The following is a 72,089-nucleotide window of genomic DNA, read 5'->3' as shown; positions in this document are numbered from 1 at the left end:
AGTGAGAATTCCCGCTAAACTAGCCCTGGTGGAGTTTTCTACTTGCATGGTGTAGTCAAACTCTTGTAGTCTAATTAACCACTTTGAGATCCTAGATGAGACATCCATGTGTCGCATTACATATGGGAAGACCTCCTCCATTGTTGTCAGGATTATAAAGGGTCTAGGCAGGAGATAGGAGCGGAACTTTGTGGTAGCAAACATTAGTGCCAGAACCATGTGTTCTACTTCGGTAAATCCTTTTTATGACGGGGTCATGACCCGACTAGAGAAGTAAATAGGGCGCATCAAAGAAGTTTTGGGATCCTTTTGCATTAGCACTGCTCCGAGTGTATCACTTCCCACACTAGGGTTCACATAAAATAGCTCGTCCCACTTAGGAGGTGAAATAGTGGGAAGCTTAGCTAGGATTTGCTTCACCTCAATAAAGTGCTACTCGTTCTCTTCACTTCATGAGAAGACATCCCTCTGGGTGAGTTGTTGTAGGGGAAGGACCACTTGAGATAGCAGGTGAATGAACCTGCTTAAGTATCTTACCTTCTGAAGGAAAGAAACCAGTTGCTTGGCGGTGGTGGGTGATGATAAAGATACCAGAGCCTTCGAGTCAGCCTTGATTCCTTTTGCTAAAATTACATGACCAAGGAGAGTGACTTTGCTCTCACCAATGTGACACTTGTCCACGTTGAGTTGGCCACCCAAGGTTTGCAGCCTGGTTAAGCCATCATAGACTTTGCTTACATGAAGGGCTCGTGAGCTATAAATGCAAAAATCATCTATGAAAACCCGTATTGATGTTCCAAAGTAGGGTTGGAAAACAAAAGTCACATAGCGTTGAAACGTGATCGGGGCGTTAGTGAGGCCAAACGGCATCACTCTGTAGGCAAAACATCCCCATGGTGTGATGAAGGTTGTCTTCTTCTGATCCTCCTCCGCAATGCTAATCTGGAAGTACCCTGAGTAGCCATCACATACTATGTATCGTTCGTGACCTGCCACTTCATTGAGTATTTCATCCTGGAATGGGAGGGGGAAGTGGTCCCTCTTCGTGGCTGCATTGTTTGAGAGGTTTATAATCCACACAGACTCTCTACTTACCATTTTTTTTCGGTGTGACTACTACTGGGGAGACCCATTCTGAGTCTTCGACAGGATAGATGAAACCTGCTTGTAGCAAACTTCTCACTTCTTTAAGCAATGCCTCTTGTTGGATTACTCCAAGTCTTCTGAGCTTTTGTACTACGGGTTTACTGCCTTCCTTGAGCTTTATGTGGTGTTGTACTACTGTAATTATTGTGATCTTATCATAACCATCAATGAACAAAGTAGTGAAGTTACCTAGCATGGAGACGTACTCCTTTCTTTTTTCATTGGTTAACTCATTTGAGAGAATTTTTTGTAGCTTACCTGTATCCTCCAAGGACTACATATCTGATGATCCCTCTTGGTTTGTCGAGGTTGTTTCAGATTGTGTTAATCTGTTTGGGTCTTTAATAATGACTCTGATTACTTCGATGCTACTGTCACTTCCGTCGATGGTGGTCGTCTCTTCTCCTGAGGTAGATGAGTAGTCACTGGTGGACTCGTCTTCTGAAGCCTCCAAGATCATGTTGCACTACTTTCCAGTCATCATGTCATAGAATATGGACTTCCCTTTAGCATCCTTCATCTGGATCATCCCGATGCTCCAGTCTTGTTTAGCTTCCATAGCCATAAGCCAAGGCCTCCCAAGAATGATGGGGTAGCCCTCCCCTTTGTGTGGCATGACGAAGATGTCTACCTCCACTTCTGTATTGAATGCTTTTACTTTGACCTCATTTACAATGCCTATGCATTTCACTCTTACATTGTTTGCCATCTTGGCTCGGCAGGGTGCCCGCCTACTTACCTCTAGACCTAGATGGTGCATCATCTTCTCACTCATGACATATATTTGCGCTCCACCATCTATGTATATGTTTGAAATCCGTTGCCCCTTGATGTGAGCGTCCATGGTTGGCAGGATGTCGTCGAGATCCCTCCCAGAGATAGCCCCAGCTATCCTGGGTCTTGATTTCCTGCTACTTACCATTTTCGTCCATTGCCTCCTCATTCTGGGTGCAAGGTGGAGTAATTGGGGCCAAGTTATCTTCGGGCCCTGCATTAACACATCCTGAACTAAGTCATAGAGTTTTGCATACTCACCTAGTGAGAAGTCCACGATGTCTGTCTTCCGCCGCAGTTTAGTTGCTTGCTTTCTAGACTCGGCCTTCCCTTTCATCTTCTCTTCTCTTTGAGATTCCTCCTTGTGCCTCGCACGTTTCACTCCCATAGCATCCACTTCTTCTACCTTCGCTTTTCCTTTGTGCTTCTCTCAAGCTGATTCTTCTACCTTTGCCTTCCCTTTAGCCTCCAAGCTAATAACACTCACCGCTCGGTTCACAGTAGGTGGTGGGGGTAGTATCAGAATTAGAGGTTGGGGTGGTGGTTGCTGTTTTACAGGTGGTCGAGGGATTTGGACCGGTGGGACTGGTCCTGAATGCCTAGGTGGTGGTGGTCTTTCTCTTGGCGGAGAGATCTGATTCTGTCTCTCCCCTCTGTTGAAATTTTGCCTCCTCGGGTGTGGACAATAGTACATTCCATGGCCATCTTCCTCACAGTTGTAACAGTGGTACTCTGGGTTCTGCCTTCGTTGTCCCCTTCCTTGTTCTGGGTTTCTGCCAGATGCATGCCCTTGCTGCACCATATGCACATATAAACTCTCTAGTTGGGTGGTGATGCGACTCAGTAGGTCTTGCTTTTCTTCTGATGCCTCCTGCGGTTGGACTCTATGATTGTCTGTTGCAGCCACTGGGGTTGGTCGGGCCGAGCTTGTTTCCTCTGACTCGTTTACTCTTGCTTGCATGCGCAGCTTCTTGTCTTTAAGGCGGGCTACTTCGAGTGACAACTCATATGTTGCAGGAAACCTTCCCTTCACCTTCTCTCTAAGCGACGAACATAGACCAGCAACAATGAAACGGTCCTTCTTTAGGAAATTAGGCGCTCCTTCACCTTCCTCCAATGAGGCAACCCATCTCTTCCATAAGTCCACAAACTTGGACTCGTAGGTGGCATACTCCAGCAGGCCTCCCTACTTTAATTATGTCAGTAGCTGCCATAGCTTCTCCAAGGTTGTGCCTCCACCAAACCTCTTTAAAAAAGCAACCCTTAACACATCCCATGCATTCTTGGTAGCCTGGGGCAATGCATTATACCAGGACTTGGCCTCTACTTTCATCAGTAGAGGAAAAATTCTAAGTCGTGAAACGTCGTCATCTTTGTTGGAGACGACACAAGCAATGTCGAAATCATCCGAAAAGTTGGTGGTGAGATCCTCTCCCTTCTTTCCACTGAACGTGGGGAAACTCGGAAACGCTTTCCATGGTGGTGACTAAGGAAATTACGAACCCCCTTTTTTTTATAAACATTAATAGTAGCGGCTCATAGCGTCTTTTTACAGGGGTGGGTGGATAGGTTAAAGCATGATAAAAACAGAGACATTAAAGGAATGATGGTAATCTAATATGGGAAGAATGATAGGGTTTAGGGAATTGCGCACCGAATAGGTATACGATCTTCTGTTGGTAGAAGACTTTCCTATCTACATAGATATTCACATGCATATGCTGCAGGAATCTGAACGGGAATGCCGTCGGCCCATTTTCCATCATGCACAGAGGGTGGAATACTTACTTATACTCTTACCGTGCCAGTGTTGATGAGTCGGCACATCCACAAGAGGTCGTTGCCTTTCATGGGCTCTACCTTTCTTCGTTGCTCAGTACGTACGGGGTGATGGCGACGCGTCTGACCACTCCCAGTCTCTTGGCTAACAGCAATTGCAGGTAATTTCCGTAATCGGCGTGTTGCGTGAATTCTAGTCCATTTAGTTGCAACTTGTCCCCATCCCACTGGGTTTCTCCCGCGGTAGAGAGCTTCTTCAGGATAAGTTGTGTAGGGAGAGGAGGAAGTTTCTCCACTCGCTTTCCAAAACAGCGAGAGCAGTAGCTGAACCACTCTTCTCTAGGACATGAAAATATTCTTACCACTTCTTCTTCCGGATTGTCGAAGTGGATTGGTAGCACTCGCATGCGTCGTGCAAATCGGTAGGCAACCTTCCACCGCTTAGCTTCGGATGACTTCTTCCTTGACAAAGTGGGTACAACCTGTCTTTCTGAGCTTGAAGCACTTGCTTGGCCAGATGCTTCTCCCTTCGGGATCATGTGTTTCCAGACTGGCTTATCTTCTCCTTGCCTTTGGCTTGAGCAGCCACTTTACACCACTTTGGAGTTATATCTTTGACTGCAGTTTCTTTAGGGAAAAGAGGTCTCACCGTTTGCTTCCCTTCATTGACGTGAATGATTTCTTCGCAATGAATGTCGATGTAGATGACTTCAGCCCTGTCACTTCCTTCATTGCTGGCACTCATTGACACTGTGCCTTGGTTGACAACACTGATGGCACTTCACCAACCTCCCACCTGATGCTTTCGATTTATAGTTAGAACGAGCGACACGAGATGGAGAATTTACCTCTTGAATGCTGACGACACTGCAGCCTGACAGTAGCACTTCAATGAAGGCGGCTAGTGCCTCCTTCCTCTCCTCTTCTTCCGTCCTCCAATTAGAAAATTCCTTCAGCCATTCGTCCATGATTGATAGTGGGCGTCACTTTCAACATTGTAAACTGAAGGGTCTTAGAAAAGCCCTCCTCAGTGGGGGCACCAAATGACGGACGCAAAGCGGACCCCGAACCCCGACGGCCTCTAAAACGACAGGGGCCGAATGGCGCGCCTCGAGCCTACCACGGTAAAGTGAACAGGGGGCACCACCTAGCTTTGAGCGGCTAGGACGCAAACCACGATGATATGAACACCGCAAACTTACACACACACACACACACACACACACAGATGGAGAAATAGAGAGAGCGAGAGAGAGACAGAGAGAGAGAGAGAGAGACAGAGAGAAGTTTGCAAATGATGAAAAAAACCATCGGGGGTGTGAGGGTGAATTATTTCTGCAACATTTACAAAGTGGCATGCCGTGGTGGTAGAGAGATAGGGGAAGAAGGTGGTGCAACCTACTTGGTGCGTTCTCTAAGACGACTCAATGATTGTGAATACTTACTACCATGAGCGTGTATATGTGTGTGCATCGACCATTGGAGTCGAGAGATGGATGTGTTTCCCTTCGTATGGTGCAATTCCCAAGGCAAACCCAACACACAAACCCCCCCTTCCAGTGATGAAAATGGTGTCAATCCTTCCCACTACACTCTACCAAATGCTTGGCTCCTCATAAATTCCCCCCCCCCCCACCGATAGTGACCTCTCAATGCCAATTTATAGGTGTTGGGTGGCTGCTTGGATTATGGTAATCCCAGTGTGGTTAGGGTAAGCTTAATCGGGGAGACAAATCAAGTGGTGGGCCCGGTGTGGTTGACCCTTGCTTTGTTTTGGGAGGTTATTAAAAGATGGGAATCTCTAGGTGGGCCTTTGTGACCATCACCTAGAGAGAGGATATTTAAAAAAAACGGAAATTTACAATGGCTCGGGTGAAAACTGAAGATAATGATGAAAATAACCTATAAATTACTCGAATGGTGTTGTGGTTGCATGTTGCCGGCGAATGCTGTGCTGTCGGTGCGTCGATGTCGAGCGTACTTCTTTTCGGAGTTGGCCGGGCATGCCTTCAGCGCATTTTCTGTTTTTGTTGTTGGCGGCGCGTGCTTTGGATCCTTCTTCTTTATTCGTCGATGTCGTAGTCGTAACCTTCGTGTTTTGTTTTTGTATTTGTGGTGCGGTGCGTATATGTGTGTGTGTGGGTATTGGTGCATGAGGACGGATGTGTGTATGTATATGTATGTGTGTGCGCGTAAACCTGCGTGGGAAGGGCTTTAATATATATATAATTTTTTTTTGTTTTTTTTTATTGTTGATGGCTGACGGCGGCCGGCTGCCTGCTAAAATTGCGTGAGGCGGATGGGGGGGGGAGGGGGGGGGGGGAAGTTGGGGTAGAGAGAGAGCGTGAGTGCGTGCGGTGTGTGTGTGCATGTGTGTGGGTATGGTGTGTGTGTGGGGATGGTCTGCTGCGACCTGAGCGCCCGAGTGGGAGAGGGAGAGAGCGTGTTGTTGTGGGCTCGTGCACAGCGCCAAAGGGGGAGAGTGATGGTGTGTGTGTGTGTGTGTGTGTGTGTGTGTGTGTGTGTGTGTGTGTGTGTGTGTGTGTGTGTGTGTGGAGAGAGAGAGAGAGAGGAGAGAGAGAGAGAGAGAGGGAGGTTCTACTGCCACAGTCTGTGAGAAGGAGAGAGAGGGAGATTGGACTGCGCGGAATCTGAGCGCTCGAGAGGGGGGGAGAGAGAGAGAGAGAGAGAGAGATTGTGAGGCTGAGAGAGGGAGATTGTGAGGGTGAGGGAGGGATAGGGTGTGTGGATAGAGAGAGAGAGAGTGTGTATTTCCTACGGCGCCTTCACAGGCTTGTGAGAGAGAGAGAGAGAGAGAGAGAGAGAGAGAGAGAGAGGAGAGAGAGGAGAGAGAGAGAGAGAGGAGAGAGAGAGAGAGAGAGAGAGTGAGAGAGAGAGAGAGGGATAGGTCGGCGCCTTGTGAGCCGCCGGACATTGTGAAGGAAGGGGGGGGGGGGGGGGGTGGCAATGGAGTGGGGTAGGAGAGGGAATAGTATCTACTATCTTGCATGGGAGCTTAAGGACGAGACGAGGGAAGCAATTCAATGGTGGGAGTGAGGGAATATATTAGTGGGCCAAGGGGGAGGGAATGAGGCCGAGGGGAGGGTGAGGCGAGGGGCGGGAGGGGAAGAGGGGGGAGGGGTCGGGGAAAGAATATTAGCGGGCCGAGGGGGGGGGGGGGGGGGGGGGGTTTTTGCCGCTCGCACAGAGGGAGCATGAGAGAGGGGTAGGGGTGAGTACTCAAAGTTTTCGCCTTGCCGGGGGGGTAATGAGAGTGGGGGTAAATTTGGGAGAGAGGGAGAGAGGATATTAGAGAGAGGTATGTAGGGAAAATGAGAGAGAGAGGGGTTTATTTTATCCAATGCCCGTCAGGCGGGGGGGGTGGGGGGGGGGATTAGCTAAGGGAGGGGGGGTAATGAGTGGGTGGGGGGGGGGGGGGGGGGGCAAATAAGTTTTTTTTTCTTTTTTTTTTTTGATTTTCGAAAGTCGGCTATCAGTATCTTGGCTTCCAATGTTTTCCTTTCCCCCCCAAGATTGTACGTCGTCTTCCACTACGGAAGCAGAGTACATTGCATTGTCGGATGCAAGTAAAGATATTGTATGGTTATTCCGCTTGGTTAGAAATCTTGGCATTGATGAGACTCTAGTGATATAGTTTGATAGTCAGAGTGCTCTTGCATTGGCAAGGAATCCCTTGTTTCACTCCAAATCGAAACACATTGAAGTCAGGTATCATCTTGTAAGATATTTCTTGGCCAAAAAGCTCATTGATTTGGTCAAGGTACACACTGACGACAACCCAGCAGATGTTTTGATGAAAGGCTTAGCTTTGGAGCGGTTTACACATTGCAGTGAGTTGATGGGTATAGGTTGAAGCCACTAGATTGCTTTGTGGTTGTACATAGCAAGTCATTTGGGCTGCGTTGGCCTTCAAGTGGGAGTTTGTTGGGATTCAGGCCAACTGGCCAGACATCCCACTTACTACTAGCCCATCTACTAACTTAACCATGTATACACTTATTCTTTAATACAATAGAATAAGGAACTACAACAGGATAATGTTGTTGTGCGCTCCACCAGCTCTCTCTCTCTCTCTCTCTCTCTCTCTCTCTCTCTCTCTCTCTCTCTCTCTCTCTCTCTCTCTCTCTCTCTCTCTCTCTCTCTCTCTCTCTCTCTCTCTGTGCTCTCACACACACTTCCGTTGGAACCTTCGTCTTGTGCCCATTCTCTCTATCTCCCCCTCTCTCATTCCATAGCCTCCGCTGTCAAGGCTCATGTAGCGTCTGCAAGCTTGCGGGCTCAGATCTCTCTCTCTCTCTCTCTCTCTCTCTCTCTCTCTCCTCTCTCTCCTCTCTCTCTCTCTCTCTCTCTCTCTCTCTCTCTCTCTCTCTCTCTCTCTCTCTCTCTGTGTGTGTGTGTGTGTGTGTGTGTGTGTATGAGTACTATGGCACTGTTTTGATTCTCTCTCTCTCTCTCTCTCTCTATATATATATAATATATATATATATATATATTATATATATATATATATATATATATATATATATATATAATATATATTATATATATATATATATATATGAGTACTATGGCACTGTTTTGTCTGTCTTCATTGTCATGCCAATAGCATCCTCACATGTTCCACATGGAATCACATAACACTCATAGTACCTTCCTCCATTATCTGCTACACAGCATATCCCAAGGGATCTTCTGCCGAGTCTAGGAAACTACTGGGTTGCAAAGAAGAGGGAACGAAGAAACATGCAGAAAAGGATGGCACGAGCGCAAGAGGATGGTGACATTGATGAGCAGGAGGCAAAGGAAACCTGTAGGGCAGTTTTTTGTTAAGCGTTGGCGTAATAAAACAAACGGGCTTTTTGAGGGTCTTCAATGGAGCATTCTATAGCAACTTCTCAGTCATCCAACATTCTCAGTGTTGAAACCCATATCAAATACAATTGGGAGGCTGATTTTCTCTAACATTTGTCATACATTGTCTGAGGTGAAGACTGCTCGTTCAAACAATCAGTATTTTTGAAACGGGCTACTGTCATGCATGCCTCAATGACTCAATGGGGTTGACATTGTAATGAGCAATAATGATGTTGCAAAGGCATTAAGACTTCATTGAAGAAATTTCACGAGAGCCAGTTTTTGGCTGCAAACTAATATGGAGGAGGGGTCACTTGTCTTAGACACGTGTCAATGTCAACAACATAGGACCAATACCTTAACAATCAAAATCAGAGAAATTGTGTTTCAATTTTGGTCAATGGAAACCCGCATCTCCCCAAACAAGAAAGATATCGTTCGAAAGAGAATCGGTAGGAGGGCACATGTGGTGCATCCGGTGCATCTCCTCAATTTACCTCAGGTATATCACATTTTGAAAGTGTGTCACAATGCTTTACTTAGTGATTTTGGGTGCTTGAAAATGCTTTGAGATGCTTTATAAGTGTCTCAAAGTGCATCACTTAGAGCCTACAAATGCTTGAAGGCATCCTTAAAGGGCATCTCTATGTGCATGACAGCTAAAAAGTGCTTCATAGTATTTCGAAGTGTTTCCAAAGTGCACATAAGTGCTTCATGGTGCTTGAAAGTGACATAGAGTACTTTAGAGTGCTTTCTAAACTCTAAAGTGCTTTATAGTGTTGCAGAGTAGTGTTGCATAGTGCTTAAAAGTGTTTCAAATCACTTCAAAGTACTTTAGAGTGCTTTGAAGTGCCACATAGTGCTCAAAAGTGCCACCACATAGTTTAGAGTGCTTCCAAAGTGCACCAATGTAGTTCAAAGCGCACCAAAGTGCTGGTAAAGTGCTTCAGTGTGCTACCAAGTGCCACAATGTGACTCAGAGTGCTCTTAAAGTGCACTGAAGTGCTTTCAAGTGCCCCAAACTGCTTTACAATGCTACAAAGTGCTTCAAAGGGCACCAAAGTGCATGACAGGTTGCTTGAAAGTGCCACGTGGTTCTTGAAAGTGCCACAAAGTGCTTCACAGTACTTTCAAGTGCCCCTAAAGTGCTTTAAAGTACTGCAAAGTGCTTAAAAGTGCCTTCATAGTGTTCTCAAGTGCACTTCAGAGTGCTTTCAAGTGCCCAAAGTGCTAGTGTTGTGTAGTTCTTCAAAGTGTTTCAAAGCACTTCAAAGCACTTTAGAGTTCTTCAGAGTGCTTGAAAGTGCCACAGAGTGCCTCATAGTGCTTTGAAGTGCCACAAAGTGCTTGAAAGTGATTTTAAAGTGCCACCAAGTAGTTTAGAGTGCGTCCAAAGTGCATGAGTGTAGTTCAAAGTGCACCAAGGTGCTAGTAAAGTGCTTCAGTGTGCTATCAAGTGCCTCAGAGTGCTCTTAAAGTGTACTGAAGTGCTCTATAGTGCTGCAGAGTGCTTCAAAGGGCACCAAAGTGCATGACAGGTTTCTTGAAAGTTCCACGTGGTGCTTCACAATGCTATCAAGTACCCCAAAGTGCTTTAAAGTGTTGCAAAGTACTTAAAAGTGCTTAAAAGTGCCTCAACGTGCTTCAGAGTGTGTAAGTGTTGCAACTAGATTTCAATACTTTATAGTATTTTTAAATGTCTTTTCTGTGGAAGAGGGATTTGTACATGCAGCTGGAGGAGGCTAATCCTAACATTAGGATGTCCCTTAGATTCTTTGAGGGTCTGAATCCATACTTCATACGCAAGTTGAAGGATTGAAACACTTGCTGTTGTGAATACTATGTTCAACTTGTTTACTTGAAGGAAGGCTTAAACGTCATGTAAGATACGGGCTACATGGAACGTCCTGCTTTTACAGGTGTCTTGTGTACAGTTTGAGTGGTGGAATAACGCAATGCACAACATCAAAAACAACTTTTTCATCCTTGATAGAACTATGGGAGTCTGTATTGTGTCCAAAGCCAACTGATAGTGCTTTTCAACCAGAAAATGTCTTTTGGGAACATGCACTGATTACGGGATTTAAAGGCTCTTGTTGTGTCCTGTTGAAGAGAGTGATGGTATCTCTAGAATGACTGTCAAGCTTTTTGACAAGGTTCCTACACAAGAAAAGGATGAAGAAGGGTTCAGCAGCTTAGTTCGATGAGCTTAGTCTGATGGAAACTAGGGAAGTTCATCAAACACAACTACTTGTACAGGTGGCAAGCTCAACAGTTCAAGGAGTGTCTGGACAATTTTCATGACGATGTAGTGGTGTCTATAGTGGATTTTGCAGAGAATTACTCCTTCAAGGTGCAGAACGAGATCCAATCAATGCATTGGTATTCATCTCATGTCACAATCTTTGTTCACAATTCATACTTACATGATGTGCATGGTGCTATACAAAAGATGACTCACTTCTACATCTCTGACAACAAGTCACATGACAATTTGTTTGTGCAACACTGTTTTCTTTTGCACAATGAATGGCTAAAAAGACACGACTATAGTGTCAAGCGACATTGGGTGTGGTCGGATGGTGCTGCATCACAATTCAAAGCAAGGTGGCCATTATATTTTGTTGCACAATTCTTTAATATGACAGGTGTCAAAATGACTCACAAGCTCTTTGCTTTAGGCCATGGAAAGGGTGAACAAGATGAGGCTGGTGTAGTCGTCAAAAGAGCCCTCACAGAGGAGCAGTTGAAATCTGACGGGTGGGAGCTGCATAATGCTTCAAGCGTTGTTGCATTCCTCAATGAAAATCTCAAAAATCAATGCCCACAGACATGCAAGAAAGTCGATCGTGCTTTCTAGGAGGTCAAGCTCGGTGATGTCGATAGAGTTATAGAGTGGGATTAAAAGCACATGATAAGGTCTCAATCCTGGCACTGTTTCAATGGCTACAGTTAGACGGATATGCACGAACTAAGGCACAGACTGCTCTCATGCTTCTGTGGTGCGTGCATCAAAGGTCAATGGAGGAGATGTGCCAACAAAGATCATGTGCAGGGGTGGGTATACTTGCAAATATAACCCACCGTTACGGATGAAAGTGATGGAGAAGCGTCGAGCGAGGGTGAGGATGAATACGCCCCCATGTATGATGGCCACCACGATGACCTGAGCGATGCCTTGATGGTTGGCCATAACTTTGTAGTGATTGCAGAGGAGTCAGGTGCAGACTTCTACATCCTGAAATGCACCAACACAAAGATCCTGGCCAAAACAAAGGAAAAGGATGAATGGCACAACATCATTAAAAAAAATTCGTATGTGGTTGAGGGCCTATTCTATGACAAAGTAAATGGCCAAGATGATACTTACGTCCTTTTGGACAACAAGCCCACTGCTCTAATCTACTCCCATCTGGTGCAATGCATCAGGTTTTCCATGTCTTGGAGGGAAGGTGAGCATAATGTATATGATATGTCAAATGACTTATTCAAGAAAATCTATAACAGCATGCCCCCAGAGGAGAATTTGTAAGGCTTATCTCTGTAAACTTGACTTTGGCCTATACTTTTAAAAGTAGCTAACACCTTTTTTAAAATAAAAATAAAAAGGAGGCAGTGAACTATAATTTTTTTAATAAAAACATAATGGAGGTAGTGAACTTGGCCAGTTGACCAGCACTTTATCATCCCCCCTGAACCACTTTACCACCCCCTATAAACACTTAAAAGCACTTTTGACCACTTTACCAGCCCCCTGTACCACTTGACCAACTCTTTGGACCACTTAGGACAACCTGACCCGCACTTTTAAGCACTTTATACTACTTGACATGCACTATGAACCACTTGACCACACCCTAAACCACTTGGCCATCACTTAATACCACTTGACAAGCACTTACAACCACCTGACCAGCACTTTAAACCACTTGACCAACCCCCTGAACCACTTGGACAACACTTTGTTCCACTTAGCTACAATTTACCAGCCCCTTGAAAAACTTGACCAGCCCTTTGGACCACTTAGGACATCCTGACCAACACTTTTAAGCACTTTATACCACTTGACAAGCCCCTTGAACCACTTAACCACCCCCTTGAACCACTTGGCCAAGACTTTATACCACTTGACAAGCACTCTGAACCACCTGACTAGCACTTTGAACCACTTGACCAAACCCCTAAACCACTTAGACAACACTTTGTACTACTTGACAACCACTTGACAACCACCTGAACCACTTGACCAGCTCTTTGGACCACTTTGGACCACCTGACCAACACTTTATACTACTTGACAAGCACTATGAAGCACTTGAACAGCTCTTTGGACCACTTAGGACCACGTGACCAACACTTTAGACCACTTAGGACCACCTGACCAGCACTTTGAAGCACTTTATACTACTTGAAAAGCACTATTGACCACTTCACCACCACCCACTTTAAACCACTGACCACTTAACCAACACTTAACACAAATTCCAATTGACAGTAACAGTACAATTGACTTTCAAAATTCTTCATAGTTTATTCAGGTTTAGATACAAGGACAGTTTGCTTTGCAGGGAATTAGCTTTTTCAAGGAGTAAACTTAGTTAGTAGAATGCTCTGGCCATTCTTGTTGACGTGACTGCTTATAATTGGTTGTTGGACCTGACATTTTTGGTGCAAGAATTTCCTACTATGCCCGTACTTTTCAATGTGCCAGATTCCAGTTCATTTGTTCAAGTTCATCCGTCCTGGCATCAAATGGACATTCCCTAACAGTCTTGGCTCTGCTAGGAGTCTCAACCCACTATGTTATCAACGAGTGCTCCTAATAAGAATTCCCAAGTGCCCAACATCTTGCTATATGGGGTATCTCCCATATACAGTCTGGTACAACACACTTGGGATCAGTTGCACTGACCACTGAATAGTAGAACGGATGGTATCTGTGGGCACACGGTAGCTGAAAGACACCGACTTCATATTTTCCCAACAGTTCTTGACCACATGCCACACAATTTCCAAACAATAAAACAATATCCACACCAAATTTGGAGTGGGCACAAGAAGGGCCCTGCCCTCTCTTTTCATGAACTTGTTGGACCCCTTCACGAAGGAGGCCTGCCTTTTGAACTCACCAAGCTCCCTGTCCATTTCCTGAACTATTTTCTGTATAAAATGAAAAAAAAAAAAAGGAAGATTATTGCACAACCAACCATAATGGGGGTCATGCAAGCCCTAGCAGCAAGCACTTGTAAGCACCATGGAGCACTTGTTGGAACATTCAAGTACTTGTAGACACTTGCAAGTGCCTGCAAGTGCTCTATCTCCCCACTTGCAGCACTTTGAAAGGCACTTGCTAGCACTTTGAAGCACTTACATGGGTCTAAAAAATGGTTAAAAGTGCTTAAAAGTGTCTCAAAGTGCTCTAAAGTGATTGAAAAATAAACTTTTAAGCACTTTGAAAGCATTTTGATGCAAATTTTAGCACATTGAAGCACTTTCAACCACTTGCAAAGTCTTGCAAGTGCTTGAAAGTGATTGAAAGTGCTTGAAGGTGCTTCAAGTGCTTTAATATCCATACAGGTGGTTCAAAGTGCTTGTAAAGTGCATAAAAGTTAGGCACTTTTTAGCACTTGCTGGAATTTGTAGGTGTTTAAAAGTGCTTGGAAGTGCTTTTAGGTGCTCAATTTGTCCACTTGTAGCACTTTTAAAGGCACAGCTTGCTAGCACTTGGAAGCTCTATTTAACACTTTGAAGCAATTTCAAGCACTTGCAGGGTCTTAATATTGGTTGAAAGTGCTTTAAAGTGCTTAAAAGTGCCTCATAGTGCTCTGAAGTGATGAAGAATAAACCTTTTAGCACTTTGAAAGCATTTTGATGCAAATGTAAGCACTTTCAACCACTTGCAAAGTCCTGCAAGTGCTTGAAGGTGCTTTAAAGTGCTTTAATATCCCTGCAATTGGTTCAAAGTGCTTGCAAGTGCATAAAACTAAGGCACATTTTAGCACTTGTTGGCATTTGTAGTTCAATCTACCCACTTGCAACACTTTTAAAGGCACGCTTTGAAGTGATTGCAAAAAGAACTTTTAATCACTTTGAAAGCATTTTGAAGCGATTTTAACCTCCTTGAATCTTCTTCAAGTACTTGCAAGAGTTTGTGAGTGGTTGAAAGTTCTTTAAAGTGCTTTAATGTGCCAAATGGTGGTTCAAAGTGCTTGCAAGTGCATAAAAGTTAGACACGTTTTAGCACTTACAAGCATTTTTTGGTGTTTAAAAGTGCTTGGAAGTGCTTGCAGGTGGTTAAGGTGTTTCGAAGTGCTACATAGTCAAGCATGTTTTAGCACTTGCAAGAAATTTTAACCACTTCTATGCACCTGCAAGCCCTTGCATGTATTTTCAGATGTTTGCATGTGCTTTAAAGAGCCTGTAGGTGAATGAAAGTGGTTGCAAGTGCTTAAAAGGTGAGCACTCTCAACCACTATTAGCACTTTCTAGCACTTTATATACTTTAAAGAAAGAAAGAGAAGACTGGACTACTTGCATGGCTGACACCTCCTCCTTCATTCTTTGCATCATCATTGAATCCAAAGGACTTGGAGAGTACCCTTGTAAGGGCTCCGATTTCAGCTTCCTTTTTGGCAATCGCTCTATGTTTTCTGTTGGAGAGGCTTTCAATTTCTCCACCTCCTCTCTGAGGCTCTCCACCTCTATAGTGATGGGTGCACAAGCTGAGGAGGTACCTTTGTTGCGCAACCATAAGTCCCGCTTTGCAACAACCAGGACCGTCTTTGCAGACTTCACCTTCTCTTCTGCCTTCACTGCCTGCTACTCAAGGTCATCGGCAAGATTATCCATCCATGCTGTGTAGAGGGGTTGAGAGGGTATCCACATGTGTTGTAGAGGGTGGTTGGACGCCGCAGGACCATCCACAGCATTCTCTATCAGTCCTTTGTGGGGGCTTCCTTCATGCCGTAATCGGACATGAACTTCTGTATTTTCCGATTGAGGCCCCCTTTCTATTTTGACATTCTCTAATACTTAATCCCCGACCAAATCCCATGCAATATTATGGTTTGCCTTGATTTGGCAGCATATCATAGTATTCATAAAATCCCTCTCAAACTTTCTTGAGCTCTTGGTTTTCCAGGGCAAAGGTAGAGGCCCCCTTTCTATTTTGACATTCTCTAATACTTAATCCCCGACCAAATCCCATGCAATATTATGGTTGCCGGGGTCTGATTTGGCAGCATCATAGTATTCATATTCAAATCCCCTCTCAAACCTTGTCTTGAGCTCGCCGTTGGAGGGGGCAACTTGGTAGACCTTCTGATACAGAAGCCTGCATGCATCGTATAGGTGGTCATGCACCTGGTGGAGGAAGATCTTAGTCTTCTTCTTCTCTAGCACCTTGAACACTGTTCAGTGTTGACCATTGTTCAGGTGGGCAGGTCCTTGTCTGTTAAATCCTTGGGAAGCTTTCCCTTCATGCTAAGTCCATATTCCTCATGCAACTGCAATGTAGAATAGGAGAACCTAGAAAGTGATGTTGCCAGCAAAGTCATGGACAAAAATGATTTGCAACCAATGCTGAAAAAAAGATTTTTGACCATGCATTGCCATGAGGCGCTGTCGAGAAATTTGCGGTCTTGCCAGGAAAGCACCGGGCTTATGGCTGTGAGAGTTTGTGAGAGAACTCAACAAAAACTATATGAAGGAGTTAAACCATAGATGCCATGAAGACTAGGGTTTGGAAAGAAGTGCAATCAAAGAAGACTCACCCTTTCTCTCTTGCACTCACACACACACAAAGAAAAAATGCAAAAGAGAATGTCAAAACAATACGAAGATGAAAACATCAAGGCTATGGTCATATCGTATCATGGGTAATATGAAAGGGTTAATGGATGAGTTAATGGCATTCAATCTTGACTAACCAAATAGGCTACGAATTGTTCTTTGGAATTGTAGTTTTGTGCTTACCATAATATATATATTTTGTCTAGTGATTGGGATTAATTGTGTGTACAAATCCTCTTGGTTCATAGCAAGATAACTACGCTTACATCAAAAGAGAAATTATAGTCTATGAGAGGTAGTATGATGGGATCCGGTGATAGAAGTATTTCATTGAGCCTTTCAGGGCCGAAGAGAAACACTATACGTTGTTGAAAGTGTATTTTACGGCTAATCCATACGTTAATTCTAATAGATCGTACAGAGTGAAAGCGATAGAAATGATCATCATGTGGGTTATTCATCTAGGATAGTATGTGAGAAATGTAGATATGAGAGAAGTGAAGAGATGAGAAGTTTCCCTCCCAAGCCCTATTCTTGCCCGTAGGCAATAAGGATACTGCGGGGAGAGATGTACCTGTAGCAAAGAGAACCTAGAGAGGATGAATTACTAAGAATGAGAGAGATAGGTTTGGTTAAGGAGATGAGATTAGATACATATATATATATGTTGGATTAGAGATGAAAATGAAAACAACAAGAAATCAAGAAAACATCAATGTAGAACACATCTTACTTGAAACCCTTCGGCACCATTATTGATGGGAGAGAGAAGAAGAGTGGATAATTCCACTTTGATTGATACACCAAGTGCAAGACCTTCTTTGATTAGAGTTGATCTTCCAAGGTTAGCTTGTTGCAAGAATGGCTAGTCTCCCTCTAGGAGAAAGTGTAGGCTTGGGCTTATGTTAATGGCTAAGTACAATTAGGTATTACTACTCACTCCCTCGAGAATTCCTCTCATCAATGGCTTGAATGCTTGAGTTCCTTCCATGGAAGAAGAGGTCCCCTTTTATAGGTGAAGGGAACCCACAAGGGTTTACACAAGAAGAGAGGAGCCAGTGTGAACAGGAATTGGAAAAGTTGGAAATGAGCTGTCCCTACATGATGTGGGCAGACTGGGGTCCAGTATTTTGATCATATCTCCTCAACCGTAGCTCCAAATAAAAAAATAAAAATATGGGCAGAAACTTCAGATCATTAGCTACGATTTTCATTTTAAAATCATTCTCCGATTTGTTGAGATGTCGAGCTCTACACCTTGAGCTGGCATCCACTACGGGTCTTGGCCGCTTACGGCATTTACTCACTGGCGCGTTAGGTGACCGACACGGAGGCTCTCTGCCAGTGATTCTACAGCTGGACTACACTAATAGTGCTAGCCTAGTACGCTTCTAGCGAGTTCACACTTAGTGACCGCATGTACATATGTGCTACTTTTCAGCTTTAGCACTTAGTCATTTTTGTACTCTCTTTTCTGTGAAGAAGAAGAAGAAGCTTTCCATCTCTGTGTGCTTTGTGCTTGCCTTGTGTAGCTCTCTTGCATCCTCATTCTTTACATGGTATCAGAGCCTGGTGCAGGCAAGAGAGGCTAAGAGAGCAAGAGCATCACAATCCCTTCGTTCGCAATCCACGACAAGTTTCTGAACAGGTCTCCAAAGTGCAGTATACAGAGATTTACTGTACAAGTACAGTGGTTGTGAAACGCTTGATTGTGGACACTCGTTGAGTGTATAAAGCGTTACAGGAACCACGATAGCAGGTTCAGCAGATTTGCAGGTTTTTGCAGATTGCAGCTATTTTGTCTTAGTGCTTCAAGATGTCTGACGGTTTTAGTCAGATTGTTACTGAGAAGCTTGAGAAAAATAACTACCCTGCATGGAAGTTCAGAATAACAAATTTCCTAAAAGGAAAAGGTTATTGGGACTATGTAGAAGGAGACAATGAAAAGGAACCAGAGATTCCCGAGGCAAATGCTACAGCAGAACAAAAGGAAAGCTTTGAGGGACTGGCAACAAGGCCAGAGCAAAGTGATGTATTGGCTTTCTATGAGCATCACAGATGGCATGATGGGCTATCTACAGGATGCTGAAACCCCCGCCATTGCATGTGAAAACTTAGGCAGAGTGTTCGAGGTGAACACCAAGGCTAGGAAGCTTCAACTAAAGTCGGAGCTAAATCAGGTTAAGAGGAACAACCTCTCCATCATGATTATGCTTTGAAGATCAAGAGTATCATTGAGGCTCTTGGATCTATTAAAGTCTCAGTGGAAAGACGATGACATTGTCCGTGCATGCTTGAGATGAGTATGTACATTTTAGGTCTTCCATGAATACAAGAGACGACATCCCCGTGTTCAAGATTTGATTTCTATGCTTATTTTGAGGAGAAGAACCTTGACACGTCTCTTCTCATGGCAGAAATAATTCAGAACAGGCCTTCTATTCTAACTCCAACAGAGGTAAGTAGAGGTCGTGGTCGAGCCCAAGGGGTTGCAGGGGCCAATTTTTGGAAGGTCAAATCAAATCAAAACAATACAGGTGGGCAGGGGAAACCAGTCTCAAGGCAGGGGAGTCCAAAGAGGTCGTGGTGCAGGATCAAGCAGGCTGCAACATACTCCAGATAGTAGAGAATGTTGGACTTGTGGTGAAAGAGGTCACATGTCACGTGACTGTCCAAAGGGAAAAGCAAGTAGAAAGAGAGAACAAGGCAACTATGCATCTACTAGCAGAGATGCAGATGACAGCAAAAACGAGCGCATGTTTGTTATGCAACATGTAATGAATACAATGACTGCAGAGAATTCCACCCAAGATGATTTTGGTATGTGGATTCAGGTGCCTCTAATCACATGACGTCTCGTGGAGAGTGGTTAAGAGATATGCGCAAACCAGATGTGTCAGGCTATGTGCAGACAGGAGATGACACAGCTCACCCCATTGCTCATGTAGGGGACATACCTCTAAATACGAAGAGTGGGAAATCAAAAGTACTTAGCAGATGTACTTCTGTCCCAAACATTACAAAGAATCTTGTTTCTGTTGGACAAATGGTTGAGCAGGGTTTGCAGGTTCGCTTCAATCCAAATGGCTGTTATGTAGAAGATTTCCAGAATGGTTGTAAGCTGATCACAGAGGGCAAATGTGTGGGCAGAATGTTTACGTTGAATGTAGACATGCATGAGGTAAAAGCTGCAATATTTGCACAGGGCACAGGTGTTGTGGCTGATGTTGACATTTGGCACACTTGAAAGTGTTTGGTTGCATAGCTTACGTGCATGTACCAGATGAGTTGCGTAGGAAATTGGATCCTAAAGCAGAGAAATGTATTCTTGTGGGATATTCCCTTGAACAAAAGGGGTACAGGTGCTACAATCCTACTACACGAGAATTACGAGTGAGCAGAGATGTAGTCTTTGATGAGATGAGCAGCTGGTACAGTAATGCACATGGCACTATTGGGGCTGATGTAAAAGATGATGTGGTTGTACAAAATGTGAGGCCACAGTCACAGGTTTTTAGTGGACCACAAGAGTCCTCTTCTCTCGTGGCTCTGTTGAGAAACCATGGAATGGTAGACCTACTACGCAGGTTACTCCACCAACAGGTACAGGGAATGTATCTCGAAAAGGAAAGGAAAAGTTGATGAAACCTCCCTTTATGGTTGATGCATCATCAGGTTTTTCACATGTAGACATGGATTCAGATGGTTCTGAACAAAGTCTTGATGAGGAAATTTGGAATTCCGGCTGTCAGGACACCTGGTGTAAGGAAAGTACAAGAAGATGCTAGAGGGCAAAGGAGTGACCAAGGACCGCGCAGATCTAATAGAGTCAAAAATCCAGTTCAGAAATTGACTTATGATGGGTATCTAGCGCATCACCAAGCCTACATGGCTAAGGTGATACAGGATGTGGAGCCCACATGTTTTTGAGGATGCAGTTGGAAATGTGCATTGGGATGATGCAAATGAATGAAGAGATGGCTGCATTGGAAGCAAATGACACATGGGAGCTGGTGCCATTGCCAAGTGGCAAGAAAGCTATTGGCTGTAAATGGGTGTATAAAACCAAGCATAAGGCTGATGGTAACATTGAGCGTCACAAGGCAAGGCTGGTCGCAAAGGGTTATGCACAGACGTATGGCATAGACTATGAGGAAGACCTTTGCTCCAGTGGCAAAGATGACGACTGTGAGAGCTGCCATAGCAGTGGCTGCATCTAGAGGATGGATTATGCATCAAATGGATGTAAAGAATGCCTTCTTGAATGGTGAGTTTGCAAGAGGAAGTGTATATGGATCAGCCACCTGGTTATGTCGATCCAGGTTACCAGATTATGTATGCAGACTTCTCAAAGCTTTGTATGGTTTGAAGCAAAGCTCTAGAGCATGGTATGACAGGATTGCCAAGTATCTTGTCAGTATTGGTTTTAGGAGAGCTCATGCTGATCATTCACTCTATGTACGTGAGAGTGATGTGGGGATTGTGGTCATTACCATATATGTAGATGACCTTATTATTGTTGGTGACAATGCTATGGAGATTGACCATGTGAAGGGTCTTCTCAAACAGGAGTTTGAAATGAAAGATTTGGGCGAGTTGCGCTACTTTCTTGGCATTGAGGTGATCAGGACTCCAGAGGGTGTATGGCTGTCACAGAGACAATATGCTTTGGACATGTTGTCAAAGTATGGTATGGCTGATTGTAAGCCGATTTCCATTTCCTTGGATGTGAATGCAAAGCTGAGTGCAGAGAAGGGTGATGTTGTTGAGGATGTCAATATGTACAGGAAGATGGTGGGTAGTCTAATCTACTTGACTATCACAAGGCCAGACTTGAGCTACACAGTAGGCTTGGAGAGTCAGTTCATGCAGCTTCCGAGGAAGCCACATTTGGATTGAGTACGACGCACACTTAGGTATGTGCAAGGGACTCTTGACTACGCATTGTTCTATGCAGCAGATGCACCATTAGCATTGTATGGGTATACAGATGCAGATTGGGCAGGTAGCATTGTTGATAGAGATCTACGAGTGGCTTCATGTTCTCTTTTGGGAGTGCTGCTGTTACTTGGAGCAGCAAAAAGCAGCCTACGGTTGCTTTATCGAGCACAGAGGCCGAGTACAGAGGTGCAGCAGTTGCGGCGTGCGAGGTAGCTTGGCTATGCACATTACTTGAGGACTTGGGAGTGCAGGGGGACCAGCAGATTGTCATTCATTGTGACAACCTCAGCAGCATGCAGTTGGCTAGGAACCCAGTGTTCCATGCTAGGACCAAACACATAGAGGTCCATTACCACTACGTTCGAGAGCGAGTGTTGGCGGGCGACATCGACTTGGTCTACGTCAGCACAGAGGAGCAGATAGCGGATATCTTTACCAAGGCCCTCGGAGCTGAGAAGCTTCGACGTTTCCGGACTATGCTTGGACTCTGCGACATGCAGAGCTCGAGGGGGAGTGTTGAGATGTCGAGCTCTACACCTTGAGCTGGCATCCACTACGGGTCTTGGCCGCTTACGGCATTTACTCACTGGCGCGTTAGGTGACCGACACGGAGGCTCTCTGCCAGTGATTCTACAGCTGGACTACACTAATAGTGCCAGCCTAGTACGCTTCTAGCGAGTTCACACTTAGTGACCGCATGTACATATGTGCTACTTTTCAGCTTTAGCACTTAGTCATTTTTGTACTCTCTTTTCTGTGAAGAAGAAGAAGAAGCTTTCCATCTCTGTGTGCTTTGTGCTTGCCTTGTGTAGCTCTCTTGCATCCTCATTCTTTACACGATTCGGATTGGAACCTTGTGTAAAAAATTCATCAAAATAGGGTCCATTTATGGCAGCAAAAGTCTTCATGTGGTCTCCTTAGCCTTGACTTTCATTTAATTCCCAAGGACACCTCATGCCATATGAAAGCATGACATTTCTCCTTGACAAAGTTTTGTAACCATGCTTGCAATAATGCATTAAAATAAGTGTATCTTTGAAATCATGCCACCTAGTGTCCCACTAGGATTTGATTCTCTCCTAGTAGCTATTTAAAAAGAAATATAAGAAAAGTATAAAAAATACATAGAATATATATATATTGGAGTTTACCCTAGATATAGGATCTAGCTAGGGTGTGAGATGATAATGAAATAGTAGAAATAAAGAATCAATGCTTTTTGCCCCAAGTTAAAGAGGCGGAGCTATTGACACTTTTCCCATAGTATTTTTTGATGGTAAAGTAAGAATACATTACCCTTGAGATAAATAATAAGATGAGATAGAAAGCTTATTTTTATACTTACATATGCATATGTACATTATAGGAAATATAATTATGTATCTAAAAAGTTACAAGATATCTCTTGTAGCATGTGTTCCCACTATGTACATGTCACAACACGACATCCACCCCCTCTAAACCTGCACATCCTCCGGTATGTGCCAAATTATTTCTTTGTAAGATCAGCCCTCTTGTACATCTTCCTTGCTTTCATCTTCACTGGATGATTCCAGAGCTTCATTTTCACTTTGATCTTCACGTGTGTTTTGCTCTTCTTCCTCATCAGCATTTTCTGGATCATTGTCTCCTCTTCTCTTAAACATTTTGATCCTTTTTCCTGCAATGGGAATCTTTACTTCTGTGCCATCTAGTTCAGACAAGCTGTAAGTAGCATTTTCATGCACATGTTTTACAACATATGGTCCAAACCATCTTTTTGAAAACTTACGCATGACTGTGTGTTGGTTATCAAGGCTACTATCATACACTAAAACCTAGTCACCTTTGTCAATTGCTTTGCTCCTGAGCCGATGTCGCTTATCAAAGTAGTCCTTGTTTTTCAATCTTGAATTTTTGAGTCGTTCTTTTGCAGCCTCAATGTCTCCAGGTCTTCTCTCTAGTTGCCTTATGCGTAATGCAAGGAGATCTTCCCTACTAAGTCCCTCTTGCCAAGGTAGTACATTCCAAGTGGGAATTGTATCCTCAATCGGCATCACTGGCTTTTGACCATGCATTAGCTCCGCAGGCATGTAGCCAGTTACTGAGCTATGTGTTGTACGATCAGCCCATAAAGCATATGGTAACAGTTTTGGCCACTCACCAACTCTTCCTTCGCAAGCCTTGGCCAAAGCTTTGATGATAGGAGGGTGCCCTCTTTCACTCTTTCCATTGCCTTCAGGGTTGTAAGCTGTAGTAAGAGAAAGCTTGATCCCTAATCTAGAAAAGAACTCCCTTGCTTCTTCGGCATCCAGTTCACCTCTGTCTGCAGTGATCTTTCCCACACAACCATAACGGCAAATCACCTCATCAAGAAGGAATTTGCACACAGCTTCTGTGGTTTTAGCTCTTAATGCTCTTCCTTCAACCTGATTAGTTAGGTCCTCTCGTGCAAGAACCAAGTGCCTCATCTGCCAGAGTCCTAAAGGCATTGTGACTAGATCCACAACCCATTTATAGTGCATGGCTAGTGGATATGTAGGGTGCAATCCATCACGATGCCGAACATTTGAATACATTTGACAAGTTACACATGACTCTACAAACTGAGATACATCTTTATACATACCCTTCCACCAGTATTTTTCTTTCAACTTGGAGAAGGTTGCCCACACACCCCTGTGTCCAGCCCATAGACTCTCATGAAACTCTTGCATGAGCTTTACTTGAGTCTCTTTTTTACATATAACCCGTTGTGGTGTAGCACCCTTTTGCTTAGGATGCTTCCACAAGTAACCGTCCCTTAAAAAGTACCCATATGCTTTCCTGCGTATCCTCTTGAATTCTTGTTCAGACCAATCATCCTGTTTTGTTAGAGTACTCAAGTACCTTCCAATAGAAAGCCAATCACCTTCATAAAGATCTTTCAAGAACAATTCAAGTGAATTAGTCATGCAGACATTGTTACCTTTGACATGAGAGATAGAATAGAATTTTGTGCCTACATCATCTCCCTCATCAATCATTTGTGACTCATCTTCATACCTTGCCCTTGATAGCATATCTGCCACTGTATTGTCTTTACCTGCAATGTGCTTAAACTCGGGATTTAAGGACTTAATGTAGGCAATCCACCGCAACATAGCAATGTCTGGTGTTGAGCAGCTTGTAATCATCCCAAGAAGTGGTAGACAATCTGTTTCTACAACCACACATGCACCAATTAGGTACTCTTTTCCACTTTTTAAGGCTGTAACCATACCCCATAACTCTCTCTTTATCTGTGGATAGTTTCTCTGTCAAGCACTTAGTACCTTTGCTCCAAATCTTACCACATACCTGTGTCCTTCTTTGTCATCTTGCCCTATTGCCCATCCAATCCCTGTAGGACTGGTATCTACTGTCACAATCACTGGCCTTTGACACTCATAGTCTACCTTTCTCAAAGTCGTTGCTGACTGGAGTAACTCCTTTAGCTTTTTCATGGATTTTACATGTGCTTCTGTCCATTTAAACTTTTGATTCTTTCTAAGCATCTGATAAAGAGGATCAGCTACATGTGCATAATGTGGAATCCAAATAACATAGAAGACACATGCTCCCAGAAACCTTCTAACCTCAGTGATGCTAGTGCATGTTTCTTTCATTCTTTGGATGGCATCTACCTTTGATGGACAAGGTTTCGTACCATATGGCCCGCACATGTGTCCCACAATGAGCACTTCATTGACACCAAACATAGACTTTTTCCCTGACAATGTAAGATTCACTTCTTCCAACCTAGACAAAATTTTATCACAATCATTAATGTGATTTACCACAAACCTGCGACATCCCTTGAGATCCAAAGCTTCATCTTTGTCACTTTCTTCACATCCTTTGATAGGCAAATCGTCAATGAAAGGCATTGTGATTTGAGGAATAAAGTCACGTAAGACCTTATTCATCCCATTCATCATATGTGCAACCGAGTTGGTTGCTCCCTGTGGCAAGGTACACATCCTTACCAAACCCAAAGGTGTCCTCATGGTTGTCAAGTCTCTGCTTTCGATTGCAAGCTGAAATTGATCATACCCTGAGTAGAGATCCCCCATTGAGTAGATTGCTCTCCCTGCAAACGCCTCTGCAAATTCATCCACAATTGGACCTGTACCTACATTTCTAATTGTCACCTTGTTCACTGGTTGCATATCTTGGATGAAGCGTAGAGAACCATTCTTCTTTGGAACTGTGAACCACCTGTTTGAGTATGGAGCACAAGAAGGATCCAAGATTCCCATTTTGATTTTCTCATTCAGTAGCTCTACTAACTTTGGCAAATGAGCCTTTGGAACCGGAATAGGCCGCAGATTCCAAGGCACATGAGGTATTGTGAAAATTACCATAGGAGCTACAATATAAGGATCAACACATCCTATCTCATGTGGCTCAAATGCAAAAGCCTTACCATGCTTTGAAAGCATTTCTTTGAAGCACTTTGTCTCCTCCTGTGTTAGAAACTCTTTGCAACCAATCTGCAACTCTTGAAAAGACTCCTTTGTGAAGGTATGCCCGATCTTTTTAGGATTCCGCAAACTTGGTTGTAAAGAAGCCTGTTCAATCTTTTCCCTGTTGTTGGGTGGTAAGGGTGAAGCTACTGGTTTCACCTTCTTTGCTACACTCTTGTATTTAGTTTCAACATGGACTTCTGGGCCAACTGTTTGGCTTTCTTTAAAGGCTTCTATTACTTGATACATTTCCATAGAGCAAACTTCCACAACTTCATTTTCAAGATGCAAACTAGACCTCATTATAGCATCAAGCTCACCCATAGTATCTACAAAAGAAACTTGTTCACACAAACCCAAAACATTTTCAGTAGGCTTTAGCAACCCACTCTTTTTCATGCCTATTTGTACATTATGCACATAATGCCTCTCATATTTCTTCAAATCTTCAAGTTTTGTAAAACATACTGATCCATTTCTTGTTACCAAGGAGCTCATTGAGAAAGTTTCACCTATTTTTGGATCAGGCGAGACCCTTTTTCTTTCTGTACCACTGCAATCCCGCTTTACAATGGTACTTGGCCAAAACCCATCATTTCTCTATGATCATGAAACTCTTTGCTCACCTTTGGTAGAGGATGTTCTCTGAGGTTGTCACGATTTCTTTCATGGTTTACACAAACTGTGAGAAATTGGACAGCTCGTTTACCATCTTTGCTACGTATTCTAGCATATGCTGAACCATCGTCCATTACCTTTGTTTCCATTCGAACTCCCACAATGTAGGGCTGTCCAAGGATGAGATGATATGAAGATGTATCCTGTACAAAGAAGTTTTGGTCAATCTTTACATCACCTATTGTTACCTTCACACCTGGACATGCTGCATACAATTCACCGGATGAATTGTTTGCCACTTTTACCATCCAGCCATGATCTGTGTCCATCGGCCATTTGCACTTGTTGTAGAGACTCTTTGACATTATGTTTATTTCTGAACCATGGTCAATCAAGGCAACAAATGGCTCTTCAAGATCACCTACCTTGACCAAAGTTTCTGTAGTAGCCCTTGCCCAATGACTTCGTGAATAGTAACTCCTAGGAATATCTTCAACTTCTTCATCATCATTTGAGAAATGCACTTGCTTCACTCTCCCACTAGATTGGTAGCATCCTACCACAGCTCCATCATTCTCCTTATTTTGCAGTTGCATCCCTTGTGTCTTTGAGGTTTCCCCTTCAACCTGTGGACGAGAAACTTCGACAAGGGTTTGCCTCTTTCTCTTGATGATGTCAATGATCTCCTCATGGAATTCACGCTTTGCAATGCCAAGAAATTCTCCCAGAGTAAACTCAATCTTGCTATTCAAGATCCTTTCCTCCAAGACTTTCTTTAAATCTGTAGCAACCTCAATATCAGATTGTAGTTTATAAGTTGGGCCTTTTGTCTTACCTTTCGTTGGCTCTTTCTTCTTTCCTGTTGTAGACTCCTCCATGAGTACTTCAGGTGGAGATGCTCCTTGTGTTGAGGGTGTTTGAGAAGGCATTGAGTCGCTTCTTTCCCCACTTCTAGAAGCTCTTTTTGATGGTCCTTCATCAGCATTCTCACGTCTGCGCTTCTCTTCTACAATTGCCTCATTTTGTTGGCATTTTGTAATGTAGGCATGCACTGACAATGAGTCCACTGGATCATTCCATCCTGTTTCTAGACGTATGCAATCACCTGCTTCATGTAGAATCTCTTTTGTAAGCTTCCCCTTTGTAGCTAATTGCATGACATTTGGCCAAATTTGACCATGATGGTCACTCACCTCTTCATCACAAAAATGTTCAATTTTTACTCCATAAGTAGTTGCCTCAACTGAAGAGGTGGCATGCTTGGTTGCCATATCTTCAACTAAGGTTTGCATTCCCCCCTTCCCAAAGTTAGTTCTCAAGGGTAGACCTGTCTCTCTTAAGTGGATTTACCATCCTTAAAAAAGACAACATCTTTTGACAAAGCATCACTAAAATCATCACAATCCCTTCTTACATGGTCTGTACTATCACACCAAATACATCTATTAACAAACCCTTCTTTGGGCTGTTGTCTTTGCCTAGGAAGTGGCCCTGATGGTTGGCCTTTTTCTTCAAGCTTTGCAAACTTCACCTTCAAGTCACGCATTCCCTTCACAAGCTCATCTAGCATGGACTCATCAAACTTAGGAGCGATAAAATTAGGCTTTACCATTTTGTCAGAAGTTGAGGTGGAAGGACTTGTAGTGTTTACTACCATCTTGTCCCTTCTTCTTTGTCGTTTGGCAAGCAGTGAGACAGCACCTTCAACCTCATTCCAGTCGGTTTTTAGTCCTTGCTCAGCATCTTTATCTTCAAGAAGAAGCTCCAAATTTTCTTGAAACTCTTTACCTGCAGCTTGTAAGAAAAGATCTGTCTTCTCTGCATCTAGTGTGGCCCTTTCTGTCCTAGTGAGTTGTGCATAGCGCCACTCAAATTCCCTAAGTAGCTCTGCTATTGATAGTCCTTGCTTTGGCTTGACTACCCATTCTAAGAATGTCCTTTTGGTCACTCTCTCAGAGTCCTCCATGAAATATTCCTCCTTTAAAGCTACTTTGAGTTCTTCCCAATTTCTCCCATGCCCATCTTTAATTGCCCTAACATGCTCCCTAATTTCTGGAGCAACAACTAGCTCAAAGCTTTGAATCATCTCACCTTCTGACACGCGATGCAGCTCCATCTCCTTCACATACTCGCGTAAGTACTTGGTTACATCTTTGCCATTGAACTGATCCATTCTGTTGACAACCGCTTGTATGGCCTTTGTTGCTGAAATCTCCCTTCTTTCAGTAGCATGTTGTTGTTGCATGAACATTGCAAATGCTTGAAACATTTGCATTGTTGCTGGGTCAAAATGCATACCCTGTTTCTCAACGTGATCACCCATGGTTACCCACAAACTCTCACCCTAGCAGATTCGCGTCGGGTTCACCAAAAATATATCGAGAAATTTGCGGTCTTGCCAGGAAAGCACCGGGCTTATGGCTGTGAGAGTTTGTGAGAGAACTCAACAAAAAATATATGAAGGAGTTAAACCATAGATGCCATGAAGACTAGGGTTTGGAAAGAAGTGCAATCAAAGAAGACTCACCCTTTCTCTCTTGCACTCACACACACACAAAGAAAAAACGCAAAAGAGAATGTCAAAACAATACGAAGATGAAAACATCAAGGCTATGGTCATATCGTATCATGGGTAATATGAAAGGGTTAATGGATGAGTTAATGGCATTCAATCTTGACTGACCAAATAGGCTACGAATTGTTCTTTGGAATTGTAGTTTTGTGCTTACCATAATATATATATTTTGTCTAGTGATTGGGATTAATTGTGTGTACAAATCCTCTTGGTTCATAGCAAGATAACTACGCTTACATCAAAAGAGAAATTATAGTCTATGAGAGGTAGTATGATGGGATCCGGTGATAGAAGTATTTCATTGAGCCTTTCAGGGCCGAAGAGAAACACTATACGTTGTTGAAAGTGTATTTTACGGCTAATCCATACGTTAATTCTAATAGATCGTACAGAGTGAAAGCGATAGAAATGATCATCATGTGGGTTATTCATCTAGGATAGTATGTGAGAAATGTAGATATGAGAGAAGTGAAGAGATGAGAAGTTTCCCTCCCAAGCCCTATTCTTGCCCGTAGGCAATAAGGATACTGCGGGGAGAGATGTACCTGTAGCAAAGAGAACGTAGAGAGGATGAATTACTAAGAATGAGAGAGATAGGTTTGGTTAAGGAGATGAGATTAGATACATATATATATGTTGGATTAGAGATGAAAATGAAAACAACAAGAAATCAAGAAAACATCAATGTAGAACACATCTTACTTGAAACCCTTCGGCACCATTATTGATGGGAGAGAGAAGAAGAGTGGATAATTCCACTTTGATTGATACACCAAGTGCAAGACCTTCTTTGATTAGAGTTGATCTTCCAAGGTTAGCTTGTTGCAAGAATGGCTAGTCTCCCTCTAGGAGAAAGTGTAGGCTTGGGCTTATGTTAATGGCTAAGTACAATTAGGTATTACTACTCACTCCCTCGAGAATTCCTCTCATCAATGGCTTGAATGCTTGAGTTCCTTCCATGGAAGAAGAGGTCCCCTTTTATAGGTGAAGGGAACCCACAAGGGTTTACACAAGAAGAGAGGAGCCAGTGTGAACAGGAATTGGAAAAGTTGGAAATGAGCTGTCCCTACATGATGTGGGCAGACTGGGGTCCAGTATTTTGATCATATCTCCTCAACCGTAGCTCCAAATAAAAAAATAAAAATATGGGCAAAAACTTCAGATCATTAGCTACGATTTTCATTTTAAAATCATTCTCCGATTCGGATTGGAACCTTGTGTAAAAAATTCATCAAAATAGGGTCCATTTATGGCAGCAAAAGTCTTCATGTGGTCTCCTTAGCCTTGACTTTCATTTAATTCCCAAGGACACCTCATGCCATATGAAAGCATGACATTTCTCCTTGACAAAGTTTTGTAACCATGCTTGCAATAATGCATTAAAATAAGTGTATCTTTGAAATCATGCCACCTAGTGTCCCACTAGGATTTGATTCTCTCCTAGTAGCTATTTAAAAAGAAATATAAGAAAAGTATCAAAAATACATAGAATATATATATATTGGAGTTTACCCTAGATATAGGATCTAGCTAGGGTGTGAGATGATAATGAAATAGTAGAAATAAAGAATCAATGCTTTTTGCCCCAAGTTAAAGAGGCGGAGCTATTGACACTTTTCCCATAGTATTTTTTGATGGTAAAGTAAGAATACATTACCCTTGAGATAAATAATAAGATGAGATAGAAAGCTTATTTTTATACTTACATATGCATATGTACATTATAGGAAATATAATTATGTATCTAAAAAGTTACAAGATATCTCTTGTAGCATGTGTTCCCACTATGTACATGTCACAACACGACAGCGCATAGACATGAGGCGATGTAGAACTCACCTTTCCGAGCATATTTTTCAACCGACAACATGCATTTGGAGAGGGAATTTTCGACAATCGTGTTTGTTGCTGGGGTCTGCAGCGTCGTGTTGGTTGTAGGGGACTGCTGTGTCGTGGTTGTTGAAGGTGTCTGCTGTGTTGCATGTGTTGGGAGGGTTTGTCGTGTGGTGGTTGTTGCGGGGGTCTGTTGTCCTGTGGTGTTTGTTGCAAAGGGCGCTTGCTATACCAACTCCATGCTATGAGTTGGGTTTTTGTGCTTCCTAGAGGGAGTGTTTTTCTTGGGAGTAATCTCTGCAGAGGGTGCTGTTATAGCCTTTACGCTTCCGTGCCAGGGGCAATGAGGGATATGGTAGAGCGTGATGGCTACAACATGCAATTGGGGGGAGCCAGAGCTATGGAAGCAGAGCGAGCACATAGGTAGAGGTGGGATTCCGAGTGACAAGCTAGTTGCATGAGAGGAAGGCGAAAGAGGACAAAGCCCATGATGATTGTAAGTTAAAAAAAAGGGAGCCACTCCACCTCATAATGGCTTGCATGCATCTAGATTATATGTACATAAATTATATTGCATGCAAATTTAGAGTTTCCCTCTCCCTCTTTTCCCAAATTTGAAAAACGCTGAATTTCCCTCCAAGTAGGTGCTATTGGTGGTACCACCAAAAGGTGCAAAAAGTGGTACCACCTAAACATGCTATCACCCACCCACTAGAGATATTAATGTAAGCTCACAAGACATTTATGACACTTTGTTGCGTCTTTACAATGGTGGAAGTTTGAATGTAAATTCCAATGAGGCAATTGTACATCCTATGGGGGTTTCTAAAAATGTTACAAATGAGCCTATTACTGATGCAGATGTACATGATGTACTTGATGAGGAAAGGGCTGAGAATGAGTAGGCTAGAGGTATGCCAAAATGGATGGTGCATACTTTGCATGACAATAAATTGGATGCACCCTTGTCTAGTTATACTTGTTCAGGTTCTCACCATGTTATTCTTTGGCTGTGTCTATAGCTATGGCTTTTGATGAAGCACAAAATTCAAAATATTGGATGGCTACCATGAAATCAAAACATGATACACTTATAGAAAATGACACATGGACTTTATGTAATTTGCCTTCTAGAAAAAATTATGAAAGGCATAAATTATGAAGAGACTTTTTCTCCTACTTGTCATATTACTACTTTGCATTTTCTATGTGCATTGGCAGCTCATTTTGGTTGGGATGTACATCTGTCAGAAATTATTACTACTTTCTTGAATGGTGACATATTTGAGAAGTTTATGTAACGTAGCCTCAAGGTTTTGTCATTAAAGGACAGGAAGATAAAGTGTGCAATGTAAGAAATCTTTGTATGGGTTGAAGCAATCTCCTCGTTCTTAGTATGAGAAGGCTGACACTCATTTGGTCAAACAAGGCTTTTATATAGTCCAACAGAAGCACATTTCACGTAAAGTGTGAGGGTGATGTACTTCTCATTGTGGTTCTCTATGTGGACAATTTGCTGATCACTGGACCAAATGAGACATATTGTTGAATCTAGGGCTGATTTGAATGCTACTTTCAAGATGAAATATTTGGGATTGTTGCATCATTACTTGGGTATATAGTTTAAGCTGTGTGATGGTGGTATTTCCTTGTGTCAGACAAGTTACATAGAGACATTGATATGTAAGTTTGGACTTTAGGATTGCAAACCTATTGCCACTCCCATGGAAATAAGTTTGAATTTGAGTCTTCATGATGCTGGTGATCCTACCAATGTCACTCTTTACCAAACTGTTGTTGGTTGCCTTATTTATGTATGCAACACGAGGTCGGATATTCAATTTTTAGTCTCACACATCAGCAGATTTATGCATAGCCCAAGGCCTAAGCATTGGCATGTTGTCAAGAGGATTTTCTGTTACTTGAGTGGAACTTTACATCTTGGCTTGGTTTATCACAAGGGGAGATCATTGCCGCCAGATTCACATGCTTTTCCGGACTCAAATTGGGCTAGGTGTTTTTACACGTGAGTGTCCACGAGTGGTTTTTGTTTCATGCTCAATAGTTCATGCATATCATGGTTGAGAAAGAGGTAAACTACTATGGCTACCTCTAGTTGTGAAACTGAGTACATGACACTCTTCACAACTACAGTTGAGTGTGTATGGCTCAAATGACTGATGGATGATCTGGGTGTTGGAAAGGACACTGCCAACACTATCTACATTGATAGTCATAGCACATTGGCATTTGCGAGGAACCCATTTTTCCATGCTCGCACAAAGCACATTGAGGTGCATTACCACTATCTCAGGGAGAGGCTCTCAACATGAGAGGTCAACTTGTATTATGTGCCAAGATAGGACAACCTTGCAGATCTTTTCACAAAGGCATTTTCTTGTGAGAAGTTTGAAGCTTTTTGCAAAGCTTTGGGCTTACTCTCCTTTGTGGACTGTACTCTATGTGCGAGCTCTCATTCATCGAATCACTCTTAGGGGAGATTTTCTTGGGGGGTTCACTATGTGCAAAACTACCATATCACGTGCGTTCAAGACATGTTTGTAAAACCCCTTAGCCGTGAATTTTGTTAGGAATATAATGTACCCTTTTCTTTTAAAATCTCTAAGTTTCAAGAACTTTAAATACCCTTCTATATATATATTTCTGTAAGTTTCAAGAACATTAAATACCCTTCTGTTGTACTCACGTGATAGGTTACATTTTTCTTAGGTGACCTCCCTGGGGGGAATTTGTTACCATATACATGTGGTAGTGATGTGTGTGAAGACACTTAGGACCACCATGACAGTTTTTCCCTCACTAGGAGGTTTTCCCCCTGTGCATTGTGTATATGACCATCACTCTAGGGATATCTTATCTTTCCATTTCACACTAAGTAATACACTCTCTGTTGTGTTCCTTGAGCTTCCTTCATCTTCTCCAAGCTGTGTGTGTTTTGTTGCAACCCTAATTCCAACACTTCAAATGATGAGGATGTTCAAGTTTCATTTGAATGATGTATAAGGTGCAATGGTAGTTATACAACTCCATTTCCTATTCCTACTCAATTGAATGAAGACATCCTAAAACCAAAGCAGTTTGTTTGAGCCAAACTTGGGGGTTTCCCTTTAAGAGATTATCTATATCATGTGCATGAAAAGTGTGAGGGGATTAGTGGCAGATAACTCAACGTCGAGGGAAAGGCATTGGTGAATGCTATCGAGTAGAAAACCACCCATACTAATGCTCGTGAGAGCGTCACGTAATAGTAGTTCATCAGATGCGTTCTTGGATTATTGATGAGCGGATTGAATATAGTGCCTTCCACTATGGGGATGCAGACCTCAAGATGCCCATTTTCATGTGTGGTTAGGAAGCACGATACTCGGGCTAGTTAGCAAGGAGGCAAGAAGACATAATTGATGACCGAAAAAACTTATAACACACACACACACACACACAGAAGGTAATACTGATCAGAGGACATAGAACATCAAGTTATATCTGCGTGTTTTGTGTATGACAGGGAGGACATAACGTTCCAATTACACAAGCGCGACTCCAACTCGACAACACTCCAAGGTCCGTTATCTGCATCCAATTTTCCATGTGCATGCATTTGCTTGGCGCAACACATAAACACTACGAGACAGGGCACAGCTTTCTTTTCGTATAATTTTTTGGAGAGACCACAGTGCCAACTCTCTACCATACTTTTGTATGGAACCTCTATATGACGTGCATTGTATAGTTTGTACGTTCAGTCTGTGAGGTTTCATTGCATGATGATATGTTTAACTATTCACATTTCTTTTTTGTAGCTTAACTCAAATATCAGCATGCTGAGTGGACAACCAAAAAGCATCAGTACAACGTTGCATGTCAGTAAAGCACCTCATTTATTATTGCATTTCATTCATGCTTTATCTATTTACTTGTTTTAGAATTTTCCACATTACTTCCTTGGCTTCGGTTTATTTGGATCTCGTTTTCAGACCTATACACTCGATGTCGATCAACATCTGCACATGTTAGTTACACACGCATCTCTTTGCATATGGTTGCTAGCCAATGCATGTGATGTATTACAATAGTGAATACACAAGCAGTGAATGCATGTGGTGTATCGCAATAATGAATTCACCTTGTGTATCTTTACTTTAGCTCTTGCCTTGAATAAGTTGTACAATCAAACTGACATTACAAAAGTTGAAATGAAGACAAACGCGATTGGACTAAGGGACTAAAGCCTAATCATAGCCTTAAGTCATGTTAAAAAAGAATGGAGTATGAATACTATCACTAAGAGTCTAGGAAGAAATGAACCTACATTAACCTAAGGTCAAGGTCAATTACCTATGATTAGAACACATAAAACCTAATTTTTTAATGAGTTAATATTCACAAAGCAAAGTGTTGAAACTTTAGTATGCCTAGATTTTGAACATGAAAGAACCATAGCTTAGAAGCAAAAATTACGTAATCCAAGCATAGAGAATGGAGAGATAAACAGAAGAGCAAAATCATGAAAAGAATTACACCTATTCCTGCTCTTTTGTGCATCCTTGAGAAAGCATCCCCTTTGTAGAGAAGTCTCTTGATCGTTTTATTCAAAATCCAAGCTTCTTGAAGCTAAGTGTAAACACAAGCTCTAAAGGCTTTTTATTGAAAGCCAAAAGTACACAAAACAACATTAATGAAAACCTAAAGCTAGGGTCTTGCATACTCGAATTTACCAAAGGGAAAATCCCAAGGAAAAAAAGTACCTTTAGTTATGCACATTATGCTCTTTGATAACAAATTTATTCATACATATCAAAAATGAGAGAGAATGAGCTTCTATATAAGCATATTTTGCAATGTTAAAACCTCTCATGTATGATTCAAAGTTGATTAATTTATAGCTCTAATGAAAGTGAAGATTTAAATCAAGCCATGAGCTAGAAATAATGCAACTTTGATGAAATGAAGTGGCTCTTGAAAGCCAAATTTTACAATTTAAAGCTTTCCAAAAAGTTGGCTAGCTCACATGAAATTTTACAATTCTAGAAAAATCTATGAGCTAGAGATGACTGCAACTTTTGGAATGAAAATGAATGGCTCTTAATAGCCAAGTTTTGTACTTGAAAGTTCTCAAAAAAGTTGGGTAAACACTAGCTCAAATGAAAACATTCTCACTTTAGACCAAGCTAGGAGCTAGCATGTATACAACTTTTAATCCAAAGAATTGGAATGGCTCTAAATAGCCAAGTTTGCAATATTAATTTGCAATGATGACCCTTTCTTGGATCAATTGAAAGCACACACATGCCCACAACCCTTCAAAATAAAACGTAATTGGTTAGTGCATGAAAGCATTTGGAATTTCAACACAAGAAAAATTGATAAACCATAACCCCAAAATGCTCTCTTTTGGCCATCAAAATCTCTTCTCTTTTGGTCATTGGACGTGTTGTATTAAACTTACCCGGTATCTTTGCAAATAATCATCTGTGTAGTTTTTTAAAGCACTCTGCAAAATTGAAAGACCACATGATGAGAATTCTTTTATAGACTAAACCAAAACTAACTGAATGCATTGCCAAATGGGTACCTTAGTCATGAAAGGTTTTAATGCAAAGTAGCTTTGCAGGACATATTCTGCATGGAGAAGACATCTCCAGCCGCAAGAATTCCCATCGGTTTGATTTGGGACAGGTACTTCTTTGATTGGGGCCTTGTATAGTTCATACCTTCCACATAGCTTGCCATAGGCAAGCAACAACCTCTTTATACAACTGCACAAAGCAATGTCAAGATGTTAGCATGAGGCTTCAAATTTACATGGATATCTATAATAAACACTTTCTGACACAAAACACTTACAGTCTAATTTCAGGGTGGGTTCCTTTTATTGAATTGAACACCCACACTGCTTGTTGGTCAACATCAAGGCATATGAGACTCCAGTGATGGTTGTTCTCATATGGGAAGATGATCACAGTAACTTCCAGCATAGCACAGTGGCGAAACCAGCTCTCAAAGGTCCCAGATGGACTATTCTTTTGTCTAATAATTACAGACATTTGTGGATCAAGGAGAAACACCTCTGTGTGAGTGTGCAATGGGAGTTGACTTTTGATCAGGCTGCAGAGACTCTACCTGAGTTAGCAAACCTATTATCTGAGTTTTTCAAAGCTAGCAAGATAGTGACACTTACTTAAGACAAGCATAGATAATTGTGTCTGAAATCTGAGCATCTGGATTCTGCAATAAATCAATGTCCACCTTTTCCAGAGCTAGCTTTCTGGTTCCATCTACAAATGGTATCTCTGCAAGCAAACCATTCTTCATTGAAAGTAGAGTTTCTTGATTCATTGCCTCTATAGACAGGGTCACATTGCACTCTGTTTGTTTCTGGGACTCCACTGCTACTTTTGCTTTCTCCTGAAGCTCTGCTTCCCTCATTTCCTCTGTTTGGCGAGCCATAGTCTCTGCCCTTGCCCTTGTATTCACATCATGTGTGACATCTACAACTGTGAGCTGTGGCACTAGCTCCGGGGGGTATAACAAAATTTCCCTCATTTTCTTATCCTTGCAGACATTGGGGACCAGCAGTTTGTCATACCTCCACCTTATTCTTTTCAATGTCTCACTATCTTTGTCCATTATAGTAACCCTGTGGGCATGGGCTACAACAATGGTCATGTCACTGAAGTACTCCAGTAGGAAGTCCTCAGCTGCTTCCTGTAGAGCCATTAATGCCACCACCTTCCACCTTTTGGTGCCCCAGGTAGCTTCATCACATATGGACCTCACCATCCTCTGGAAGGGCAGCTTTGGTATGCATAAATCTACACATTTCTGTGCCTTTCTGATTTCTCTGAAAAGTCCCATGCAGGTTTGGAGCTTCTTCATCCTTGGCCCTTTCAGAATTTTATTTGGTTTTCCAAGTCTTTTCTTTGGGGTTGCTGATCTACCACTTGCTTTCGATGCTAATCCTGGACCCTTGCCTGCCTTCCTTGCAGTGGCTTTTGTTCTAGCCATCTTACTGTACACCAAAAGAAGATTCTCAATCCCCTTCTCTCTTTCTATGAATCTCTCTCTCTCTCTCTCTCTCTCTCTCTCTCTCTCTCTCTCTCTCTCTCTCTCTTACTCTCTCTCTCTCTCTCTATCTCTCTCTCCTTTCTATAGCTTAGCATATATAACTAGAGAGAGAGAGAGAGACAGAGAGAGAATCCACATTACTAAAGGCGCGCACGGACCCCTTTTTAACCTCAACAAGCACGTCCGCGCGCCGTTAGTATAGGGTAAAATAACACACCCATACTCTCTCTCTCTCTCTCTCTCTCTCTCTCTCTCTCTCTCTCTCTCTCTCTCTCTCTCTCTCTCTCTCTCTCTCTCTACTCAATGGACAGTACTAACGGCGCGCATAGACACATGCACTACCGGAATGGCTCTCTACGCGCGCCTTTGGTATAGAGAGAGAGATAGAGAGAGAGAGAATGTGTGTGTGTGTGTGTGTATTTTTGAGATGTGTGTCTGTGTGTAAGTGTGTGTGTTTGTCAGTGTGTGTGTGTGTGTGTGTGTGTGTGTGTGTGTGTGTGTGTGTGTGTTTGTGTGTGTGTGTGTGTGTGTGTGTGTGTGTGTGTGTGTGTGTGTGTGTGTGTGTGTGTGTGTGTGTGTGTGTGTCTGTGTCTGTGTTTGTGAGTGTGTGGGTGTGTATGTGTGTGTCTGTGTGTGTGTGTGTTTGTATTTTAAAGATGTAAGTCTGTGTGTTTGTGTGTGGGTGACAGAAACAGAGATAGAGAGATTTAGGCAAAGGCAGAGGGAGAAGCAGACCTTCTTGTTATGTCGCTGCGTGGCCTTGCTGTCGGAGACGCAGGCGATGCTCTTGCACACTCTCTCTCTCACTCTCTCACTCACTCACTCTCTTTCACGAGGTGTGTTTTTTCTCTCTCTTGACCGCTTTATATGGCGTACAAAAAGTATACGGTCTCAATAATGACTACACGTGCGACGACATGCAAATATATTTTAATTTATAGTGACACGTGGGGCGCCGCCGTGTGTATCCGTTATAAGTATGATTTTGAGAGAGAGAAAGAGAGAGAACAATAGAGAGAGAGAGAGAGAGAGAGATAGAGAGCCAGAGAGAGAGAGAGAGAGAGAGTGATCAGATTGTCACAGAGAGAGAGAGAGAGTCTCAGAGAGACAGAGAGAGAGAAAGCGTGATCAGATTGTCACAGAGATAGGGAGAGGGAGAGACACAGAGTGAGAGAGAGATAGAAAGAGGGAGTCCTTACTCTCAGAGAGAGAGAGAGAGAGAGAGAGAGAGAGAGAGAGGGAGGGAGAAAGACCGAGTCCGCTTGACACAGAGAAAAGCAATGGAGGAGACACCTCTCTTTGAGTTCCTGCACACCCCACCAAAAAAAGATGATCTCTCACTCTTTCTCTCTGTATTTCCAGTAGTTGGTACAAATTGTGTGTGTGTTTGTGTGTGTGTGTGTGAGTGTGTGTGTGTTGAACAACACACACACACCTCAATACCCATAGTTCCATAGACAGAGACACAGACACAGCCTCTCTCTCTCTCTCTCTCTCTCTCTCTCTCTCTCTCTCTCTCTCTCTCTCTCTCTCTCTCTCTCTCTCTCTCTCTCTCTCTCTCTCTCTCTTTGCATTTGTCTATTGGACTAAAGGCGCGCGAGGAAGGGAAAGTGCCTTTTGCAACTCTCTCCGCGCGCCGTTAGTATTGTTATTGCTCTCTCAGTTGTACTTAAGGCGCGCGGAGAGGTTTGCAAAAGGCACTTTTCCTTCCTCGCGCGCCTTTAGTCCAATAGACAAATGCAAAGAGAGAGAGAGAGAGAGAGAGAGAGAGAGAGAGAGAGAGAGAGAGAGAGAGAGAGAGAGAGAGAGACTAGGTGTGTTTCTGTTTGTGCTTTGGTGAGAGACAGGTATATATATATATGAATATATATATCTATATATCTATATATATATATATATATATATATATATATATATGTATATATATTTATTTATTTATTTATTTATTTATTTATTTATTTATTTATAGATATATTTATATCTATCAGGAGAGAGAGAGAGAGATCATGATGGATTGGTTTTGGCAGAATTATCATGTTTCCTCATGGTTTTGACTTGTTATGTTTCTTGATGAATAGGATTAAGGTCCAGTAGGCAGAAGAGGCTGAAACCAGATCCAGAGCTTGTGCCAGGATTTCAAACCTTGCAGGCTCAGTTGCTTAATGTATCTGCCAAAAGAACTGTTGACTTTTGTCAGGACATATCTGAGGAAAAGTCTCTTGGTGAAGATCAATCAGAGAGGTCTCCAGGGCAAGAAGATCCCTCACCCTACAAGGGTGTGGTGCCCTGTAAAGTACTTCTCAAGAAAAATACAAGAAAGAGAAATATAGACTTCTCAGATGATGCAGATGTGCTAGAAAGTACAAAATGTAAAGAAAAGGAGGATGTGTCTTCTCTGGAAGACCCAGCTGCAACTGATGAGAGGCTATTTGATTTTGCAGTATCTTGTGGTGCTGGGGACAAGTATGATCTAGTTCATTCTATGTTTAATCCAAAGTTTGACATTGAAGACCTGTTAGCTCAGCACAGTAATTTCTTGCAATCCTACAGAGATAAGTTTGAAGTGATGGTGCAGGTAGGAAGGGTTGTTCTGCCTACTATGACACTTGTGCATTTAAATGACTGTGGTGGAAAGGGACAGGGAGTGAAGAAGTATAGGGAATTACCACCCTCTTGCCGACATTCAGTCTGCCCTTTGCACCAAAAAGAATGCAAACTCATTCAGGAAGCCTTTGGCTTTATGATTTACCTCAACAACCTGTTTGGATTCCTCATGCAGAATCCTGATGAGGTGTTAGAGGAGCAGGATGCAGCACCAGATGAGGAATGCGAGGAGACAACTCATATGCAAGAAGTCGAGGAGGTTGAAGACACAGTCGACCTTGAGGTTGAGGCAATTGAAGTACAAAGAAGTAAGATGCTCTCTGTGAAAACCACAGAAATCAAACTTCCATTGGATGTCAGTAACTTCACTGAGAAGCATGCTCAGATGATGTTGCCAGCTGTGCCTGACTTCAGGATTGGAGACAGGACCTATATCTTCTTACATGATGTGCAAAGTGTGTTTTATTTAAGGGAGGATTTCTCCCTAGCTATTATTTCCAGAGTCCAAGAGGAGAGGAGTGGATTTGTTTCAGAGGATAGTAGTGATGATGAGGCAATGGAAACATCCAGCAATCCAATGGAATGCCTTCGAAGATGCTTTGAGAAAGCTGAAAAATACAAGGAGACACTACCTGATGAAGCCACCTTCCAAGCAATAAGACAAAGCCTAAGACCATCGAAAAGTAACAAAGAAGTGGAGGATTGGTTTAACCATTCAGGTCAGGGGTCAACTACATCTGTAGACCTGTGGCAAGAAAACCTCTTTCTGCAGGATGAGAGCTTCATGGTAACTCTCTCTCTCTCTCTCTCTCTCTCTCTCTCTCTCTCTCTCTCTCTCTCTCTCTCTCTCTCTCTCTCTCTCTCTCTGTTTGTGTCATTTCTGACATTGTATGTGCAGTCTTGGATTGCTGACAAGGATGACTTCCTTCGGCGCCGGACAAGAGAGTATCGAGGAAGGGATGCGGCCCTAGCACAGTACCTTTCAAAGCTCTGCGAGTCGCCGATAGTAGTTTTTCACAATTCCATGTCACAAGAGGGTTCAATAGCAACTTACACATTCAAGACACTATCACGCTTCTTGGGTGGACCGGTGCTGCCCAAAAGTGCAGATAAAGTCATTCTTGTGGACAAAGTGTTTGCTAGAGATTGTTTTGGTTACTGCCCAGGCTATACAGGTGGTCGGGCAGCGTATTACTACACCTACACAGCAATGGCACTAGCTCTTGGTAGACAAAACCCAGATGAGCTTTTAGAGTATGGCAAACATCTCATGATTCGTTACAAAGGGTGACGTGCCAAAAAACAAAATTGAACCTGCAAAATCTTGATACACTTCAAGTACCAATTGTATAAGATCATGTATTACATAAATTTTGTACAATGTCATCCACTCAGAGTATCTTTCTCCACTTGTGATTCACATACACCATTGTCTCTCTCCACCTTCGTTGACTTTCACGAGCTCCGGAGTTGTTGTATGCCATTGATCTTTTAGCTTTTTGTTGTTGTAAATGTCTGATGGCTTGTGCTGTTGCTGAATTTGCCAAGACTTCTTTTGCCTGCATTCGATGAATGATTCTACGATAGAACCATTCAAATAGTTCTCTCAAACTGTTAGCCTTGATTCAAGAGCCACCATGTCGTGTGTGCCTGAAATAAGCATTTCTCGCCATGTAATGAGACTTTTCCATCCCTTGGGTATTCCATATTGCCGGGTTCCCATACTTCTGTATAAAATATGGCAAATGATTGAAGATGATGTGCTGGATATGAAAACAAATTAGTTAGAATGTTTTACAGTCACATATTTGCACATAAGAGAGAAAGAATACATTATAATACCATGTAGTGAGTAATCTGGGTGTCTGTCCATGCTGTCTTGAATGATTTTTTCAGAAGGTTGAGATTTTCCTTGAACTTGTTCATATCACCTTGTGACCAGTCATCTTTGTCGCACATCAAAAATAGGATGTCTATTGATCGCCAAACCTCAGCCTTCGCGTTACGAGTAGTTGGTTCGTGGTCTTTGACTGCAATATGTAGCTTTTTCCAACTCTGATACTCTACCTTGCTAACATAAGATGTGTTATATATTTTTTCATGTTTTGTTAGCTTTGGATCTCTTGTACCTTGGGGCTTAGATAAAAACCTCCGTGCCTTCACCCCACCGATGGATGGTTTGCATGGGACATCCTTCTCAGCAGTTGATCTCTTTTCATCCCGCTGGATTTTCACATTGCCACCATGAAGCCCCATATCCGACAGTACCATTTCTAAGCACTGCAAGGCTACTTGTCGTTCTGCAGAGTTCTTAATCTTCCAAGCAAACCCGATGTATAAGTAGACCAATTTCTCTACAATTCTACAAAGGGCATGCATTGTACAAATGTGGACATTCACAAGTGGTATTTTCAAAACTGGTCGAAAAGCAGGATCCTCAATGTGACGTGTTGGAGCTTTTCTCCACCACTTTGGGTCCATGACCTTTGCAGGCTCCATGCAGAACAAACACGGTGACTTTGCCATTGCACCCATTCCACAATTATACATGCACTTTAATGTTTTAAGGTCACCTGCAAGATGCCACTGAACTTGAAAGTCTCCCCTTCCATCTAGACGTAGTACCTCTCCCTGGTTAGTCTGTCGATCAATCAGCTCCGGAATATTAGTTCGATGGAACACCCAATATAGAATCTCATGATCTTCTTTCTTTACCTGCAACACAAAATAAATGAGACTTAAGTAGATCTGAACATTTGAGCTTACTTGAGAATATCGCTTACCTCAAACGCACCAAGCCACCATATGTTAGATTCTGATTGAACACTAAAATATAAAGGATCATCACTGGGACACTTTGAGAGGGCTCTATTCATTAAAGTAATAGTAACACGCTCTAGCTTTTTCTCTTTAACAAGCTCACACTCATCCAGTTTTAACACAAAATGTAATAGTCCACGTGACTCTTCAAATGTGATGTTGTAAAACTCCACCATTCTCTTCTGTAGTATCCGCAGGTCCATAAAAATATTGTTGAACTCATCATATGCCATGTTCGCTCCATGGCCACTGTAAGTTGCTTTAATATGAAAGGGCTGTCCAAGATAGTCTCCCTGTGCCTCGTTAAGTTGAAGCCTCTCTTTCCAAACACTTGAGGCTGATGGTAGAAGTTTGGATTTTATACCCTTCCTAACAAAGATGGATGAGACAGACTTTTGGATAGCCGAATATCCTCTTTTGCTTACACCAAGTGAATCAAGTGTGCCTTGTATCTCTTTTGCAGGCACTGAGTTCTCTGAAATAAAGCGGTCCACTACATTTCTTTGTAGAACCTTAAACTTCTTGTCATGTACTATATCTGCTGCCAGGCTTCTACTTATAAGTGGCTTCAATCTCTTTCCTATATTGGCTTTGGGGTCAATGTTTTCCTTGTCAGGATAGATTGAGTCTCTACATGAAGACAATGCATAAGTAAATAACAGAAAATTTGCTTCACTAACACTATTTAGGCACATGAAAACAATGCATAACAAGAAAAAACAAAGAGATTACTTAACTAAGACAATGTAGCCAACCAAGAAGCATCACCTTAATGCTCGGATTCTTTTCTTGAGACCTCCTGATGCAACCTGCAATGTTTCAAGATTGCGCAATTTCTTCTTTCGGATACGACCACCCAAGATGGTGTCCTTCATTTGACAACTTCGCACCTTTCCTTTCAGTTCTTGTACCTCTGTTTTATGTTGCAAAATGGTAACCTGATCTGTAGAATGTAAATGTGAAAGGCGAACAATCTCACATTGTTGAGCTTGGAGAATGCTCTTGTAAGTTCCAGCTTCTCTTGTAAGCGATTTACAATAACCCAAAAGGCCGTTTTCTCCATCACCAGCAAAGGTCAATAAGCTTGTAGGATTGACAAACGGTGGAGACGCATTAGTTATTGGATTCTTAGGGTAGAGAGAGCCTCTCGTTCAGATATCTATGTGTTTAGCTCCTTGAGCTCTGAGCGTGTCTATGGAGGTGGGAGGTATATGTGTGTTTGTTTTACTGCGCTTAATCAATGGTTGGTACTCATTGTCCAAATCAATGTGAAGGTGATATTTGGCTCGTTTGTGGGTAACATTTGTGCCATTTGAGGAGTGCGCCATTAGCCAAATGTGCAGGTTTAATGGAAAGTGAATAGCGGCTGCGGATTCGTCCCTCCATGTTAGCCTCATTCCCTCCGTATTGACGTTGTTCATTCAATGCAACTAAAAAGAGGATTATCCCTCAATCACTACGAACGAATGTTCAGAGGAGTAAGAATCTACTTAAAGTACACTTTTTGAAGTTTTACTATGAAAGACCCAGCTCTTTTATTTGCCATTTTTTCTAGAGAGAGAGTGCAAAAAATACATTTTCTTAGAAGGCCCTCCAAATGACCTCCGAAATTTCCTAATGCTTGATGTGTTAGTGCTATGGAAAGTTTTTGCATTCATACTAAGCACTAAAATGTATCAAGCAATGTTCAAGCAAAAAATATCCCAACCATACATCAACTCATAAACCAATGCAACTCTCATGCCTGCATGCATATCACAAAGAAGAATTTTCCTTTTTTGTGCATCCAAGTTTTCAATCAAAGGTGGCTGGCACTAACCCAATACATAAGACAAACAATTAGATGCAATGAGATCCGTTTATGCATGAAAGTGCTTACAATCATCACACAGGATCGTCATCATAGAAAAGATCCTTAAACGTCAACTCCCCTATGAGTGGTCAAAATTTGATTCACCTCCATGCATCTAAATGAAGCACCATAGCCCTAAGGCTAATGCACTAGGGTGGTTTCCAACCCATGATATACGGCTCTTCAATAGCCAAATTGCCTCTTTGGACGGCCATGGAAATTCCAATTGTCATTTTTTCCTTCAAAATTCTATCATTCTTTAGTGCATATAGCACTTTGAATGGACACCAAGCATCAATGCAAGAATCATTGTCGATCAAAACCTCAACCTTCATGCAAAATTGTCAATCCTTCAATGGATAACACACCATTATAACTCACATCCATGCTTTTGAACTAGCAGACATAGAGAATATTTCAAATGTCTACTACCCAATGTTCGGAGGGAACCCTTATTACAAGCATATACAATTTCTTTGAGCCGTTTTTGAAAGCCAATTTTGTAAATTTAATGCATGTTCTATTATCTTGTGAGATCCAATCAAAGTTTCTTTTCTTTCACTCAATTTTGTGATTTTGAGGAGTTTAAGCACACTATATGAGCTTCAACTAGACAGAGGGGTGGGAATGCCATCTTATCATTTTTTAATTCTTAATTTTAAGAGGCAAAGGTATTTGAGCTGGCATCGATAGCTGTACAATCTATAGGGTGCGAGACAGAGAGGGAGAGGGAGAGGGAGAGAGATGACAACTCGTGAGGTTATGTGTGGGTTATTGAGGTGTGTGATAGTGTGTGTTTTGTAGAGGCACAAGGTTCAGGAGCGAGAAGAAGAGTGAGAAACGAGAGTGCGGAATTGGAGGACTCGGTAGGAACCTGGTTTTGAGCTTTGCAGTGCAGACAACGGTAGCAAATCGTGAATGAGCTCCATTGGAGCTATATTTTCGACAGTACCCTTGTGATCATCCTACTCTTCCTCAGGTTCTGCTTTCTTCTCTTCCTCCACTGCTATCGCAAGAGCAGGAGTATCAAAGGTAGATGCTGCAGGAGCAACTAACAACAAACTTACTAGTATCCTTCAAATATTCCTTGATCTTGTTTGCCTACGAGAAAGAGTACTCAATCTCGAGGGCAACGACCACAACATTCTTGAAGGCATTAGCAAACATATGTGGAGCAACAGCAAGAGTGGGATAGTTCAGTTCTAGAGACAGGGCACACCAGACGCAAACTTCGCTACTAGATCATTCTCTGTCAGGTCCAAGCCTACACGATCAAACACAATTTAGCCACTGTTGTATACGGTCTGGACAATCAATCCGTATGAAAAAGGATGGATCCTAATCTTTGCCAGAGGACCCAACTTTTTCTCTAGAAAGTGGGTGTGTGCAAGCTGTGTGCTGGTTGGAGGCTGGAGTAGTTGATGGTGTGTGTGTGTGTGTGTGTGTGTGTGTGTGTGGGGGGGGGGGGGGGGGGGGGGGGGGGGGGGGGGGGGGGGGGGTAACTCGCTAGGAGCACCGCTACACCACTCAAGGCTGACAGGGCAAGTCGCAGGGTAGGTGACAAGGGTCAGCTACGAGGCTACGAGCTATGATTATGGGGCATGGGCTCTCCAATTTTGTAGCACAGCAACGTGTGTGTGTGTGGATAACTTATTGCAAGGAGTGCCAATCTCGGGCAGGCCAGAAATGGCATGTGCTTGTGAATGTGCATTCCTGCCGTGCGGTTTAATGCATCGTGGGCATGAGTTGAGGGCCTTCAGGGCCCATGTGTGTGTGTATGGAATCAGTCAACGAAAGCCCAAAAAAAACGGGGTGCGTGTGTGTGAAGCCAAAGAGCATCAAAGTAGGGCCGAAAAGTTGCCAGTGTTGAAGCCAAAAAAGGCTTGTGTGTGTGGGTGATTTTGGCACTATGCATGATGCTAGATGGGTTTTTCTTTTTGATTTTTTTTTAAAGAGTTGGTTCCCATGTCAAGATGGTGTGTGTTGTGAGTTTGAGCTCAAGGCAAGAAAATGTATGACGAGCACCACGCGTACATGTGTAGTTGAGCTTTGCATCACAAGCGGATAAGTGAATTTTGTGAGCGTTAATCGGTATGAGGCTATGGCTCAGAATGAGAGAGAAAAACATGAGTATGTGTGTGTGTATCTCAATGGTGACATTCTAAGTTCCCTAGGTTTGGAAGCATTGTTACCATTATACCAAAACATTTTCTCAAAATCCTTCATTTAGGCTCGATACAATCAAAAAATGAAATTGATTCATTTTGTGCTCATCTGGGCATACTTTCTTTGATTTGGATTAATTCCATGCACCAACTTGACATCAAACCTATCAATTGGTTACGGCACAATGCATATACACTAAATGAGCGCACAAGTTCTCATCGGCCAATCCAACTTGATATTCAATCATTGCAAAATTGCTCATATCTAATATCAAAATCACTCAAACCCCATTTGGATTTGTCATTTATGGTTTGCAAGATTACACACAGTTAATTATGGCATTTGCAAAGTCAAAAATCAATGAAATTTTTACCATATCCAAGCAAATAGACATACACGACAATGGTCATTCTTATACAATCATTTTCAATTGAGTATCAATTGAATCATCCCAAGTCAATCATATACATCAACCTTTTAGGTCTCTCAATCATTATGATTAGTGGTGGCACCAATCACTCATTTTCTCATTAGATAGATCATGCCATTGGCTAGGCACACACATTAGTGCATTTTTTCCATGTTCATCAAATTGATTCATCATTAGCATGGAAATACACTAAAAATCTATACAATTTAGCATCAATTGAGTGATTTATCTCAATCTTTGAGCCAATTGTGACACACACATCAATTAGTTGGCCAAATTAATCATCATAATTGGTAGAAAATACCAATTATTCATTCACCCATTGGATTGCACATGCCATTTATTTGCGCACACACCCAAATTTAGGCCAAAATTTTATGCAACTATTCCATCAATTTCACAATGTAATGCGTAAATTGCAAACTCAATCAAGCATAAGTGAATGCATGCATGTTTAATTTCTAAAAAATTAGAACTATTTTTAACCAATCAAGCAATGCACACACTCAAAAATTAAGCACAAAAGATCAAATTTGGCTCAATTAGCAATGTATTTAGGCTCACACAGTGTTCGGGAAAAATGTGTCTCAGCTTAATATCGTGCCATTTTCAATTTTCAAAATGTCGGGTGATGGCAAGGGGAAAAGGAGAAATTCCACCTCAAAATAAAGAAAAATAGCGTAAAAACCGAAAAAATGACCTAATTTTTAAAAATTTCCGCTTTTTGACAAAATCAAGAAAAGGAATTTTGTATGTTTGGAAAACCAAGTTTTCCGGAACACTGGCTCACACTTAACAATTGCACACACTTTTCATGAACGTTCCATAATGAAATACCATTTGGGGTGCCCCAATTGACCATCAATCATTGAAAATCAAGTGGTCTTGAATGGGTGCACACACTCAGATTTTGCTCAACTTTTTGGCATTTAAGCTTATCCAATGATTGAATTAGCCTAACATACACATCAATTACATGATTTCATACTCATGTATCATCAATTCCATCAATTTCTATGCATGCACACACTCAAGATTAGGTGCACACACACTTGAATTTTTTGACAGTTTTTTCCCTCTTTGGTACATTACACACAAAATGATTTTTTATGTACACACATGAATTCTTGATGAGTATTAGCATTATCTTGACACACACAAGGTTCATTAGTCAAAATTTGACCATCAATTTCATTTCAAGTGAATCAAATTAGGTGCAAAGTGTAGGTTAATTGATTTACACACCTAATTTTAGCAAATAATTAGCACATATTGAACCACATTAATCAATCAAGAACTGACATGAGCAAGTGAGAGCACTTACACCGTAATCACACTCCAAGCTATTCCTTTGCTCCATGCAAAGACGCATCATTGCACACACAAGTGTGTGCACCATCAAATCGGCTCCAAAATTGACCATTGTATGTCAAAAATCAAACACTCACATCATCAAATTAGGCATAAATTAGCACAATTAACTTAATTAGAGCAATGATTCCACCTCTTGTAAGGGGATTAAACATACATTACACTTAAAATGTTGGTGGTTAAGTTAGCAAAGTTAGTCAAAATTAGTATAAATTAGCATGGAATTAGTACAATTAGCATGGAAATGAAGCCAAATTAGTGAGGGTTAGTATGAAATTAGTGAAATTGGGGGTGGAATTGGAGGTTTGGGGTATTTATAACTCAACAATTATCTTCAATTTATTGCAAAAACATCAACAAATCAAACCAAAATTGAGTTACACACACTCAAAAACCAATGAAATTAGTAGTAAAATTACTCTATTCTAAACATTCTATACTCACTAGCTTAGGTTATCGATCCCCGACACAGCGGTGCCAAACATTGGGTGCAATTGTAGCATAGCCTAATCAACCCAAGACCAAAAAAATTATCAATCCTAGAATCGGCAACCCGGCTAGGGCATGGAAGCACAAGCATCAAATGTATCGGATGAGAGGATTCAAGAGTATGCTCATCCAATGCAATAGAAATTAGTCATTAATCACTATCTCTAATCACATCATCAACCAAGCACCTCCTACACACATTAAGCCCACCGAAGTTCGACTCACCATAGACTAGAAACCCAAAGCACACTAAGGATAATCACACACTAAATGCATTGGTGTTGGCCTCTCCAAACCACATGCCAATCAAGGCACTTCATCAAAAGCTACACACACAAGGTGAATGGTGCTAGAGTTTCATAAAACCCATCCACACACAAGCAAACAATAGGGCACACACACTAATTACAAGATTAAGAACCAACTTAATCAACTTATTTAGTGATGTTAAATATCACAATTTGAATGCTCATAGAAGGATAAGAGTGGTTAATAGCAAGAAGTCATCACACATACTCAAATCTAGAATAATGACAAAGGTGAAACTACTTCATGACATAATGGAGTAGAGAAGAAGTAGACTAATGAGAAAATAGAGATTAAACTGATAATGTGATTCAGGTATTACAATGGATTAGCACTAGCCTCTTAAGCATGAGCCATTAAGCTCATGGCTAGGCCATCCATAGAGTGAACACTCAAGAGAGAGAGAGCTTTCAAAAGTGGATCCTCAAGAGTTGATACTGAAGAATGAAGCCTCCTTGCATAAAGGCTTTCACCACAATCCCTTCTCCTATGGGTTTAAGTTTGAGCCCTCTAGGTAGCATGTACAAATTTGGAACTCGTAATGAGCCCAAGACCTTATACAAAGTGAGTGGGAAATATTGTGCACATCCATAGCATATCTCCCTCTTGATGAATATTCGGTGTAGCATGTGTTAGCTACTACTAACAAGAGGAAGGGAAATCTTTCCTACTCCTAGAATACTTTTGTTAAGAGAAATGTGGCTAAGAGCCAATGGCAAGGTAGATCTCCCACACGTTCCAAGAGGAATTAGAGACAATCTACCTCTCCACGCCCACAAGAGACTAAGAAGTGTAAGCAATCACGATATACTCCATGTGGGTCTCTCAGCACTGCTGATTTTGAGCGTGCAAAGAAACACAATTTGTGTTTCAAATGTCTTTCGGACCAACATAACAAGAAGGATTGTTCTCTTTTGCAAGGCAAAGAAAAGGCCATGCACATGGTAACACCTCACATTAGATTCATCTCCTAAATATTGTGATGTAGAGGTTCTTCAGATGGAAGAATAACACAAGTGTTGTGTGCCTGCTTCAATGTGGCAAACCACCTTTTGGCCCCATGAGTTGATTCGTATGCATGGCACTATTAACGGACAATATGTTCATATTTTAGTGGCTGATGGTGCAACTCAAAATGATAAATAATTATGGGACACTGTATTTCAAGGGATTGAGCTTATTGTTCAAGATTATACGATGACCCTTGACTTTCAAGTTATGATCATGGACCGTGCTGATGTAGTTTTAGGATGGGAGTGGCTACATGGTTTAGGAAACACATTGCACACTAGTTATGAACACAACTCCTTATCCTTTATGGCCAATGGTAACATGTGCTTTTTCTTGGTGAGAAAAATATACCATCTACACATGTTATATGTACAGCCGAGCTTTCTATTTCAAAAAAAACAGATTTAATAGATAAAGTCTTTTTGTGTTACCGCTTGTCTCCAAGTCTTGTGAATTCTCAAGAGCAAAGTGTTGTGAATTCTAGTTATGATATGCAAAGTGTAATGAATTTTAATGATAAGCAAAGTGTTAAAAATTCTAAGGAGTAAACTACTCTTAATTTTATCTATATTGAGCAACGTGCAACTGTTGTAAAACAAACATTACACGAATTACAAGATTCTCCATCCCAGCATAACTCTAGTTTACTTTGTCCTTCTGCATAGCAAAAGCTGACTCACTTAATCATTGAGTATAGTGATGTATTCTCAAGTGATTTACCACCAGGTTTACTCCCTACACCTGATGTGCAGCATGGCATAGATGTCGTGTCGAGCACTAAACCAGTGAGTAAACCACCTTATTGTATGAGTGCTAGTGAGGCCAAGGAGGTTGAGAGTCAGTTGGCTAACTACCTCGCCCATGGTTTCATTAGGCCTAGCACTTCGCCTTGGGCATCACCAATTCTATTGGTAAAAAAGAAAGATGGTACTATGCGCATGTGTGTAGATTACCGTGGACTAAACACCATAACCATCAAGAACAAGTATCCTCTGCCTTGAGTGGATGAGTTGTTTGATCAACTCCATGGGGCAAGATACTATACAAAGATAGATCTTTGTTCAAGATACCACCAGGATTCTTTTGAAAGATATGTCTAAAACTGCCTTTAGAACATGGTTCGGGTATTTTGAATTTTTCGTTATGCTTTTTGTTTTAACCAATGCTCCAACTACATTTATGACACTCATGGATAGTGTCTTATGTCCCTATCTTGAAACATTTTCTATGGTTTTCCTTGATGACATTCTCATTTACAGTAAGACTAAATATGAACAATAGAACACTTATGATTAGTGTTCAAACAACTACAAACTCGCGCTTTGTATGCTAAGCAAAGCAAGTGCGATTTCTTTAAAACAAAGATACATCACTTCGGTCATGTGATCTCTTATTTTGGCATCAAGATGGACACTGACAAGGTTGCTGCCATTCTTCGATGGCCATGTCCCAACACGATTGAGGAGCTTCAAATCTTCTTAGCCATGGCTGGATTTTATCGACAATATATCCGTGATTATGCCAAAATTGTTGTTCCTATGACGGAACAACTTAAAGCAAAAGGTAAGACATTTTCTTGAGAAGAAGCCCAACAACGCAGTTTTGAACAACTCAAGGTAGATGTAGCCACTGCTCCCACCCTAGAGATCTTTGAACCAATTAAGCCATTTGTGGTAGAGACTGATGCTAGTGATAAAGTAATTGGTGTGGTGCTTCTCTAGGAGGGAAGACCTGTAGCCTTTGAAAGTAAAAATTTGGATAGAGCTCAACAGAATTATCCTATCTATGAGCGAGAGCTCTATGCCATAATTCATGCTTTACAATAGTGGCAACACTATTTATATGGTGCCAAGTTTAAAGTAGTTTTTGACTATGAAAGTATAAAATGTTTTACCACTCAAACGGACTTGAAGGGTCGTAAAGCTAGACGGATGGAGATCCTTCAAGATTATGATTGTAAGCTAGATATCGCAAGGGGCAATATAATGTAGTAGCGGATGCACTAAGCCGTATGCCTCAGATTAATTCACTTGCTTTAACGGAAATAAGGAGTGAATTTTTGGAGTCATTGCGTGGAAAGTGTGCACAAGATCAATCGTATGCTAAAGTGTGGAGTGTAGTTTTAAGAAGGGATCCTTCACACACTCACATGTCTCTGCACAGCCAAATCAACATGTTTCTGCACGTGCAAATAAAGACTCCAACAAATAGATATCTACCCCTACTCAAGAAGAGCTTAAGAGATGGAAGAATTTTTCCATTGATGATGGTTACTTACTCCACAAGGGTAGAGTATGTGTGCCAAAGGAATCAGACACTAGGTGCCAAATCTTATTTGAGTGTCACGATAGTCCAAGTGCTGGTCATTCAGGTATTCATAAGACGTATGCCTTAGTTTGACAATGATTTTATATGTCGGTGGGCTTACATCATGATGTTCAAGAGCACGTAGTAAACTGCCAACAGTGCCAAGTTAATAAGGCAGAGTGTCTCGAGGTAGGTGGCCTTTTACATCCTTTAGAGATTCCACAAGGTAAGTGGAAGATTATCTCTATGGATTTTGTAGTAGGACTACCTACTAAAAATCGTGGCCATGATGCCATATGAGTAATTGTAGACCGTCTCACAAACATGGGTCGATTCATTCCCACTAAGACTACGCTTAAGACACCAGAATTAGCACGACTATTTGTAGAGCCTATATATATAAACTCTACGATCTTCTAACTAGTATCATTAGTGACAAAGATCGAAAGTTTGATAATCACTTCTGGAGAGCTGTGTTTCAAAAGTTGGAAACTAAACTTAATCTAAGTACGGTTGATCATCCAAAAACAGATGGTCAAACCGAAAGAGTTAATCAAGTGCTAGAGGATATGCTACGAGCGTACGTTAGCAAGAACCAAACCAATTGGGAAGACTACTTTCCTATATTGGAATTTTCTTATAATAGTTCAAAGCATCTGACTACACAGTTTAGTCCATGTATGCTTTTATATGGTTTTCAACCTAGATCACCCGTTACGGTGGGGTTGGCTAAGGAGAAGATACAACAAGTGAAGTATTTTCTCCAAGACCATTTTGATATTCTTTCAGTTTCTCGACAGAATGTTAAGCAAGCTCAAGATAGATATAAGAAGTATGTAGATAAGCATCGTCATCTTACTCCTTTCAAAGAAGGAGTCAAGGTTTTCCTCAAGGTTCTGGAGCATTCAAAAAGTTTGAAGACGAGAAAATTTTCTAAACTTTCACCATGCTATTGTGGACCGTTTACCATTCTCAAACGTATAGGTCAAGTGGCCTATAAGTTAGCTCTTCCCAAGCACTCACGAGTTCATCCTATTTTTCATGTTAGCCGTTTACAAAAACAGCTAGGACAAAATGATAATGTCATTGACGCAGGTGTGTTAGTTGACCTTATTTAACTGCCAAGCATCCCTCATGAGCTCCAAAATATTTTGGATTCTCATGAGCTTTGTACCAGACATCATGTCAAACGACAAGTGTAGGTAAAATGGCTAGATAGACCTAAAGAAGGTTCTACATGGGAGAATGTCTCCGCACTTAAGAAACGTTTTCCTACATTTGTTTTTGAGGACGGAAATGATTCTCCAAGGGGGGTAATGTAAGGACATGGGTCCTATGGGCAAGTCCACCGGCACAGTCAGACAGTGGTATGCTAAGGGAAGGCTATAAGATAGCATGGTTGAGTGGAGACTAGCACACGACATTACTATTATCCTCTCATGTAGAATTGGCTTCATGCTAATGGCCTCTTTCAGACATTGGAAACTTGCTTCGCACTTTGGGCTCCATACAAATTTCTTCTGGATTATTTCATATTACGGAATGGTCTTTGTAAAAAACATATGAATAAATTGTCTACAAAAAATTATTAACTCTAATAATGATCTCAAGTCAGACACATTTACTCATGATCTGGTCTATTGGACACATCCGACTTTTTCTTTAGCCATTTCAATTGAATTTTTGGACAGAATATGTCCCAAAAGCTGTCCCTTCTAGACCATAAATATTGATTTGAAGGGATTCAAACAAATACTATTCTCTCTGAATCTCCCAAACTCCATTTCCAAAAATACAAGATGCATATCTTTAGTTCAAAAGATGGTGAAGTTGTCCACAAACATCAAAAAGACTTATGTAAGAACTCACTAAACATTTCCATCATAAACCATTGGAAGGTTGTCGGAGCATTACATAATCAAAATGGCATTACTAGAAACATAATAGGCTTCCCATACAATGATGATTTTCATTTTTGTCATATCCTTTGGTGCTATATTCAGCTAATTGTACCCACTGTACCCATCCAGCATCATATTGGTAAATGGTAGAGGAAATGGGTCCTTAATGGGTTGATCATTGAGCTTCCAATAATTAACACATACCCTTACATTCCCATTCTTCTTTGGATCAACCACTGTCAAAAACAATCAGTCACTTCTTGCTACTTCACTGTCGAATCCTGCTCTCAACAAGTTGTTGATTTTGTCCTTAGCCTTTGTTGCGTGAGTGAATCACACCACCTATAAAGTGCATGCAACACAACCTAGATCAACATGATGTCAATCAAGGACACAGATGACACGATAGGCACATGGACGAAATATCTTTAGCTTGTCAGGCTGAGACTGTAAGGTCCCTCCCTAAACCCTAGAGCCATTCATAACTTTTTCATCCTAGAAAATAATTTAGAAAAAGCAAAACCGACAAAGAAGTCATGCGGACAACAAGAGTTTACTCCAGAATGAAAAGACAAGGATATTTTGGATACGAGATTACATCATCTCTATATTTTTCCAAAAAGATTAAGATTCTTTTTGTACTTCTTCATCAAAATCCGCGTGGTAACTGATCTAGATCAGGAACTGGGATAAAAAGGGACTAACTTGATTGAAAGATAAAGTTAAGAGATACGAACTAAGAAGAAAATTGGGGTCCAATAGGAATTAAGAAGAGAATTGGGGTCCAATAGCATTTGAGAAGAGAATTGGGGTCCAATAGGAATTAAGAAGAGAATTGGGGCCCAATAGCATTTGAGAAGAGAATTGGGGTCCAATAAGATTTGAGAAGAGAATTGGGGTCCAATAGGAATTGAGAAAAGAATACCCACCATTTCCTATATAAGCACCCCCTCTCCTTTGTAATTTTAGACACACATATTGCTAAGCTACTTGCATACTTTCCATGCTCAAGATTATGCTTTTAAGTAAATCAAGTTTTTCATTAAATCTTGCTCTTGCTCTCTCCCTCTCTTGAAGGCCAAACCCTTGAGGGTTTTGTGAAGAAGCTCTCCTCTCCTTCCTCTTCACCATAAATCCCTTTCCTTCTTCCTTGAACCTCACATCTCTTCAACAAGGACTTCAACCCCATTTCCCTCTTGTTTAGAGGAGTTAATATTCACTTTTAGTTGGATTATTAACCTAAACCATGTGTTTTAAAACTAGAAAAGTTTCTGTGCATCATTTTAGCCTTTAGGTTTAAGCTTTAATGGAAACCTTGCAATTGGGGTTAGGTGCTAAGAGTATCTATGCATAATTAAGTTAAACTCCGAAGGTAGGTTTGCATCCTTAAGCTAAGCTTTAATGGTAACTTTTCACTTAGGTGTAATCTTTAGTGATTACCTTGCATTTTAGGTTTAAGCTTTAATGGAAACCTCGCAATTAGGGTTAAGTAATAAGAGTATCTATGCATCATAAAGTTAAGCTTCAAAGGTAGATTTTCATTCATAAGCTAAGCTTTAATGGTAACTTTACACTCAGGTGTAAGCTTGAGTAACTACCTTGTATTTTAGGTTTAAGCTTTAATGGAAACCTCGCAATTAGGGTTAAGTGCTAAGAGTATCTATGTATCATTAAGTTAAGTACTAAAGGAAGAATTGCACTCTTGATTTAAGCTTTAATGATAACTTTGTACCATAAGAAAAGAGTAGTTGTCTAAGCTCGATAGAAGCAGTTCAATTTTTGGTAATGAAGAGTATTTCTAAAGTTGTCAATTTCAAGTTTGTTTGCAAATACAGGATGGGGGAGATACGGGATAACTTCGCGGCATTGATCTCCGTGTTGTTTTGAACCGAAAACTCCACAGGCTTCCATGGAGATGCCCCATGGATGGCAAAGGATTACAAAAAAAAAACTGAGATTCGTACAAAACGGGGATTGAACTTAAAAAGTTGGCATTTCCAAAGAGACATTAACCATCAAACTGCCTATGGCAAAAACTCGCTTGTATTTTCTATAAACTTGGCTGGTAGATAATTAATGAAAGTAGGAATTAAGGTTTATAAATGAATGAACCTGGGAATTACCAACTAGGAGTTAAAAAGGAATCTCGAGAGGTGATAGGGATAGCCCATTGCAAAACATAGATTTAACTAGGAGTTTTGAAGATTGTTTGGAAATGACCAGAAACCAAGATGGATCTTTTTGAGGTCAATTTGATTGAAAGGCCGGCCCATTGAGAAAATTTTCTTGGGGAACTTGACAGAGATTGGCCCTTTTTGGCTAGGGCAGTGTAACCGGCAAGTTGTTATACCTAGGTCATTCATGCCCGAGGGATAAGGAATGAATGGGTTTGTTTTATTTTTGCCCGGTCAGGTGAAATACCCGCGGTATCTTATTGGAAATTGAGCATAATCCGGGTATAGCCTGATGCCAATAGTTGGATGAGAAGGTCATACTCAGGGAGGATGATGTGAATTTAATTAAGGAAATTTGTTCGACTTGGTTGCTTAAAAAGGAACTTGAAAGGCTAGGAATATAGGGACTATCCTGTGCGTCTGTCACCAGATGGTGCTATACCTCTCGAAATAAAATACTTAGGAAGAAATGATTAAATTACTTGATGAACCTTTCCCAAACACTTAATTCTGGGAAATATTGTGAAGGTGTTGCCATTTTGATGGCTTGTAATCGATTATATTGGCCTGAATGGGGAGGCAAGATGAATTGGTTGAAACTAAATGTGTTGCATGATTAGTTAGGAAACTAGTTACAAGCTAATTATAGCAGATAAAGGAAAGGAAATGAATTAAAAGTTTCTAAATAAAGATCTGGTAGGAACAACCGGATGAATTTCCCTGAACAAGGGTATGCAACAGATTGCATGCTGCTTGTTGTTTGATGATTTCTGATAGACTGTTGTCCCTCTTCCTGATTTTGTAGTAGTTAAGTACTACCTCGGGAAGGGATTTTCATGAAATGGTTCGGTGGGTGGGCGGATCCGAAGGGTCAGATGGCCGGATGTTGAATTAAAAATTTTATGTTAAACGCTAGGACTACGTGGGATAAAAATGGGTAATCGGGGATGAGCGAGACTAGGTAGGATTGCAAGATCCCTCTTCTTAGGGGAAAGTGATAACTGTCGTGCCTGCTTGTCAGGAAAAAGGGGTTATCGCCATGAACCAAGGGAGAACAAGAAAGCAAGTGCAGATCCTCAAGTAAAAGATCAAGAGAATCAAGACTAAATGCCACGATTTTGGGTGCGAAAAGCTGTCAAGGACAGATTGATTATGAGAAACAGGTAGAATCGTTGAATGAAGAGATGTACCCCCTTGGGTTGGCATTCGAGATAGACCGGAGTCCTGCCTAAGTGTCGGTCCCAAGTGGGAGGGATACCTGCAGATAGATCTATGTCATTCCTTGGAACGGTCTGAAGGACTGAGGGAGGTGAGTAGGGTCAAGTCTGGGTATGGCCCTCACAAAGACCATCCTACACATATAACACTCTGGAAGGCCAACTAAACCACAATCTAGAATCTCACTACTCTCAACTACACCACCAACCCACATACACACAAACAAAAGAAAACTCACTAAATTGTGCCAGAATCATACAAAACTTAAGGAACATCATTTCCTCACTCGGATACACATATCCCAAAGCCTCTACACTCAAAACCCTCACTCTAGACCCATCTATAGAAAACACGTATAAAGACTGAGCAATATTTTGAAAGTGCCCAAAACTGAAATCTATGAGTACCTATGCGTAGCTTATGTCGCTACGATTCTAACGACTACTTGTAGGAAAAAAATAGACATCATTTGTTATACTTACAACCGTAAATAGCTCGTAGATGCGCGAGCACGTTTGCTCCGTTCTGCGAGGAATGCTTGATTACATATGATGTTTATGACCATAATCCGCAACATTTCATAGCTCTCAAAAGATAAGATTTTGGTATAGAAATTGAGTTATGTCGTGCTATTGACCCGCCGGTCAACAACCTTCTTGGCATTTTTTAGATTCATTTTGTATCTCTGAGAGTACTAGTCATGCATCTAGATTCAATGGTATCCAATGTTGGCATACTTTTGGATCTACTCCCTTAAGATCTATATGCTCTCATGTGAATACATTCTTATATTTCTAGAACACCTACTTCCCCTTCCCCTTTATCTTCGGTTTCATATGCTTGTTGATTGTGAACATCCTTGCATTTGATTTTGAACCGAGATTCCATTTTGCAATTGCTTTCTCATCTGACAACGGCCACTTTGGTCCACCCCCTTTCTTTTTCCCATAGAGTAACGGGTAAATCCCTTTCTTTTTGTATGTATACCCATTGCATATTTGTTAAAGGAATTCACCCTACCTACTATATCTAATTTTCAATCTGATGGAATTCTATTTCAATCGAATGTATCTGCACTTTGTTGCTTGCATCCTTCATCTGATTTGGTACCTTGTACAGTCTGGCCTCTTGGTTCTTCTGGCGGCCTACCATCTAGATTCATAGGTCTTTCACTTGGTTTGGACTTATCTGGTCTCATTTTTCTCTTTGAGCTTCTGGTATTTTTTGTATTTACCTATATTCTCATGTTGGGTCCCTTAATTGTGTCAATGTTTGGCTTGCATAGTCATGAATGGCTCCGACACTTCTAAGCCAAGGCCTTCTCAATAGAATAGTGTAGGATCCTTGCACATCTAATAATGTAGGCTCCTTGCACATCTAACACACAAAAGATAGTTTTGAATTTCTCTGGTTCTATCGTGATCTTTAGGTTTTCATCTAAGCAACAGTCCTAGACTATCCTTTGATCTGCCCTTCAATTTTTGAAGGGATATGGTTTCATATCTTGAAATTGAAACATGTTTTTGACATGCTTTCCTAGGATGTTAACACTAGCACCGCCATCTAGTATTATCCTTGATAATGGCTCCCACAATTTTCTAAGCTTGTAATCAATCTAGATGACCAGCACTTCATCATCTTTAATCTTCGATAGATCCATGACTATTTCATTTGAGTCCTTCTTTGTTTTCTTTCTTATAAACTTAGTATCCTCTAGCAAAGTCCTTCTGATATTGTCTAATTCAAGAGTAATCTTCTGAACTCTTTCACAAATCTTTACATAGATCTAGTCATATTTATTCCCAAATCTACTGTCTAAACTCGAAGGTCTCCTCTTCAAAAAGTTTTCCTTGTAGTGCCATGCCTTTGCTTGCCTTGTGCATCTTCTAGCTAATGGATCCTTTTGTGAGGAATTGGATTGCTGATCTTGAACATATTCTATCTCTAGATCCAATTGATTAGCCTCAACCAGGTTTGCCCTAACTTGCCGAACATCGTATTCTAGGTGTTTCTCTAAGCCCTTTGATAATTCTTTAGATGCCTTTCCAACATCCACCTTATTAGATTCACTCCCTTTGCTAATTCTTTAGATTCCTTTCCGAAATCCATCGTACTATATTCACTCTCTTGGAGTTCCCTCTATAGAAACTCTAAAGCCTTTAGAGAAATTGTTTGGAAAGTTTTGGGCTACGAGCACTCATGCTTATGTGGCATCTTTTTTGCCAAATACTACGTGATTTTGGTTGCCAACATCCTGTGCTTCTACCATTCATCTACATCCTTAGCCTTTCCCTTGGCCTTCCAGATGGCTCTTTGCTTCTCCCACCTCTGATCCTCTTTAACCCACTTTGTTTGGTCAACTGGCTCATCTGGTAAGTCATCAATGACAACCCTAGCACTCCTAGTGATCTCATGCACCAAAACTAGGGTTTCCATTTTACCTTCAAGAACTTCAGTTTTAGCATTCTTGGGCATTGAGATTGAATGTTTTCATACTTTCCACATGTGTAGCAGCTAAACTTGCACCTTGTAAAGTCACCTCTTCCTCGACCTCTACCAACAAAATTTTGATATCCATGGAATATTTCTTGTACCAACCCCATTCTTTATACTCTCTGACATCCCCTCTTGCTTTATTAGTTTTGAGTTTTGCAAAGCTATCATAGACACATCTTTGCATTCTTTGAAATGATTCATTCTAACCTTACAATTATTACACAAATGTTTGAATGCTTTAGAGTAAGTACACTCTCAACATTTATCACACTTGTATTCTTTTGACTTACACTTAGTATACCAAATCTCCACCTTTCTCATTGTTGGTCTAAATGTTCACATTTCAAATATCTACTCTCTCTGTACTAGATCATTAAACTTTCTAGTGAGTGTTGGTACCTCTTGATCTCTAAATTTCTTGCTTTTGAATCTACTTAGAAACTAGGGATACATTCTCTTTTCTGAAGGAGGGTCTAGTGAGCTCCTTGATATTTTCCACATAGCTTCTCACTAACAAATTGTCTTGTCTTGTGAGCTCCTTGATCTTTTCCACATAGCTTCTCACTAGGGATACATTCTCTTTTCTGAAGGAGGTTCTAGTGAGCTCCTTGATCTTTTCCACATAGCTTCTCACATAGCTTCTCACTAACAAATTGTCTTATCTCAGCTCACAGAGTATGTCTTCATCCCCATGGTTCTCACTATACTCTAGAAGAAATGCCTTTTTCAGCTTACTATAAATTCCAAGTTTGCATGTTGGATAGTGCTAATACCACTTCCTAGACACATTCCTCACAATTTGTGGGAAATACTCAATCCATTCATCTTCAACAAATGGATGTGTACATATGGGTTTTCCTTCCTTTCCCCTTTGAATCTTAGAAAGGAAATCCTCAAGTCACTAGATCTTTCCCGATGTCTAGACCCGTGGTGTCCGATTCTTGTTCTCTACTTGTTGGTTTTTCCTTGTGATCAAACTTTCTCTCCCTATGCATGTGTTCTCTACATTTGGGTTTTTTCCTTGTGATCATCCGTTTTAGTCACAATATCAAGTTTATTCCTTTGATGGGGTTTTCCGTGTGATGTTGTCCTTCTCTTATGCCTAGTACAATTACTCTCATTAGTTTAAACCTTTGATTTGCCCTTGAGGTTTGACTTCCAAGACCCATTCAACTGAGAATGTCTTTCAACCCTCTTTGAATGCCTTCATCTTGACTAAGCTGATGTGGGACGGGTGCCTAACCTCGCTCCTATCTTATTGCATACATAGCGAGAACCACGAATATAATTGTCAATCCATGGGACAAAGCTGACTCAACTAGTGTATAGAGGCTACAAGAGGTTGTCAATCTCTTGGAAATCAACAAACAACTTGCATCTAACTCAAGATACACTCAAATGACAAAAATCACCAAAAGTTAATCGCTCATCGGCAAACAAATCACATCCGTTACAGAATCAAACGACATCCAAATGTTATGAAACTTCTAGGACATGTTTATAAGACCTAAGCACACATGCTTATGGTCTCAAATCTGACTTTAGGTCAAGTGCAAAAATCACGATTATTAACACCGTGAGTTTTTGACCTAGTCGTTTTCGACCCAAAATGCATCTAAATGCTTAGCAATGATGCCCCAATATCCCTTCTATACTTAGTTTTTTATTTTAAAGCTTAAATTCCTACTATGATGAAATTAGACCACAAGTCGGCGATGCCAAAAGCTACGGATTACCATGAAAGGCTAACGCGAATGCATAGAGCCTTACCTGCGATTGCAACGCAACAGACGCGACTGCAATGTGACAATTGGGGAGGGACTAGGAAGCTCGAGAAGAAGAGAAGTGAGCGTTGTTAGCTCACGTTGTGTTTCTATTATCCAAAAACTTAATAATAAACTTTACAAAGTTGGATTTTATACCTTAGCCAAGGTCTAAAATGTGTAATGTCCAGCACCCAAGACCTTTGAGGCTCCACACTTACTGTATCTGTAACCCAGGTACACTAAGTGGCCTATGCTTTATATCTTGGAACTTTTATTGAGCCCATAACACGTTACAATTATCACAATGGCTAAAAATCAAGAAATTACAATACATAGCCATTTTGGAAAAATGTGAAAAGTGTGTAACTCCAATCTTCACTACTTCTTCATATTCATCTTCGATGTGCATTCATAAGGCTTCAATCTTTAGCAGCTCCTGTTAACTAACATCGGCTCAGTTAACATTCCCCCCTTCCGATTTTAGTGCACGTCCTTGGGCACTATTGAAAAGTGTCTGTGGAGACTGTGGAAGGTTTTTTGATTGGTTGTTGATGGGCTGATTGTCTTCTTTTATCGTTGAATTTGTTGATGAGGTTCAATTTTCTGCAACATCTTCATTGGTCTAAATATGTATGATGTGAGAGATGATGTTGCATTTGTCTGTTGTAATAGTATAATGAGGAGGCTTCTGTTTATTTATGCAAATTATGTACAAGGGAAGTAGAATGATGAGGTTCTAATTAGGGTCTAATACCTGGATGACTAAAGGAAAAAAACACAGTGGAAAAAAAGTGCCTTTGGGATGCGTGCATGATTGGGGTACTTATTAGCATTGGAAATATTCAATGGATTATCTGTTGATAGAAATTGAATTAAAAAGGTAGCAAATATGAGAGGGTAGCATGATGGAACATTGGTTTGCTTGTTGTAGTCCACTCAAGGTGCATAGGTGGAAGCAAAAAATACTGTCTAATGCATATGTCCAATGGTGGGACATCCTATTTATGCATAGACAAAATGCATGGAAAACAATATGTTGTGCAAGAAGGGTTTTGAGGGGTTTTTAGAAAGATGGTGTAGCTATAAAATCATATGACATGGCTTTACAAACTGGCACCCCTTTAAGAATGTTTCTTGTTGTCGAGGATATGTGCTCTCATCTTACTGTGCACTGGGCATGAGTGTTGGACTCTACCACACTCCACCATGATTTAGGTAATAGACCTAGACTCTTATGCTCATCTTGTTCAGCATGAGCGACATGACTTAGATATTCTCAACTCTTCTAGCTTGAGCGTAAGCCTAAGAACTACGACTCTTAGCACAGAGTTTTATATGACTTGAAGCTTTGGGTCTAATGCTTTGCTCATTTTATGGCTCAACAGCCCAACTGTCACTATGCGAAAGAGTGTTTTTTGCACCGTGGTGACTTGACCTTTTACATTCTTGTGCTTACTACAAACATTTCTTTAGGTAAAAGTAAGCTTGAATCCTCAAAAAGAGGATTAGTGAAGGACCAAGTTGGCATTGAAGGTATCTTTTGCCATCCCTGTTTTATCTTCTTTGAATCTACATTCGTGTTGGTTGGGTTGTCCTTCTTTGAGTGTGAAGATTCCATTATTTGTTTGTGTTGTTGTTGTAGGCCTCTGTTGGTTGTCGGCATCTGGCTTTTGACTCGGTTTATTGGAAGACTTAGAATCCAAATCTTTTGAGGACCTTTGTAACTCCTTTGTTGACTTTGCCTTGCTCTAGGTCTTGTTGAGTTTTTTAGATCTTCATGCAGGTCTCGTGTAGTTGCAGTTGGCTTATGGTTGTTGACTGGTAGCCAAAGCTTTGTATACCCTTTGTAAAATCCTTCTCTAAGAGGAAGATCCTTTGAGATCCATCTCTGTTCCATATCCTCTTGGGAGCTATGGTAGACTTTAGCATCTTTTGATGTTGTTCTGTTGTAGACCTGCTTCTTAGGTATCCTAGGATGTTGTCGAGGTTGATACCTTGTGGGCCTTCTTTCTTGGGAGGATCTTGATTTCACTTCATATGCTCTAACCTGCAATTTTCGCACCCATATCTGTTTGTTACCTCTATAGTACTCTTATTCTTTTAATCTCCATTGTGATGCTATCCATCCCAAGTGTTTGTTTTTTTGTATTGATTTCCTGTCTTTAATCCAAACCAGATCATTGACTTTGCCTTTGACTAAACTGCTTGGAACAAACACTTGCTTGACTATCTTTTGCTTTCTTGAGTACTTTGGCTGAAATATCTTTGCTTTTCTGGGTGTCTCCTTAGAGGTTTCCGTTGGGTCAGCAATTGACTTTAAGTTTTGAAAGCCTAACTTTCTTGAAGAAGCTAATCCATGAGGGTTCTTTGATGTAGAGGCATATGTTGTCACACCTTCTTTGCTAATTGATGGAGGGTCCACTTTAGCTTTACCTTCGTCTGCAAGATTTTTCTTCAATTCTTATGACTTTTGTAACTCTGAATCTGGCATTAACGGTACCTGTAAATGTTATTGCCTACCTCTTGGAAAAGAGAGTATTACCATTTTATCTTTTTTGTAGGCCTTGTGTTGGTCTAACCACTGATGTCCAAGGATGACATCTACAAGCATTTCCTTTGAAGGCTTCACCTGAAACTTGACTTGCTCCTCATGCTTCTGGATGCTAAGGATAGAAACCATTTCTTTTTTACTTGTAGCCTTACCCATGATTTCTCTATTATCTGGCTTGTCCTAAGTAATCTCTAAAATGCTATGGATGTTGTCTGTAATTGTATTACAATTTGCTTCTTTATCCAGTAGAGCATTGCATCTAACACTTGCTCCTTTTGTACTGGTAGGAACTATAGCTATTCTTGTTGTTGGTTCTATTGATGATCTTTGCCCTGCTTTTTCCATGGACTCATCTTGATCTAATTGTGTCTCTATGGAGGGTGGCTTGAGACTATGTTTTCCAATCTAACTTTCTTTGGACTTCTTATTGTTTCTTGGTTGTCTGCAACCTCGTTATTCTTAACTTCTAGCTTTGGTGGCATTCTCTGCTCAACAGCTTTCATGGTTTCCCTTTGTTCTGTTTGATCTGCACTTGCTATTGACTTATTTTCTTTAAGCTCTCCTGAAGTTCTATTCAATGGAGATGAATCATTTTCAATAAGATCTACTTTGATATAAGTCTCCAATTTAACTGTGCTTGAGGACTCTGTGATGTTGTCAGCGGGTGACCGGTCTTGGTCTTCATTATTTTTTGTATGTCCGTCATGTTTGCATTCTATATCTCTAACATCTTGTGGGCCATCGGAATTCCCATTATAACGTCGTCTAGCATATCTTTTGTTGTGATCACATGAAATTGAGCTATGATGATCTGTGAACTTACTTTAATGGTGGTGGAGATGATTCCCCAGTATTCTCCTCATTTGTCTCTTGATATGCTCACAAATTCAGAAGCATCTTCCAACTGTGGTTGGTCACATCTTTTCCAAGTGCAGAAAACATGAGGTTCTTGTCTAGGTGAAAATCTAGCTTTAATGCATTGGACAGCTTTTCTTGGTTTTCACTGGTGATGTTGAACTTGATCTTCTCAGAATTTCTTTCTGTATTGATTGATTTTGTTGTGGCAGTGTCCTTGGGTTGAGCTCAAGAAGCAGAGAAGTGAGAACCGTTAGCTCACGCTGTGTTTCTATTATCCAAAAAATTAATAATAAACTTTACAAAGTTGGCTTTTATACCTTATCCAAGGTCTAAAATGAGGAACGTCCGGCACCCAAGACCTTTGAGGCTCCACACTTATTGTATCTGCAACCCAGGTACACTAAGTGACCTATGCTTTACATGTTGGAAGTCTTATTGAGCCCATAACACGTTACCATTATCACAATGGCTAAAAATTGGGAAATAACAATACATGGCCATTTTGGAAAAAATGTGAAAAGTGTGTAACTCCAATCTTCACTGCTTCTTCATATTCATCTTTGATGTGCATTCATAAGGCTTCAATCTTTAGCAGCTCCTGTTAAGAGCTCAATTAACATCTGAACGATGAGACTCCCCAAGCCCTAAATGCATCTCCTTCTTTGTTTTTCTTATTCTATAATTGAGGTCCATTATCAAATCTCTGCTCCAATTCTTTAACTATCGTGCTAATGTGGTCTTGATCCTCATCAAAAAAATTAGTAGGTCTCCCTCATTTTACAAAACATCTTAACGGCATTGTGAATGTTTAGTTGACTCTAACTTTCAACTCAGAGATAGGTTCATGTCAAGAGCTTACGTTCACCACCATGACTACCAAAACGGAATGCACTAGTTACTCTAACAACTATTCCACATGAGAACTTCACAATTAGATGTCAGATCAGATTGGATACAACAAACAAACTCATAGTTCAGATGAACATAAGAAAACTAGATAAATAATTGAACTAAGAGAACAAATGCAAATTACTAGAATTGGTGTATTCCGATAATAAGCTAGATGTACAACTCAACACTGAGTTTTGGATCACAAAGAGCTTGGTTACAACTAGAGTAATATCTCAACAACCACAAATGACTAGAAAAATGATCGACTAGCAGCTGACCAACAGAGTGATGGCCCAAAATGAAAGTAGTGGGTCCTATTTGTAGGTATCCGTACTGTGTTCTAATCAATTTTGCACTGTTATAATTACTGGATGTAATTACTACTCGTATTGAATACTCTGACCATGTATAAGTTTCTATATAGAGGCAGTTCTCACTATCTACAAACTTGGAGCTTTGAATTTGCTTCTTTATCCATCTCTATAAGGGGTATTATGTAGATATTTTATGTGTGACCTGGTTGAGAAGGGTGAAGATTGCGTGTTTTCTTTCTTAGCTATCATATAGTATGTGGATAAAAGAGTTCTTATGGTGTGTAGGGTGTTTCACAAGTAGGTAAGTGAGGTTACAAAAAGTGCATGAAAGGCCTAAAAGTCAAAATTTTACAAATTGCTAAATGAGAGAATAGGTTAATGTTACTTGTTGCAATATCTAAGTAAATTGATAATATTAGAAGGTAATGGACATGAAAGGCATTTATTTCACCCAAAAAAAAAAAATCGCATGTTTTTTAGGTTCAATGGACCATTGACATGGAATTGTCTTGTGCATTGATTCTTGTGTCTATTTGGTACTTACCATTTTTACTATGATAAAACATATTTCTTTCTAAATTGACCATATCCCTTGAATGGTGACTATGGTTTATAGAGCTTGAGTTTGAATCCATTTACACGTGAGAGATCCTAGCCCTTCAATTCTTGAACCTTCACTAAATCATTGGTGAGCATCTGATGTACTAAATATGGCTCTACCCATTTAGTCATCAAATTGTGCTTTTTGTACTTTGTCTTCCCCTGGTTATAAAGGCCTATGATCCCTTTCAAAATTCCTTCTTAAATCCCTGATCTTAATGTGTATTATCTTTGCTTTGCTTGACCATAGGACATACTTCTTCCACACGGTCTAAAGAGCATTCATGTAAGGTTTCCACCTTTACAAAATATAAAAAATGTGTTTTTATCTTAATTGAGAATATTAGGTATAAAAATTGGTAGAACCGTCTTTCAGTTAGCACAAGAAAAATTTGAGAAAGACTGACCTCAAGGCATTCTTTTATAGGTCTTGAGAACCTCTGAGGTTTATCTTTTATCCCAAGGTTTAGCTCTTCAATTGCATCTTCCTTGACCCAAGAGAATTTGTTCATCTATTTCTCAAAATTCACATTTTTTATGTAACAACTCCTTCAACTCCATTATCTCTAGGTTAGATTTGTCCTCTTCGCCCAGCTTCTCAATGTCCTTATTGGCATTCATCTCAAATTCTACCCACCATCTCTTAGTTGGACAGCATCCGTATAATATTTACGAATTGCTTCCACATCCACCGTACATATTGACATTAAATTTCAACTTGCCTTAAGAGATTTTGCTTCTTCTTCATCTGTCAAATCTTCCATCATATTCACCGGTTTGGCAACAATAGATCAAATCTTCTCACAAATACAATTGACTTGTTGGTAAGGGATCAAAAAACCTTCCTTGATTCCTCTTTGTATAACTAGAGTATGCTTTGCCACCTACCAAAGCCATGGTTTCCTAGCAAGGTGATAATTTGCTTTCATTTTTTGTAGATCCAACACTACAAAGGACACCACAAAGGATATTCCTCCAATATCCTTTGTAGATCCAACACTACAAAGGACACCACAAAGGATATTCCTCCAATATCAAATGTAAAATCCCACAATATACCTTGAGTTCGCCCTCTTCTTTAATCCTCCATTCAAAAAAAATACAAAACTACTTTCAATTCATGCCATTATTATTTCTTACACGTCTCCCATGTAATAATATTGACTCTAGATCTTCCATCCATAAGCACATTTTTAAGTTACTCCCTCAATGCCGCATTGTGATGAATGGGGCCCGGTCATTTGCTAAAGAAACAAAATCCTTAGATGCTACTTTATTTGTCATTGGTACTTCATCTTGCAACATCAATTGTTCTTTGAAAGTTGGCACCAATTGGAGCATATCACTCAACTTCATCTAGATTGGTAATTGCACCATTTCTTCCCAAATATCCGAATAGAATAATCCATTTACAAGTTCTTTTTTTATACTACTTTGCTTGGGTTTTTGTCTTCGTTTTTGTCCAGCACCCTGTGGATCACTTCAAATTTTCCTTGTCCTTACTTGATTGTGGTGGACATTTCATCATAGATATGTGCTCTTCTAATTGTACAACAACTTCTTTCGAAGAAACTTTTGTTTCCAAATTCCTTGGAGTATTTGTAACAGTTTCATTGAGCAGATGTGGATATGTGCTCTTCTAATTGTACAACAACTTCTTTTAAAAAAACTTTTGTTTCCAAATTCCTTGGAGTATTTGTAACAGTTTCATTGAGTAGATGTGGCTGGCCTAGGAATATCCTTGAATCTTTCACCGAAAGAATCCATGGTATCAGTACAAGCTCATCATCTATTAAATATTGCACCAAAGTTTATTCAGCACACAATCATTAGTTGCATGACCCTCATTTTGACATGTGGTATAGTGTAATCTTGAGGTGTTTTCTTTTGAGGTCTTCCCCTTTCCTGTTGTCACCGCCAAAGCATTCTATTTATCTTCCTTGGTCTTTGTTGATTGTGTTGGAGGATTATCATCCTCATTTGAGCTATCATCCTCTTTTGATTTGTTGTCATGTCTTGTTTGGAGTCATTGTTTGCAGACTATTTCTTGGATTTATTTAACCTAGGGACACCTGATGATGTTTTGGCCACATGTGCTACCAACATGACTATCCAAGGAGACCGTTTCCAGGTCCATGGTTGCCAATGCAATGCGTAGGCTCTTCTGCAATCCTCAAACATAGTAGGAATTTAGCATTTTCATTTTTCAATTGTGTTGTTGTTGGAATTAAGGTTGCAGGAAAACACACACAGCTTGGAGAAGACAAAGGAAGCTCAAGGCACACAACAGAGAGTGTTTTACTTAGTGTGCAATGGACAGATAGATAGCCCTAGAATGAATGAGCGTATATACAATGGACGGGGAGAAAAACCTCCTAGTGAGGGAAAATATGCCCCAACATTCCTAAGTGTGTTCACACACATCACTACCACATGTATATGGTAACAAATCTCCCTTGGAGTGATGCAATGAACAAGAGCTGGCATATGAGTAAAGGGAAGTGCCATGCCCTGAGGACATGATCAGTCCACAAAGGGGATTAAGACCAAAGCTTTGCAAAAAGATTCAAACTTCTCATGAGACAATGCCTTTGTGAAATGATCTTCAAGGTTGTCCTGCGTTGGCACATAAGCCAAGCTGATCTCTCCTGTTGAGAGCCGCTCCCTAACATAGTGATAATGCACCTCAATGTGCTTTGTGAGAGCATGAAAAATTGGGTTCCTCGCAACTGCCAATGCGCTCTGACTGTTAGTGTAGATAGTGTTGGCAGTGTCCTGTCCAACACCCAAATCATCCATAAGGCATCTGAGCCATACACACTCAACCATAGCTGTGAAGACTGCCATGTACTCAGCCTCACAACTAGAAGTGGCCCAGTAAATTTCTTCTTTCTCAACCATGATATACATGAGCTGCCAAGCATGAAACAAAAACCACTTGTAGACACTCGTGTATCAAAACAACAACCCACTCTCAGTCTGAAAAAACATGTAAGTCTGGTGACAATGATCCCGCCTTGGGATAAAACAAGCCAAGATGTTAAGTGCCACTCAAGTAGCAAAAAATCCTCTTGACTGCCTACCAATGCTTAGACCTTGGGGTATGCATAAATTTGCTGACCTGTGAGACTACAAATTGAATATTCGGCCTCGCGTTGCATACATAAATGAGGTAGCGAACAACAATTTGGTAAAGAGTGACATTAGAAAGATCACCAGCATCATGTAGACTCTACTTCAAACCTTTTTCCATGGGAGTGGCAATAGGTTTGCAATCCTCAAGTCCAAACTTACATAGCAATGTCTCTATGTAACTTTTTTGACACAAGGCAATACCACCATCACACTACTTAAACTGTATGCCCAAGTAATGATGCAACATCCCCAAATCTTTCATCTTGAAAGTAGCATTCAAATCAACCTTAAATTCAGCAATATGTGCCTCATTGGGACAAGTGATCAGCAAATCATCCACATAAAGAACAATAATAAGAATTACATCACCCTCATGCTTGACATACAATGTGCTTTCTGTTGGATTGTTACAAAAGCCTCGTTTGACCAAATGAGTGTCAGCCTTCTCATACCAAGCACGAGGAGATTGCTTCACCCATACAAAGCTTTCTTGACAAAACCATGAGGCTGCATTACATAAAATTCCTCAAATATGTCACCATTCAAGAAAGTAGTAACAATGTCTGATTGATGTACATCCCAATTGAAATGAGCTACCAATGCACATAGAAAATGCACAGTAGTCATACAACAAGTGGGAGCAGAAGTCTCTTTATAATCTATGCCTTTTTGTTGTGCTTTACCCTTTGCAACAAGTCAAGCCTTATAGCAATCAATCTCACCATCCTGCTTGCGTTTCAACTTGTAAACCCACTTTGTACCAATGGCCTTTTTGCCAAGAGGACAATCACATTAAGTGAATGTGTCATTTTCTATAAGTGCATCATATTATGATTCCATGGCAATCATCCAATTTTTTGAATTCTGTGCTTCATCAAAAGATAGAGGTCATCAACATCATGTAAGCACACAGCCAAAGCATAACAATCTGATGCAAAAGATGCA

Source organism: Adiantum capillus-veneris, chromosome 15 (genome assembly GCF_014529385.1).
Source record: "Adiantum capillus-veneris isolate H3 chromosome 15, ASM1452938v2, whole genome shotgun sequence".
NCBI classification, from domain to species: Eukaryota; Viridiplantae; Streptophyta; class Polypodiopsida; order Polypodiales; family Pteridaceae; genus Adiantum; species Adiantum capillus-veneris.
The sequence above is the reverse complement of the archived record's forward strand: the minus strand, read 5'-3'. Positions refer to the sequence as shown.